This window comes from Somniosus microcephalus, chromosome 12 (genome assembly GCF_052327205.1).
Source record: "Somniosus microcephalus isolate GS21.2 chromosome 12, FLI_Smic_1.0, whole genome shotgun sequence".
In the NCBI taxonomy this organism is placed as follows: Eukaryota; Metazoa; Chordata; class Chondrichthyes; order Squaliformes; family Somniosidae; genus Somniosus; species Somniosus microcephalus.
Genome location: NC_140998.1, coordinates 111,240,375 through 111,312,463, shown reverse-complemented (window position 1 = coordinate 111,312,463; position 72,089 = coordinate 111,240,375).

Here is a 72,089-nt window from a genome sequence, read left to right as displayed (position 1 = left end):
GCTGCAGCTTTTGACAGTTCAACGGCCATTCTGCTTTCTGTGCCGGTGAGCTGAGGGATTCCTGAGACCTGAAGGAAGGAAGCCTGCAGGAGAAAGTAAAGGTAAGTAAAACGTATTAAAACACTTTACACTTACCTCACACACTTACCTCTGCATACATGCACCCATCACTCACCTGCACAATGGACATCTCGACCCCTCCAACCCCTGCGGACCGATGGTCCGCCTCGCTAACTTGGCGCGGTTCGGAGCCGTCGGACAGCCCACACTTCAGGGCTAAAAATAGGGATTAGGCAAAAAACTGCCTGTTAACTACCTGTTAACAGGCAGTTAATTGGCACTAATCCCCTTCCCGCCTCGGGGAGGCGGCTCCCAGCACAGGTCGGCTACCTGCCTCCTGGGACATTGGCATGGAGGCGGGTTGGGGGCAGGATGGGTTTATGCCCCCCGATTCTGCAATTTTCCCATCACTCCCGCCTCCAAACCCGCCTCCTCGGGGCTTGGAAAATCGAGCCCTATGCCTCTGGGACCATCCAGAAAGAGAGCAGTGCTGGAACTTCAGGAACAAGTGCAGGAGGCTGTGACTGGGATTGCAACCAAGGTAATTGCAAGTGTGCAGAGAATGGAGGAGTCCATGTCAAACATGAGCAATGCCATGGTGCACACATTGGCGAATGCAGGTTCTGCCATGGAAATGGTGGCAACCTCCATGGAAGACATAAATCGCCAGACTCAGGAGAACGTGGTAACACTTCTAAATAGATGGTCAGCTATGTGGAATAGATGGGCATCTATTGAGGAGCGAAGTCAGAGGTTCATGGATGTCCTTGTTATGAGGAATGTCAGCACAGAAACGGGTCCTCATGGCCCCACTGATACGCTTATCAATTACTTCATAAAAGGTGATGAGTCGAAGAAGAGATGATGAGTCGAAAGAAGAGATGAATAAGGCTTTTATTAGCTAAGAAGAGACCATGCTTCTTCGTGAGTGACTGAACAAGTCTGAACGAAACCCACACAGTGGTGGGTGGAGTCAGCTGAGGCATGCCTCCATACACAGCGCCACCCAGAGGTGGCAATATACAATACAGTGGTTTACCACATTCACCCCTTGTTTAATGTGAAGTCCGGCGGGGTGAAGGGTACTACAAGTTAAGTCTATCAGGAGGCCTTGTCTGACGTCCTGATCGTCGTGGTGGCGGCGGTGGTGTTGCAGCATCCGACGTCGGGTCTGGTGTCTGGGTGGTTGGCGAAGATTCCTTGGGCTTTGGCATGCCGTCTGCAGGGGTTGGGTTGGGAGGGGTGGTGGGGGATAACAGTGGTAAGGGGGATAACGGTGGTAAGGGGGATAACGGTGGTAATTCAGGGGTACCCGAGGGTGCGAGATCTCGTATGGAGACCGTGTCCTCCCGCCCGTCTGGGTATGTCACCCAGGCATACTGGGGGTTGGCGTGTAGGAGGTGCACCCGCTTGACCAGGGGGTCCGTTTTATGCGTCCTCACGTGCCTCCGCAGTAGGACGGGCCCAGGAGAAGTCAACCATGCCGGTAGCGAGGTTCCCGATGTAGACTTCCGGGGGAAAACGAACATTTTCTCATGAGGGGTCGCATTAGTGGCAGTACAAAGCAGTGACCGAATGGAGTGAAGCGCTGCAGGGAGGACCTCCTGCCAGCGGGAGGTCGGAAGGCCCTTAGATTTTAGTGCTAAGAGGACTGCCTTCCAAACCGTCGCGTTCTCCCTTTCCACCTGGCCGTTCCCCCGGGGGTTGTAACTGGTGGTCCTGCTCGTGGCGATACCTCTTGTTAGCAGGTACTGCCGAAGTTCGTCGCTCATGAACGATGAGCCCCTGTCGCTATGTATATAGCTGGGGAACCCGAACAGAGCGAAGATGTCATTCAGACACTTGATGACCGTGGTACTGGTCATGTCTGGGCAAGGGATGGCAAAGGGGAAACGGGAGTACTCATCAACTATGTTGAGGAAGTACACATTGCGGTCAGCGGAGGGGAGGGGCCCTTTAAAATCGACGCTCAGGCGTTCGAAGGGGTGGGTGGCCTTGATCAGGCTTGCTCTGTCCGGCCTATAGAAGTGCGGTTTGCACTCGGCGCAGATTTGGCAGCTCTTGGTCATGGTCCTGACCTCCTCGATGGAGTAGGGCAGGTTACGGGATTTGATAAAATGGAAAAACCTGGTGACCCCCGGGTGGCAGAGGTCATTGTGGAGGGACTGCAGCCTATCACTCTGCGCGTTGGCGCATGTACCACGTGATAGGGCATCTGGGGGCTCATTGAGTTTCCCTGGCCGATACAAGATATCATAATTGTAGGTGGAGAGTTCGATTCTCCACCTCAAGATCTTGTCGTTCTTGATTTTACCCCTCTGCTTATTATTAAACATAAAAGCTACTGAACGCTGGTCAGTGAGCAGGGTAAATCGTTTCCCGGCCAGGTAATGCCTCCAGTGACGCACCGCTTCTACAATAGCCTGGGCCTCCTTTTCGACGGAGGAGTGTCTCGTCTCGGGGCCCTGGAGGGTCCTTGAGAAAAAGGCCACGGGTCTGCCCGCCTGGTTAAGGGTCGCGGCTAGGGCGAAGTCGGAGGCATCGCTCTCCACTTGGAAGGGGATGGACTCATCCACCGCGTGCATTGCGGCCTTCGCGATATCGTTCTTGATAAGAGTGAAGGCTGCACACGCCTCTGGTGTCAGGGGGAAGGAGGTGGCTTTGATGAGGGGCCTGGCTTTGTCTGCATAGAGGGGCACCCACTGGGCGTAGTAGGAGAAAAACCCCAGGCATCTCTTCAGTGCTTTTTGGCAGTGGGGAAGGGGTAGCTCCATTAGGGGGCGCATTCTGTCGGGGTCGGGCCCGATGACTCCGTTCTCCACCACGCAGCCGAGGATGGCCAGGCGCTTGGTGTGAAACATACATTTTTCCTTATTGTACGTTAGGTTCAGCCGTTGGGCCGTATGGAGGAAATTTGCTAGATTAACGTCGTGGTCCTGCTGGTCGTGGCCGCAGATGGTGACGTTATCCAAATAGGGGAAGGTTGCCCGCAGCGCGTTCTGGTCAACCATTCGGTCCATCTCCCTTTGGAAGACCGAAACCCCGTTGGTGACGCCGAAGGGGACCCTAAGGAAGTGGTAGAGGCGGCCGTTTGCCTCGAAGGCAGTATACTGGCGGTCCTCATGGCGGATGGGCAGCTGGTGGTACGCTGACTTAAGGTCGATGGTGGAGAATACTTTGTATTGCGCAATCTGATTGACCATATCAGATATGCGAGGGAGGGGGTACGCGTCCAGCTGGGTGTACCGGTTTATGGTTTGGCTGTAGTCGATTACCATGCGGCGTTTTGCAGTGGTTTTAACGACTACAACCTGGGCTCGCCAGGGGCTAGTGCTACCTTCGATAATGCCCTCCTTCAAGAGCCGCTCCACCTCAGAGCTGATAAAAGCTCTGTCCCCGGCACTGTACCGCCTGCTTTTGGTAGCGATGGGTTTACAGTCGCGGGTGAGGTTAGCGAACAGGGGAGGGGGGGGGACTTTTAATGTGGAAAGGCTGCAGGTGGTTTGCAGCGGGCGATTTAAAAGTTGTTGGTTGCAGACTGTGAGTGGGGGGAGGGGTCCACCGTATGCTAGTGTGACACTCTTAAGGTGGCACTGAAAATCCAACCCTAGCAGGACGGCAGCGCAAAGACGGGGCAGGACTAGCAGTTTAAATTTTTGATATTCAGTGCCCCCTACTGACAGGGTCACCACACAGTAGCCGCTGATGTCCATTGACTGGGACTTGGACGCCATAGAAATGCGATGGTGCGTTGGCAGAATCGTGAGGGAGTGGCTACGTACCGTGTCGGGGTGGACGAAACTCTCTGTGCTCCCGCTGTCGATCAGGCAACTGGTGGCGCGGCCGTTTACCGCGATATCCATCATGGAGCTGGATAGATGGTGAGGGTGGCCTTGATCCAGCGTCACGGAGGCCAGTATGTGGCTTAGTGAGTCACTATAGTCATCCGCCGAGACGGTGGTCGGTTCCGGTGACGAAATGGCGGTTGAGTGCGTTGGATACGATGGCGGCGGATGCCATGCGGCCGGGGGTACACAAAATGGCGGATAAGATGGCTGCTCCCACGGCCCGCACGCTGCGCTGCTGGCTGGCTTCCCCTTGCAGGCGTTAGCGTAATGGCCTTTCTTCCCGCAGCCCGAGCAGGTAGCTGTCTTAGCTGGGCAGTGCGCTCTGGGATGTTTTAACTGGCCACAGAAATAGCATTTTTGGGCCTGGTTACTGGGCATCGAAGCAGTTCTTACCGGAGGCTGCTGTCTCGGTTGGGTCGCTGCAGCAGTTGGTGCCGGGGGCGGCGGTCCCGTGTCCCACGGTTTCGATTGCCATGTCTCGGCGCCGTTACGGGGGTATGCCTCGAGGTTTCGGTGGGCCTCCTCTAACGAGAGCGCAAGGGCAATGGCCGTCTTCAGGTCGGGTTCCTTGCTTTCTAGCAGTCTCTGCCGGGTGTGGTCTGACTGGAGGCCCCTGACGAAGGCATCACAGGCGAGTCCCTGCGCGTGCTCCACAGCCGTTACCGCTTTACAATCGCAGTCTCTGCAGAGTGCCAGTAGCGCCCGTGCAAATGCCCCTACCGATTCTCCCGGTTGCTGCCTGCGGGATCCCAAGAGGTGTCAGGCGTAAATTGTGTTCACTGGGCGCGTATATTGCCCTTTTAGTAGCTCGAGGGCCGCCACGTACGTATTAGAGTCCCGGATTAGCATATATACTTGATGGCTCACCTGGGCGGTCAAAATTTTCAGTTTGTGATCCTCCTCTGTAACCTGTGAGATTGCGAGGAAGGATTCAAAGCAGCTCAGCCAGTGTTCAAACTTGGCTGATGCACCCACATCTTGAGGGTCGAGGTCCAGGCGTGGTGGTCTGAGGGCTCTCAGCAATGTCTGCTGTATCCGTTGCTGTTGTTGCTCCTCAGGTGTCGCCATTTAACTTTTAGCTAATAAAATTGATACGCTTATCAATTACTTCATAAAAGGTGATGAGTCGAAGAAGAGATGATGAGTCGAAAGAAGAGATGAATAAGGCTTTTATTAGCTAAGAAGAGACCATGCTTCTTCGTGAGTGACTGAACAAGTCTGAACGGAACCCACACAGTGGTGGGTGGAGTCAGCTGAGGCATGCCTCCATACACAGCGCCACCCAGAGGTGGCAATATACAATACAGTGGTTTACCACACCCACTGAGGTGCAGCAGGTTGCTCTCCAGCTACTTGCTAGCAGTGAGGTGCGGGTGACCCATGAGAAGGATGGTGGTAGTTGACAACAAGGAAGTGGGGGCTCCTCTCCAAGTGCTCACACTCCCATGCCACTGCGGAGTCCTTGGTCAGAGCCCCAGATGCCTCACCTAACTCAGATGGCCGTCTCAGCCCCTGCACAGCCGCAGGAGGAGCAGACTGTTGCGGAGCCCTCCAAGGCTTCCAAACCCAGAGGACGGCAGTCAAAGGCATCTAAGCAGGCGCAGCATAGAAATGAGCAAGGTGCCTCCACAACTGCTGAAGCCACAGGGGAAGCAACAGGTAGAAGCACGCGTAAGAGAAAGCTAAAACACAAATAGTCACAATACAGGAAACTTTGTTATATCCGGCACCGACGAGACCGAGCTGTTGCTGATCTATCAAAACTGCCAGACATACAAAGTTAATGTTAAAGCTTACGGAGATTTTCATCTCCGTATCTGACAACAAACACTGTTGCTTAGCAACAGCTTCAAACAGTCGGCCCATACCTTGGAAGCGTCTCTGTAGCTTAGCAACAGCTTCAGAGAGACTTTCCAAAGCCTGACTGTTGGGAAAAAAATGCCACGAGAAGAAAAACAACCTAACAGAACGGCTCCTGATTTCTGCCGGTAGATCGAGGTTTCTGGACATACAACCTCCAGATAAACCAAAGTCTCCTGTAGTCACTTGGGTGATTTCATTGTATACCAATTTACGTTTGTGATGTTTATTTCTAGTGTATTCAAGTAACGCAATGTCAATGATTCAATGTGTTGCCCTATGTGAGTGATGGTGGGGAGAATGATAGGAATGCATAGTTAATTGTTCAGATGCTGTATGGTGTGGAATGAAGGTCCTGCCAACCCTCATGTGCATGTGCCAGCCACATGTATGTACAGGGTAAAGTTACACGAATCTGGCATGGATTAGTCCATCCCTTGCCTGACGGCCAGCAATGAGGTCACGTGCTGGTGGCACTGGGACAGCGCCTCCGCCAGGTGTTCCTCATCTGCAGTGCGATGTTGTGCAGGGCACAGCAGACCACGATGATTCTGGAGACCCTGGCTGGTGCGTACTGTAGGGCTCCACTAGATCTGTCCAGGCATCTGAAGTGCATTTTAAGCAATCCTATGGTTTGCTCTATGATGCTTCTGGTGAAAATGTGGCTCTCATTGTAACGCTCCTCAGCTTCGTTTGATGGCCTCCTCATCGGTGTCATTAGCCACATCTTCAGGGGATAGCCCTTGTCTCCAAGTAGCCGTCTGGAAAGTTAGGTTGGCGGATTGAAGAGCTGGGGCACAGTGGACTGCTGCAGGATGTATGAGTCATGGCAGTTGCCAGGGAACTTTACGCACACATGCATAATGTTCTTCCTGTGGTTACACACCAGCTGCATGGTTCACAAATACAGCTGGGTTGTGATTGGGTGCCCTGATGGCCACATGTGTGCAGTCGATGACGCCCTGCACCCTTGGGAAGCCTGCCATATTGGCAAACCCAACCACCCGCGCGGTTACACGCGCTTCATCCGTTGAGAAGTGGATGTAATTGGCTGACTTGCCAAACAGGGCATCGGTAACCTGCATTATGCATCTGTGTATGGCTGACTGGGAGATGCTGCTGATGTCTGCAGATGATCCCTGGAAGGGCCCAGACGTCAAGAAGTTGAGTGCGGTGGTGACATTGACAGTCACTGGTAAGGAGTGTCCACCCGCTCCTCTGGGCTGCAGGTCTTGGTGCAGTGTTGTGCAAATGTCAGCGACTACCTCTCGCGAAAGTCTCAGCCTCCTCTGGCACTGCTGCTCAGCCATGTTGAGAAAGCTCATCCTCTGCCTGTAAACCCTGTGTTGGGGGTATCTCCTGCAACGCGGTGCAGCCCTGCGCTGACGGTCTCTGCCCTGTGCAGCATCAGGTGGCTCAGGAGAAGGTTGGCACTCCTGTTGTCAGTGCTGCTGGTGTGCCTGGTTGTGTTGCTGCCGTGGCTGCTCGTCCTCTGAATCTGAGGACCATGATGGGAGAGTATAAATGGTTCCCATTCTGCTGGTGAAAATGTCACTTGAAGATGAAATGTTATAAGCGCTCAGTCAAAGGGGAGAGAGGTTAGTCCAAGGAGGTCACAGTGTATATAGATCTCACAACACACACTTACTACCTCAATAAACTTGAAAAATGTCTTCCAAATCCTGCAGTCAGAAAGTTCTGGCTTTTGAGCTTGAACTGATGTGGCAGGTTAGCTTTAATGTTGCTCTTGCAGCTGTGAACTATTCAGCTTGTTGGAACACCCGACACAATCAGCTGGCGTGTTCCTGGAATGCCGTGGAACACGCTGAAAATCTTGCAAAATTGAAAAGCACTCTCAAAGTAGCATTAAACAGGTAGTTAACATTAACTACCTTAACTGCCTTTCCCGTCACTTGGTGTCAGATCTGATCAGGAGTCGCAGACCCGACACTTTGGAAAGTCATGTGGAGGCGGGTTCGCGGCGGGTTTGCAACCCGCTGTCAATCATCTTGGATTTAATTCCTGACCCGCCTCCAATACCGCCGTCTGAGCGCCAGCAAAATCATGGCCAGTGTCTCTGAAGTCTCCCCCAGGGAAACTCAGCAGCCTTCCACCAGCCATGCTGCAGCCACTGGGGGAGCACTTGGTCAGAGCACTAGGACAGCAAAGGGCACCTGAACGACAGCCACTAAGGGATTGCATAAGGGTGATTAGTTCATACTGTTACTGTAAATATATGTGAATTGATTTTTGATAAATTTATTAATTTTGTTTAGAATCTTTTGTGCTGTCTCTCATTTCAGCTTTGTGCCCAGGAGGACGCTGTGATATTCTATGATAGAGGGATGGTATGATGGGGAAGTGGTGAGTCACAAGGATCTGGGGTTTCATTCATTAGAATCAGAGTCTGATGAGGTGTTCACGGACAGCCCGACCAGAAGGGGGATTGGCTGCCTGCCTCCTCTCTTCCTCTTGCTCCTCTTCCTCCTCCTCCTCTCCCTCGTCCTCCTCCTGAGGTGGTCCCGCATTCCCTGGTGGCAAGGGCTGCGCCCTCATGATGGCCAAGCTGTGAAGCATGCAGCAGACCACCACGAAATGGGACACCCGAGGGCTCCGTACTGGAGGGCTCCTCCCAAGTGATCAAGGCAGCGGAACTGTTGCTTCAGTAGCCTGAAGGTCTGCTCGATGATGTTCCTGTTGGAAACATGGCTTTCATTATATGAGTGTTGGGGTTGCAGAGGTGTAGAGCGGATAGCCCTTGTCTCTGAGCACCCACCCTCGAGATTGCTGTGGTGGCTGGAAGATTGCTTGCATACCGGACTGACGCAGGATGAAGGCATCATGGCTGCTGCCAGGATACGGGGCATTGAGCATCAGAAAGTGTTGGGTGTGGTCGCACAGCAACTGCACATTAAGAGGTTGGTAGCGATTGTTATACGGTGCGCGCAAAGCCACGTGGGTGTAGTCAGTGGTGCACTGCACCATGGGGAAGCCCGCTATCCTGGCAAAACCACCAGCATGCTCGTCCTGCTTCTCTCTACTCTGAAAAAAGACAACGTAGTCCCTTCTCCTGGTGTAGAGAGCCTCTGTGACCTTCCGAATGCTGCGATGGATGGTGAATTGTGAGATGTTAGCTATGTCTCCTGCTGTAGACTGGAAGTATCCGCTGGTGAAAAATTGAGGGCCACCCTGAGAGAGCCGTGGTCGCCCTGCTCTCAGGCTGCAGGTCTGGTTGCAGGAGGTGGCAGAGTTGTGTGACCACCTCCTTGGTGAAGCGGAGCCTCCTAATACACTGCTACTCACTGAAGTGGATCTAAGAGAAGTGCTCTCTGAAGACCCTAGGTGGGTAAGGCCTCCTGTTGAGAGCCCTCCTGGCCCTCCTCCTCCTCCCTCTGCGTGCATCTTCTCATCTTCTTCGCTGCCTCTGCTCTTTCTCCCGAAGATCCTTGAGCATGAGGGTGATTGCCAGTAGAGCCTCCATGACTGTGAACAAGTGTTGTGAGCAGAAGACTTTAAATAATAATGAAGGCGTTCTCCGCTTGCAACAACACTGTTACCTTAGAACCTTGAAAGAAGTTTAGAAAGCTTCTGGTGTTGCAGAAAGTTGCACAGAGCCAGTCAAACTGAACAAACATGTCAGCTGCAAGTGATTGCTGATGATCCCTTTAAATAACACTGCTGGAGCCTCCTTCCTGCTGGTCAAAGCTTGCTCAGCTTGTTATACTTAAGGCATGCCGGTAAGTTGAACGGCGAACTCCAAACTCGCAGATCGGGTGTCAAGTGAACATTGCACACTCACAGACATCACGATCTGCATCATTTCCATGATTTTCGCGATCGCTGTTATTGGCAGCGCTGCCGGCCATCCAAAAATGGCGGCAGCTGCGGGACCTGCCGACAGCTGGCGAAAGAGCGGCAGCCACCATTTTTTCGCCCAATTACGGCAGTAATGGTTGGCGCCATACCCTCAAATTTCTAGGCCTAAAGGATGGCATTCCAACGCACTGTGTTACCTGCTCCCTCTGAATGATCATTTTTAACATACTGAGTTTATTTGTATAATTGAATGGTGGTTCTGTTTTTTCCAATGAATGAAACAAATAATGAAATGCAGCTATTTTTGAAGATGTTAAATATTTTGCTTTTAATTTTTCTTATAAAATAGATTAATTTAATATTATTCACTTTACAAAAACATTACTCAATGTGTAAGTCAAATGGAAGAGATAGAATTTGAATGGTCTAAATTTCAGAAACTGTCACACAAATTGGGATTGTTACAGAAATCACCTAGTAGGCATTGTGTAAATTTTGCCATTCTTTAACATTTCTGAAATTACTCATTTTACAGTAATGTTGAGCAGTGCTACAACTGGCTTATGAATATTAGGACAATAGCGAATCTGAAAGAACTAGAACATTGTCAATGCAAGGTAGGCACATGTCATGCTGCGGATTTTTAAAGTGCTCTGAAATCATTTATGCTTGATGGATGAATATAATTTCCAGGACATTTAGCATTGAAGGACTATTCCCTGTGCTGTAAGTCTGAATAGAACTGCTATTTTTGCACGCATGTTAGTAAGATGTAATGCTTTGTGGAATGGAGATGGCTCGACATCAGACAGAGGCAATGCAAATATTAACCTTTTCAATAGTTTTTTCTGCCACCTTTAAAGGAATAAACTGCATAATGAGGCACACTGTTTTTATACAGCAAACTTAACACCAAAAGATGGAACATTTCTTTGTAATTTTTTGGAACAAACCAGTCAGTACATCATAATTTTGATACAGGAGTTCTTTTTGTTAATACATACAGAAGATAACAAATATCCTGTTAACATAAAGCAAAAACCTGCTGTTGTTTGATGCTGACCAATGTGAGTACTAATATGTTTGAACATGTGCAATTTTTTTGTGTATCAAAATTGTTTACATAGAAATGTATACAAGTAGTATGTATTAACACTTCTGTTTTGCTAAATTACTCTTAAAGATAAAAATAGAAAATTTAATTGGCAAGGAGAAAGTTTCTTTATTCACTATTTGTAGAAAAATAGCAAATGTGTTTATGAATTTGCCACAAATACAGAACAGAGGAAATCTTTCTTGTCAGTTGTGAAATGATAATATAGATCCAGTGGTGACCAATAATACTCTGATGCTTGGCAGAGTGGGTTGAAAGTCCAACCCATTTTCTGATCCCAAATTCAAAGTTCAGCTAGGTTTCTGCCTTGGCCCTGACTGGAATTTCAGGGTCTATTATTGTAAGAGTAGTCGCTATTGTTACATAGGCAAACATGCCAGCTAATTTTGGACACAGCAGGTTGCTATGAACAGCAAATGAGATACGTGATCAGTTAATCTGTTTTTGGTGATGTTGATTGAGGGAAGGATATTGGTCAAGACAGCAGGTGAACTCCCCTCTTTACATTGAATAGTGCCATAGCATCTTTTATGTCCACCTCGAATATCCCATCTGAAAAGCAGCTCCTGCAACAATGCAGCACTCTATCACGACTGCCCCAGTGCCTTCCTGGATTAAGTGGCATAATATCAGAGTGCAACCAGAAGCCTATCTAACCCTAACAGGTGTCTCACAAATTTGATCCTAGTGGTTGCTTAAAGCATAGAAAGACTTGGAAAAATTATACTAGGGTGCTAGTGGACAAAGCGCAGATTTCCCATGGCCAGGATATAATGCATGCTTCAGTAACTATTGCTCAGTGAGTAATGGTTAACTCTATATTTGAACTTTTGCATAGTTCATCTGATGACACTATTTGATAGATGGAGTTCCAAGGCAGGACAACCATCTATTGAAGCTTTCCATTAGCATTCTATGTTCCTGGCATAAACATAGAAATCTGGCTTTTGGGTTTACTACAGTTTTCATCGTTCAGGCATCCCTTGCACATGGTAGGGAATTCTCTAATCTTGATTGTTCTGGGGAATTACTTTTTCTGGTTCTGATGTCATCAAAACCACCCACTCAAGTGAAACCCTTCTCCTGCCTGTAAGAAGCCTTGGATCATTGCAATTTTGGAGAAGTTTCTCCAAGTATCACTTTTATTTGACTTCCAGAGACAAGTCCTATAGGGTTTAGGAGGGATAGATACAATATTTACCTTTTTAAGTGTTTAGTTGTTAAACATTTTGGCCTAGAAATTCAGTTGTTAGCGCCAGCCGCTAGCGCCTTAGGAGGAGGAGAAGTGGGGCGCTAAGCGGCTAGCGCCCGGGCATGGTGCAATCTGCGCCTCTCGTAAACTTCACTTAAGATTTAGCGGCGGCGCAAAACCGCAGCGCCCGCTCAGCTGCGCGTGCAGATCCTGATGTCATTTCATGGTGCAACGCCCTTGGTGCGCCCCGAACCGGAACTTCAGTGGCGCCGCCCTTATGTGCGCCTGGCGCCCCCAGCGACTGGTAGAGGGGAACGGTTCCCAGTCGCTGTGGGGCGCAGGGGGCGCTAATTAAAGGGGAGTCCTCCTGCAGTATAAGTGGCAGCCATTTTGCTCCACTCCTTCTTTGTGAGAGACGGATATTTGGAGAGAGACAAAGGGAGAGAGCTTTCTGGTTTGGCTCAACGCTCGCACAGGTACTTGTGGCTTCAGGCCAGAGCTTTGCACTTGGATTTAACTTTCAGTGCCATAGCCTTGATTCGAAACATATAATGGGGGCTGCAATGGGTGGAAACGTTGGCTTACTGCATTGCATTCAAAGGGCTCAGCGATGCCGTGAGAGAGTGCCAGTCATGGCCAGACAGAGAAGGGCCAACAGGCGTCGGCACAGGAGGCCTTACCCACCCAGGGTATACCGCCAGCAGTTCTCATATCTGAACATGTCTGAGGAGCAGTGTGTTCGGAGGCTGTGATTCAGAAGGGAGGTGGTCAATGAGATCTGCCACCTGCTTCGCAGAGATCTGCAGCCACAGCTGAGGAGCAGGACGTCTCTGTCGGTGGCAGTGAAGGTGACGGTGGCTCTCAACTTCTATGCCACCGGCTCCTTCCAATCAGCTACTGGGGACATTGCCAACATCTCCCAGTTCGCGGTACATTGCTGCATCTGCCAGGTGACCCTTTTCAGAAGGAGATGTCAGTTCATCTCCTTCCCCATGACCCTGGACAAGCAGCAAGAGCATGCAATGGGATTTGCAGCATTAGCGGGCTTCCCCATGGTGCAGGGCGCCATTGACTGCACGCATGTGGCTTTGCGGGCACCTCTAGAGAATGCTGAGGATTACCGCAACCGGAAGGGCTACCATTCGCTCAACGTACAGTTGCTGTGTGACCACAGGCAGCTCATACTAGCTGTCAATGCCTGCTTTCCAGGCAGCAGCCACGATGCCTTCATCCTGCGCCAGACTTCTGTGGCAGACATTTTCGAAGCCCAGCCTCACCCACGAGGATGGCTTCTCGGGGACAAAGGCTATCCTTTGTGCACCTGGCTGATGACCCCGCTCCGTGCGCCCAGCACCCCTGCTGAAGAGCGATACAATGACAGCCATCAAGCAACCAGGAACATGACTGAGCACACAATCGGCGTGCTCAAGCAATGGTTCCGCTGTCTGGATCGTTCCGGGGGAGCCCTACAGTACTCGCCTGAGCGAGTCTCCCATTTCATTGTAGTGTGCTGCATGCTGCACAACCTGGCTATCCGCAGGACTCAGCCACTGCCAGCAGACATTGGAGGACCACCAGAGGAGGAGGAGGAGGAGGAGGAGGAGGAAGAGGAAGAGGAGGAGCACCAGCACGGGAGGGAGGCACAAAGTGCAAGGGCCGTCCGTCGGCAGCTTATTGCAACTTGGTTCTAGGCCCCCTCTCAGGGAATGGCTTGTGCCAATGAAAGAAGATGAATGTAGCCGCTCCGCAAACCCTCAGCTGGTCAAGGCAACAAATACTTCCAAAAGCAAACATGGACAGTGCGATTAAAGAACATTTTTTACTGTGCAAACTCTGTGCCCTTCCTGCATGACAAACTAATTCAGAGAAACCCCCCAAAAAACAGTCAGAGACATAACTGGCTCTCACAACCTTCAGAAAATGCAAAAACCAGTTAAACAAAAATGACCATGATCCTCGGCCTTTATAAAAAACAAACACAACAGTCTCGGCCTTCATATATAAAAGAACACAACAGTCTTGGCCTTCATATCTAAAAGAACACAACAGTCTCGGCCTTCACATATAAAAAAACCCTCTCGGCCACATATATAGAAAAATCATTTGGCCACACCTTCTACTTTTTCCCCTGTGAGTGTGATCCGTCTTGCTTCCGCGAGTGGCCCCTTCCCGCCCTGCAGCTCCTCCTCAATGGGACCCCAGTGGCTGCAGCAAGGCTGGGGGAAGGCTGCTGAGAGTCAGATGGTGAGATGGCAGATGCCCTTGGGGGTCGGCCTGGACCAGCTCTGGGCCTGGAGGGGCCAGCTGCTGACTGCTCCAACTCTGCTTGGGTGGCAGCAGTCTGTCCTACGGGTGGTGGCAGCTGCAGTGGAGGAGTGACAGTGTTGGCTGCAGGAATGCTGCCAACCTGACAGAGCACAGGCACTCCCTGGTCGGCTGATGCATTGGCACTCGCACGGGCCAGCACTGCAGCATGCGCAGCAATCTGCTGAAGCACAGACTGCTGGACTGCTGTGGCGCAGCAAGTGCCCCGGCGATGCCTGGCCGATCCAGCGAGGGTGGCAGCAGTTAGTGCCCGTGTGGCCCTGGTCTGTGTCTGCATGACACCAGCCAGTGAATGCACGGCACGACTGAGCACTTGGCTGGAAGCCACCTGTGATGCAGCGAAGTCCTGCTGACTCCTAGCCTGTGCTGCCGCGAAGTCCTGCAGACTCCTGGCCTGTGCTGCACTGAATTCTTGCAGACTCCTGGCCTGTGCTGCCCTGAATTCCTGTACACTCCTTGCCAGTGACTCTATGGAGTCAGGCATCCTTGCCACTGCAGCCATGAGCTCAGTGTGCCTGCGCTCAGCCTGGGCGCCCATTTCCGCAAGGAGCCGCACCTCCTCTGCGCTCACCGTAGCAGGACTCGAGGCCAGACTCACCCTCCGGGGAGAAGGCCGCCGAGCTTCCCCACCCCTCCCGCATTGCTGCAGCCCGCTGGGCCCTGGAGCTTCACTCTCCTCCGAACCTTCCCCCTTGCTCCCCTCCAGCGAAGACGTGTCCCCATCATGGCCATGGGCTGCCTCGGCTGAGGGTGTCACTGATGGGCCGGCTTCCTCTTCCTCCTCGATTTCTGATTCAGACACAGTGCCAGCTTGAGGGCCCGCCTCCTCACCTGGCGATTCACCATCTGAAAGCAGGGAGGCACAAGAGTTGCTTTAGAGTGAGGACAGGGCGGCAGCGAGGGAGGCATGAGTGCTGCTATGCACTGCATTGGTCCGACAGTGGCAAAGGATGCTGGTGTGAGGCGCAAGTGGAAAGAGAGAGGTCAAAAAGGTGATGCCCTTACCATTGGGGCCCAGAACAGGGTCGGCATCTCCATTGGTGACGGGGCCAATCAGCCGGCCTGACATAATGCGCTCCACACACTGCTCCAGGTCGCTGAGCTGTTTGAGGTCAGGACGGCCTCCCCCGGTCTGTCGCTGCTGCCTTCGGTTGTGCGCCAGCTTGCCCTGCAAGAGAAAGGACGGCCTCTAAGTACAGTGTCAAGCCCTGATCTTGCCTGCACTGCCTCCCATGGTGGAATAGCACTGACAGTGTGAAGCCCTGATCTTGCCTGCACTGCCTCCCATGGTGGAATAGCCCTGACAGTGTGAAGCCCTGATCTTGCCTGCACTGCCTCCCATGATGGAATAGCCCTGACAGTGTGAAACCCTCATTTGCCTGCACTGCCTCCCATGGTGGAATAGCCCTGACAGTGTGAAGCCCTCATCTTGCCTGCACTGCCTCCCATGGTGGAATAGCCCTGACAGTGTGAAGCCCTCATCTTGCCTGCACTGCCTCCCATGGTGGAATAGCCCTGACAGTGTGTAAAGTCCTGAATGTGCAAGTGATTTTCATGACAGTCCCATAGCTGCTGGATGAGGGCTGGGCATTAGGGCTTTCAGGTCCCTTTGGCCATAAAGTGAGGTGCACATGCAGGGATGAGGAGAATACTGGAAAGGGTACTCACCCTGACAACCCGAGTGAGGTCGTTGAACTTTTTTCTGCATTGGACAGGAGTCCTGCCAACCACGCTGTTGGCGGTTACCCTGTTTGCCACCTCCCTCCAGGCTTTTCGATACTCATTGGGCAGCGGCCTCCTGCCACCTTCAGGGAAGAGGACAAGGCGCCTGCGCTCCACTGCGCCAACCAGTACCTTCAGGTCACCCTCGCTGAAGCGCTGCGCTCTCTCCCTGGCCTTCTCCATTGTCCTGGGCGTTGAACTGTTCAAGCAGCAATGGTCAGGCCTTGCTTCAGGGCTGCAGTGCGCAGGGCGTGGCAGCCAAACAAACCCACCCTCCCCCTTTAAGAGCTGACTGGCGCCAGCGTGTCTGCCTTCAATCAGCAACTCGCCGCACCTGCGCTGCGCCCATCCTCGATGGTAGCGCCCCGGATCACCGGCTTAGCGCCTTATGATAGTCGTGCATTGCCTGCTTTAGCGCAGCAGCAACCTCTTGGGGTGATGCAACTGAATATCGGTGAGGGTGGCGGTAAGTTGCGCCGGGCGCAAAATTTAGCGGACACCCGGCTGTAGCGCCCCAAACATGGCTATACTGAATTTCTAGGCCTTTCTCTTCTACTTGACTCCACATGCAGGTTCAGCTGTGGCTGACTCCTCCTTGATATAATCCTTGGGCATTGGCCTCTTAACGTGGAAACATTTTCTGCTTTGGGCACAAAATGCACCTTTCTCAAAGTAGATTGCTATGTCCTCATGCCTTCAATGGACCTAGTATATAAGGAAGAAAAAAATAAAGAATAATACCTTTCATGCCCTCAGGATATTCCAAAGTGCTTCACGGGTAACCAATTACTTATGAAGTATAGTCACTGTTGTTAAGTAGGTAAATGTGGCACTAAAATTGCACAGCAAGGTCCCACAAATAGCAAATGAAATCAATGACCGGTTGGTATTTTTGGTGATATCAGTTGAGGGATAAATGTTCACCGGGATACTGGGAGAACCTTGATGCCCTTCCCGAATAGTGCAATGGGATCTTTTACATCCAACTGCATAGGCAGACAGTGTTGTGTATGTACCTTTAAGGGAATAACTGGTCTTAGACTGCAGTACCGGCAGTGACCACCCCTGTATAAAAGGCCCTAGCAGGCTTCTGTAGTTTCAGTTTCAAGCTGCCTCTTGTTCAGTAAAGTACCTGTTAAACTGTTCTCCCGAAGTCCGTGTATTATTGAGACGCGGACTTTACAGTGGCGACGAGTAAGTTCGAACTCACCTGCAGTGTGGCATCATCTCACGGGGATCTCGCCTGAAAGGAAGGTCCTGGAAGGTCGTAGTCTGAGCAACGGGCGTCGACCGAGGGCAACCGCCCAAAGAATCCATTGGTGTTTGGAGAATTGCGGGAGAGACTATGGTTCCAGCGGATCATGCTGGTAGCAGGTAGCGCGCTGACCCTTCCGGACTGCGGCGGGCTCAAGCTCGATCGAGCGCAGCGTCGCCGGGAAAAGAAAACAAGAGAGAGAGGGTGGAGCGCACAGGGCGCGGTCGGTGCTCGAGAACAGGACAGCAGAGAGAAACTAAACGGGGGGGGGAAGGAAAGTGAGACGTGCCGAAGCTGCAGGTCGCCGCCATTACCCCATAGAACGCTAGGAGCAGCGTGGCAGTAAGGGGAAGAAGCAAAAGCGCGGGAGGCGCCATTTTATCCCGTTGGGGAAGAAGCAAAAGCGCAGGAGGCACCATTTTATTCCATTGGGGAAGAAGCAAAAGCGCGGGAGGCGCCATTTTAAATCGCCCAAGATGCCGAAAAGTGGCAGTATCACTGCTTTCGACAACGAGGTAGAAGACTGGGCCACATATGTAGAAAGAATCGAAGTGTACTGCAAGGCAAATGAGGTGGCCGATGGAAAGAGGGCGTCGGTATTATTAAATCTGATGGGTGCGAATACGCACGGCCTATTGCGGAATTTAATTACCCCAGCTAAACCAATGGAGAAAAGTTTTGAGGAGATTGTTCATATCTTACAGGAACACCTAAGCCCTACACCACTGCTGATAGCAGAAAGATTCAAGTTCCATAAAAGAAACCAGCACAAAGATGAGCGCAATGCTGACTATCTTACGGAACTACGCAAGTTATCGAAGCACTGCCAGTTCGGAGCAGGACTGGCAGCCACCTTACGGGATAAGTTTGTCTGCGGGCTCCAGAGTGAAGGAACCCAGAAACAACTACTTTCAAAAAAGGACCTGACACAAGAACAGGCTTTCAGCGTGGCAGTATCCTACGAAGCAGCAGTACGGGGAGCTGCGGAAATACAACAGAAACCACAAGAATACAGCGCTAACGAAATGGCGTATGGAGCCGAAAAGTGCTATCGCTGCGGCAGAACAACCCATGAGCAGAAGGACTGCTGGTTTAAAGACAAAATATGCAGGTAATGCGGGAAGATGGGACATATAGCAAGAGTCTGCAGGTCGGGAAAGAAGACCAACACGACAAGAACTACTAAGGAACGGTACAGGAAAGTAAAGAAACTGACAGATAGTAGTTCAGAAGATCAGGAGAGTGATAAGGACTCCGGGAGCAGGTGACTAAGTTGTTTAAAGCTACACAACGTGATCGCAAAAGAAGATCACCGAACCATTTGGGTCACCCTCATGATAGCAGGGTCCCCAGTGAAGATGGAATTGGACACAGGATCAGCCCTAACCGTCATGAATCGACGAGACTATGAGCGGCTATTCTCACACATACCCTTAAAGGACACGTCCATTGTATTGAAGACATACACGGGGCAAAAGGTCTACCCCAGAGGAAAAATAAGGGTGCCAGTTGAATATAACGGAAAGGAAACACAGAAACTATACATGTATATACTACGAGATGGAGGACCACCATTATTGGGACGTGAATGGATCCGAAGACTACAATTGGATTGGCATTCCATTCTGGCACTAACTGTGACTGATAAAAAAGATGATGACGTCGTACCTGGATGTCTGTCACAAATTCTATCTGACGCGGAAGAGGTGTTCCAACAAGGACTTGGGACTCTAAAAGGAGTAAAGGCAACCATAACGATTGAGGATAACGCAACCCCAAAATTTTTCAAGGCCAGACCGGTGACATACGCGATACGCCCAGCTGTGGAAGCTGAACTGGAGAGTCTGGAGCATTCGGGGGTGCTGTCTAAGGTGGACTGGAGTGAGTGGGCCACACCCATCGTTCCTGTAATGAAGAAAGCATTGAGCAGCACGCCTGGGGAGCCAAGGAAGGTTCGCATCTGTGGGGACTTCAAGGTGACTGTGAACCCAGTCCTGCACACAGTACAGTATCCGCTTCCGTGGATAGAAGATATTTTCGCCTCACTATCTGGAGGGAAACGTTTTACAAAGATTGACCTGGCTCAAGCGTATCTACAAATGGAGGTGGAAGAAGCATCTAGGAAATACCTCATGATAAACACTCACAAAGGCCTTTACCAGTACAATCGACTGGTATTTGGGGTAGCATCGGCCCCGGCTATGTGGCAGAGGGCAATGGAACAAGTCCTGCAAGGGATCCCGGGGACCCAGTGTTATTTGGACGACATCCTGGTTACAGGCGTAAATGACAATGAACACCTTGCCAACCTGGAACAGGTGCTCACGAGATTGCAGGAATATGGGCTACGAGCCAACCGTCCCAAATGCGAGTTCTTCAGGAGACAAATTTCGTATTGTGGCCACATGATTGATGAAGAAGGGTTGCATAAGTCGCCAGACAAGATTGAGGCTGTAGTCAAGGCTCCAGCACCAGAAAATGTGTTGCAACTGAGGTCGTTCCTCGGGTTGGTGAACTACTACCATAAGTTCTTGCCAAATTTATCTACAATTCTGCACCCACTGAACGCCCTCCTTCAAACTGGTGTAACATGGAAATGGAGTGATGAGTGTAAGCGTGCCTTTCAGGAATGTAAATGCCAAATCACTTCGAAAGAAGTATTGGCCCACTACAACCCAACACTACCGATTCGGTTGGCATGTGATGCGTCACCTTACGGCATTGGAGCGGTGCTGTCACACAAATTCCGTGACGGTTCAGAGAGGCCAATTGCCTTTGCATCGCGCTTGCTAACCTCAGCCGAGCGTAACTACGCCCAGATTGACAGGGAGGCCCTCAGCCTGGTGTGGGGGGTGAAGAAGTTCAATCACTATCTGAACGGGCAGAAATTCACTCTACTGACTGATCATCAACCCCTGGTCTCAATTTTTAACCCAAAGAAGGGCGTTCCGGTGATGACAGTGCAACAGCTGCAAAGATGTTCACTTTTTTTAGGGGCACATCAGTATGACATAGGGTACAAAGGTACGAAACAACATGGAAACGCTGATGGGCTGTCGCGCCTACCGTTGCCTACGGCGAAAGAAGCACCTGCAGTGGACCCTGTGGAGATATTCCATGCGACCATAGTCGAATGTTTGCCTGTTACAAACGCAAGTATTGAGAAGGAAACCCGAAATGACCCAACACTCTCTCGGGTCTATGATTTGATGGTGAAGGGATGGCCAGCATATGGCGACTCACTGTTGCCAGCATTCTCGCCAAGGAGGGAACAGCTGTCAGTCTGCCAGGGAACCTTGATGTGTGGACCCCGAGTGGTAATTCCACCCAAGTTGAGAGATAGAGTACTCAATGAGCTTCACGAGGGTCATCTGGGAGGGGTAAAAATGAAGAGCCTAGCCAGGGCGTTTGTGTGATGGCCGGGAATCGATAAAGAAATCGAGGATATGACCAAGAGATGCACAGGATGCCAGAAGGTCCAAAACGCTCCACCACAGGCCCCGCTACATCCATGGGAGTGGCCCTCATCTCCATGGCAACGGGTACACATTGATTTCGCTGGTCCATTTATGGACTCAATGTTTCTAATCGCTGTGGACGCCCATTCGAAATGGCCAGAGGTCATTAAAATGTCCTCCACCACCATGGAGAAAACTATTGCAGTCCTAAGGACCATCTTCGCCAGGAATGGGTTGCCAGAACAGATCTGTTCCGACAATGGCCCACAGTTTGTGTCAGAGGATTTCCGGAGGTTCCTGAAGAATAATGGGGTGAAACATTACACATCTGCCCCATATCATCCAACCACAAATGGATTGGCTGAGAGGTTTGTTCAGACCTTTAAAAAGGCCATAAAGGCAATGCATAATGACGACATACCACTGCAACACAAGGTGGATAACTTCCTGTTTGCTTACCGGAATGCGACACATGCAGTAACCAACCAAACTCCAGCCGTACTGTTTTTCAACCGGAGACTAAGATGTCGCTTGGATTTGCTCAAACCAAACATAAGACGAGATGTTGAGGATAAGCAATTCCAGCACATAAATGAGAAACCAACCAGGAGCTTCAAGATAGGGCAACCAGTCTTGGCCCACGACTACCGAACAGAAAAATGGCAGCCAGGCACGATATGCACACAGCAGGGACCACTAATGTACACAGTGGACATTGGAGAGAGCATCGTGAGACGCCATGCTGACCAGATTCTAGAGTCACAGGAACAAGCCAAACCTGTACCACAAGCATGTGCACCTGGTAATGAGCCCGAAGTAAAGATTGCGTCTACCTCAGAAGCAGGGGTATTGGAAGCTGACAAACCAACCAATGACAATGAGCCAGAATTGACTCCACCGCCAGAACAGGATACTCGAGAAAGGTGCTATCCAGTCCGGATCAGGAAGCCTCCTCAAAGACTGAACTTATAAATGACTATTTCAGTTGATGTATATATTATTGAGAAAATTGTAATTGTAATTAGTTATTATTTAGTTGTTAAATGAATGTTATGTACTGTTTATCTAAAAGGGGAGGAATTGTTGTTTTTGTACCTTTAAGGGAATAACTGGTCTTAGACTGCAGTACCGGCAGTGACCACCCCTGTATAAAAGGCCCTAGCAGGCTTCTGTAGTTTCAGTTTCAAGCTGCCTCTTGTTCAGTAAAGTACCTGTTAAACTGTTCTCCCGAAGTCCATGTATTATTGAGGCACGGACTTTACAGACAGGACCTTGGTTTAACATTTCATCTGACAGACATCACCTCTGACAATGCAACACTCCATCAGTAATATACTGAAGTGTCAGGTATTTAACCCATTCCAGGACTTGAGCTTAATCTAGATTCTCAGGAAACCTCGTGGAGTGGTTTTGTTGCACTAGTGGTGTCTCCAAAATATAGTTTCTCTCAACAAAAAAAGGTCCAGCCTGGTGGTTGCTGCTTTCCCTCAAGGGTAGAGTTCAATAGGCTTGGCTTAATTCCTTGGACCCAATCAAATAGGCATGTACAAAATTTGGAGTTCTGTATTCTGAGGTGATGCAATTGGAACAGAGGATGCATCTTCTTGGTTCCTATTGCTGTTGTGTCATTTGAAAAGAATAGCACTATCAGACTGGTTCAGAGTCATTCAAACCCAGATCCAGTAAATATTCTATTCTATAGACTGCTAAAGAGAGAAGCTTTCTTACACCAGTCTTGAGTTGCAACGGTGTGTATTAGGAACAGGAGGAGGCCATTCAGCCCCTCGAGTCTGTTCCACCATTTAATTAGATCATGGCTGAGCTGTACCTCAAATTCTTTTACCCACCTTTCATTATTCTTCATTGATACCCATACCTAATAAAAATCATTCAATCTCAGTCTTAATAAATTTCAGTTGACCCAGCATCCACAGCCTTTTGTGGGAGAGAATTCTGAATTTCCACTAATGCTTCCTGATTTCACTCCTAAATGGCCAAACTCTAATTTTAAGATTGTTTTTCCTTGTACCAGGTTTCCCCACCAGAGGAAATAGCTTCTCTGTAGCTACTTTATCGAAACCTGTTATCATTTTAAACACCTCAATTTAGATCACCCCTCAACTCAAGAGAATGCAATCCGAGGTAATGCAATCTTTCATCATAACTCAAACTTTTAAGCACCGGTATTTTGGTTAATCTGCGCTGTACCTCCTCTAAGGCCAATATCCTTCCTGAGGTGAGGTGCCGAGAACTGAATGTAATACTCTAGATGGCGTCTGACCAAGGCTTTGTACAACTGAAGCATAACTTCCTCCCCTTTGTATTCCATCCATCTTGAGATAACAGCCAACATTGGATAAACCTTTTTGATTACTTTTTGTACTAGCACTGCACTAGCCTTTAGTGATTTGTATACCTGGACACCCAAATCCTTTTGCTCATCCACAGTTTCTAGTCCCTCACCATTTAAAATATATTTGGATTTGTCTTTATTGAATTACCTCACACTTCCCCACATTGAACTGCATCTGCCACAGATTTGCCCAATCACTTCATCTGTCTATGTCCCTTTGTAACATCCAACTCCCATTTACATGACTGACTGTTCATCCTAACTTAGTGTCATCTGCAAACTTGGATATACAACTCTCTATTCCTTCATCCAAGTTATTGATATATATGGTGAAAAGCTGAGGCCCCAGTACAGATCCCTGGGGAATACTACTTGTCACATTCTGCAAGTCAGAGCACATTCCCTTTATCCCTACTCTCTGGTTCCGATATCCCAACCAGTTTTCAAGCCATGTCCGAAGCCTACTTCCAATTCGATGCACGCTCATTTTTGCTAATAATCTCTTATCGAATTCCTTCTGGATGTCCATATATGTCACTTGGGGATGGATCATCCTTTCCTCTTCCCAAGGGAGAAGCTGAGCTCTTGCATACAACAATAACAGTAAGTTGCATTCATATAGGTCCTTTAACATAGGAAATAACAAGGAGCTTTAAAGAGGCATAAGGGACAAAATGGACACCAAGCCAAAGCATGAAATATTGAGAGGGGTGACCAAAAGCTTAGTCGAGAAGGTGGGTTTTAAGGAGGGTCCTAAAGGAGGAGAGGGAGGTGGAGAGGCAGAGGGATTAGGGAGGAATTTCAGAGCATGAGGCCTAGGCAGCTCAAGGTGTGGCTGCCAATGGTGGACACCGTGGTGTTGATGGATCTGACTGTGTTGAACAGAATGGCTGACATGCTATGAGTGAAGACTTGAGACAAGTTTAGTTGGACTCCTCCATACTTCATGATATTGTGCGCAAACTCTTTGATAGGCTGCCCTGTGCACAACATTTCCTGGTAGATGCCTATTGGCCTTCTTCGGTAGCCTGGGTCCTTGAAATCTGCATCCAAGTCCTCTGTAGCAGAACTAGTATGCAACCTCACCCTTTGGCGAGCTGGCACCCATGGTGTCCTATCCTCCTGCCCTAGATCCTGCGCACTTGTGAGTCACCACGTGCAGTTACCTCCTCCAACCTAGCCTCTAAAGTCCACATGGTATCAGTATCTTAGATGGTGCTTGTGAGAGTCAGATCAAGTGATGATGCATCTTCCGAAAGGCTGGGCTCTTCTTCCTCGACTGACTGAGGAGTGTTCAAATTCTCAGTGCAGAAAATAATTTGAAGAGCTAACATGGACTTCCGAAAGGAAAACTGTGCTTGACCAACCGGATAAGAGTTCTTTCAAGAGGTGACAAATATGGTGGAATGGTAAATGCAGTGGATGCGGTGTACATGGACTTTTAGAAAGCATTTGACAAAGTACCACACATGAGACTATTGGAGAAGATTAAGAGGTATGGAATTAGGATGAGGGTAGTAAATTGGATTAAAAACTGGTTAAAAGAGAGGAAACAGAGAGTAGGAGTTAAGAACAGTTTCTCAGAATGATTGGAAGTAGATAATAGTGCCCCACAGATTTTTCTTCTGGAACTGCTTCTGTTTACTCTGTGCATTAATAATCCAGATAAAGGGCTAGAGGGAGTGGCATCCAATTTTGCTGACAGTACTAATACAACAACTTTTAAACTGCAAGAGATTATTGATAAGAGGATGAAATGGGCAACAAAGTAGCAGATGGAATTATCGGTAAATGTGAGGTGGCACATTTTGGTTTTAACAAAAGTAATAATTAAAATTTGAATGGAAGAAAGCAGGGATGTAGTGGAAGAGCAGAGGATATTGAGGCTTCTGATTCACAAAACATTCGAAACAGCACCTCAAGTAGATAAGGCCATAAAAATACATCTAATGGAATACAAGGCTTTATGGCCTTATCCATGCGGTATAGATGATAAAAGTCAAGGCGTATAGGTGAACCTGTATAAAAGACCACAGTTAGAAAACTATCTACAATTTTGGGCTCCGCACTAGAGGAAAGATGTTGAGGCAATTGCGAGGGTACAATACAGATTCAGTAGGATGCTGTCTGGTATGAGGAAATACAAATACGAAGAAAGACTTGAAAAATTGAGGCTCTTTTAATTAGAACAGAGGAGATTATTAGGTGATTTGATAGAGGTGTTTAAAATGATGAAGTGATGGGACAGGATAGATGGAATGGGAAATTGGGCGGAGTGTATAACGGGCAGCTGAGGCACTCTGGTGCCCCACTGAAGTTCAGTTTCACTCACCGAAGCTTACATTTTGAAGTCCTAATTTATATCAGTAAAGTTGGAAGATGGACTGTTTGTTTAATTTGTGCACTGGTTTTCACAGAAAGGAATTTCCCAGACTTGTCTCCCTGCTCATAATATTTTGCTCTGATGTTCTGGAGAGGCTTTTCTGCATCCCAATGACAACGGATTGTTTAGTTCTCTTTTAACCTGTATCATGGTTCTTTTATTGTTCTCTGTACACTATCCTTTGTATTGAGTTTATAGTTCGACTGTTCTTTGCTCCTGGGCCTGCTGGGTCTTTGGAGCTCTTGGTTTCTTGGCAGAACTGAGGTGGTCCCAGGAATTACCTTAGTAATTTCCAAAAGCATTGTAAGTGAAGTGCCAGGCTTTTGTGCTCAGTGTTGCAGTGGGTGAGTTGCATTCATAGACAGAATATGAACTTTGGATTCCTTAGGATATCCAGACTGAACTGGGGGGGGGGGGGGTGGTGGTTAGAGCTTAGCAATAGTAAGCTGAAAGGTGAGTAGAACATGATCTGAGATGACTGTAGGCCATGTGTTGTAGTATTTGATCTGAGGATAAATGTCTTCTTGTTGACTTTAACAAAAAGTCTTAGGATAGATGAAGGAAGTATCTATAGATTGAATGGAAGAAGTGCCTTTGACCTCCTCCCATCAGCATTTCTCTTCAGACCAGAAAAGGGCCAGAGATCCTGTTAGCAGGCAAATGATTCATCATTAGTATTTGTGCACTCTCAATATAAAACTCCTCCTCCAGATATTGCAGCTCTATGTTCATCCCTGACATTTACCTTTGATGTAGAAAAAATAGGGTGTATAAACTCCAGAGGGCTTGAAAAATAGATTTGAAGCTGAAAGTCTACTCTCTGTATACAGTTAGGCTGATCAACTGTACTGTGTATCAATAAAGTCTGTTCCGTATACTACACTACAAAGTGTCTTGTGTTTACTTGAAACGTTTTGTTATGAACCTAATTTCCCAAGCCTGAGGTCAGATCATCAATTTGGACTTGAAGCATCTGTTTTTGATAGTGTGGCTATGGAATAGTGTCAGCGAATATAACTAGATCTTTCCAACTCAGTCATCACTGCAATTACTTTTCAGAATTATTCTATTAAAATTCTCTACAGCAAAAATGGAAAACATTCTGTCCTTGGTGTGTGAGATGCCCATTGACCTTCCAGAGAAAATGAAAACTATAGAGAGTGTACAGCATGAATTCACCAGGGTGATACCAAGGATGGGGAACTATGTGGATGAGGAGAGACTTGACATACTGGGACTATGAAGAAAAGAAAGGTAAGAGGAGATTTAATAGAAATGTTCAAAATTATGAAGAATTTTGATAGAGAAAAGTGGGAAATACTGTTTCCTCTGGTAGAAAAGTTATGACAAGGGGTCATCAAATTAAAATGATCACTCAGACAGTGAAGAGAGGGGTTAAGAGAAATTTCTTTACATATAGAGTTGCTGGAGCATGGAATATTTTGCCACAGGGAGTGGTTGAAGCAGAGGCAATTGCCCCTTTTCCAGGAAAATTGGATAAAAATTTGGAGCACAGAAACATATCAAGCTATGGAGAGAGACCAGGGAAACAGGATTAGATTTGGACAATAAAAACAGAAAATGCTGGAAATACTCAGCAGGTCAGGCAGCATCTGTGGAGAGAGAAACAGAGTCAACGTTTCAGGTCGATGACCCTTCATCAGAACTGGAAAAAGTTAGAGATGGAACAGGTTTTTAAGCAAGAGCAGGGTCAGGGAGAGGGGGGTGGCGGAAAGAACAAAAGGGAAGGTCTGTGATAGGATGGAAGCAGGAGAGCTTGAGAGACAAAAGGGATGATGGTGCAAGGCAAAAGGAGATGGTAATGGGACAAGTTAAGAAACAAAAGATGACTCTAGATGAAGTGTAAATGGCAATGGCAGAATGATTGCCAACTGCCATGTGAGAGAGAGAGGGAAAAAAATGAAAAAAAAGATAGGGGCAGAGGTTATGGTCTGAAATTGTTGAACTCTATGTTGAGTCCAGAAGGCTGTAAAGTGCCTAATCGAAAATGAGGTGCTGTTCCTCAAGCTTCCGTTGAGCTTCATTGGAACAGTGTAAGAGGTCGAGGACGGAGAGGTCAGAGTGGGAGTGGAGCAGAGAATGAAAGTGACAGGCGACCGGAAGCTCGGGGTCACCCTTACGGACTGAATGGAGGTGTTCCACAAAGCTGCGTTTGGTCTCCCCAATATAGAGGAGACCACATCGTGAGCAGCGAATACAGTATACTAACTTGCAAGAACATAAGAACATAAGAAGTAGGAGCAGGAGTAGGCCATACGGCCCCTCGGGCCTGCTCCGCCATTCAATAGGATCATGGCTGATCCGAATCTAGACTCACGTCCACTTCCCTGCCCTCTCCCCGTAACCCCTAATTCCCTTATCTGCTAGGAAACTGTCTATCTCCATTTTAAATTTATTTAATGTTGCAGCTTCCGCAGCTCTCTGGGGTAGCAAATTCCATAGATTTACTACCCTCTGAGTGAAGAAGTTTCTCCTCATCTCAGTTTTGAAAGGGCAGCCCCTTATTCTTAGATTATGCCCCCTAGTTCTAGTCTCACCCATCAGTGGAAACATCCTCACCACATCAACCCGATCAAACCCCCTCACAATCTTATATGTTTCGATAAGATCACCTCTCATTCTTCTGAACTCCAATGAGTAGAGTCCCAACCTACTCAACCTTTCCTCATACGTCAACCCCCTCATCTCCGGAATCAACCGAGTGAACCTTCTCTGAACCGCCTCGAGAGCAAGTATATCTTTTCTTAAATATGGAAACCAAAACTGCACGCAGTATTCCAGGTGTGGCCTCACCAATACCCTGTATAACTGCAGCAAGATTTCCCTGTTTTTATACTCCATCCCCCTCGCAAGAAAAGCCAAGATTCCATTGGCCTTCCTGATCACCTGCTGCACCTGCATACTAACTTTTTGTGTTCCATGCACCAGGACCCCCAGATCCCTTTGTACTATAGCACTTTGCAGATTCTCTCCATTTAGATAATAACTTGCTCTTTGATTTTTTCTGCCAAAGTGCATAACCTCACACTTTCCAACATTATATTGCATCTGCCAAATCTCTGCCCACTCACTTAGCCTGTCTATGTCCTTTTGCAGGTTTTTTATGTCCTCCTCACTCACTGCTTTCCTTCCCATCTTTGTATCGTCGGCAAACTTGGATATGTTGCACTCAGTCCCTTCCTCCAAATCGTTAATATAGATTGTAAAGAGTTGGGGTCCCAGCACTGACCCCTGCGGAACACCACTAGTTACTGATTGCCGGCCCGAGAATGAACCATTTATCCCAACTCTTTGTTTTCTGTTAGATAGCCAATCTTCCACCCATGCCAGTATATTACCCCCAATCCTGTGATTTCTTATCTTGATCTGTAATCTTTTGTGTGGAACCTTGTCAAATGCCTTTTGGAAGTCCAAATACACTACATCCACTGGTTCGCCTTTATCCACCCTGTATGTTGCATCCTCAAAGAATTCGAGCAAATTTGTCAAACATGACTTCCCCTTCATAAAACCATGCTGACTCTGTCCTATTAAATTATGTTTATCCAAATGCTCTGTTACTGTTTCCTTAATAATGGACTCCAACATTTTGCCAACCACAGATGTTAGGCTAACTGGTCTATAGTTTCCAGCTTTTTGTCTACTTCCCTTCTTAAATAAGGGTGTTACATTACCAGTTTTCCAATCTACCGGGACCTTTCCTGAGTCCAGGGAGTTCTGGAAAATAATCACCAATGCATCCACAATCCCTACCGCCACTTCTCTCAAGACCCTAGGATATAGGTCATCAGGTCCGGGGGATTTATCCACCTTAAGTCCCATTATTTTACTGAGTACCATCTCCTTAGTGATTTTAATCGGGTTTAGCTCCTCCCCCCCCCCCCATTGCCCCCTGTTTGTCCAGTGTTGGGATATTTTTAGTGTCCTCTACTGTAAAGACTGATACAAAATATTTGTTCAGCGTCTTTGCCATCTCCATGTTCCCCACCACTAGTTTCCCGGTCCCATCCTCTAAGGGACCAACGTTCACTTTAGCCACCCTTTTTCTTTTTATATAGCTGTAGAAACTCTTGCTTTCTGTTTTTATATTTTTTGCTAGTTTACTTTCAAAATCTATCTTCCCTTTCTTAATTAATCTTTTAGTTATTGTTTGCTGGCTTTTAAATGCTTCCCAATCTTCTATCCTCCCACTAGATTTGGCTACTTTATATGTCCTTGTTTTCAGTTGGATACTATCCTTTATTAGTTTACTAAGCCACGGATGACTGTCTTTTCTTTTATTCCCCTTTTTCCTCAATGGAATATATTTATCTTGAAAGATGTGAAATATCTCCTTGAATGTAGACCACTGCTCTTGTACCGTCTTACACTTTAATCTGTTTTCCCAGTCCACTTTAGTCAATCCTACTCTCATACCTTCATAGTCTCCTTTATTTAAGCTCAGTACGCTGGTTTGAGATCCAACACTCTCACCCTCAAACTGAATTTGGAATTCAACCATATTATGGTCACTCATTCCGAGGGGATCCTTTACTAGGACATTTTTTATTAATCCTGTCTCATTACACAGGACCAAATCTAAGATTGCCTGCCCCCTGGTTGGTTCAGTTACATACTGCTCAAGGAACCCGTCCCTAATACACTCTATGAACTCTTCCTCAATGCTGCCATGCCCAATTTGATTAGTCCAGTCAATATGAAAGTTAAAATCCCCCAAGATTATAGCTGTTCCCTTATTACAAGCCCCAACTATTTCCTGATTTATACTCTGACCAACAGAGTTGCAACTGTTAGGAGGCCTATAGACTATGCCCACTAATGACTTTTTCCCCTTATTATTCCTTATCTCCACCCAAACTATTTCACTATCCTGATCCTTTGACCCAATATCATTTCTGACTATTGCAGTGATTCCATCCTTGATTAACATAGCAACCCCACCTCCCTTTCCTTCCTGTCTGTCCTTCCTAATTGTCATAAGGTCCAAGGAGAGGGCATATAAATTGGCCAGAAAAAGCAATAATCCTGAGGATTGGGAGCAGTTTAGGATTCAACAAAGGAGGACAAAGGGATTAATTAAGAAAGGGAAAATAGAATATGAGAGTAAGCTTGTAGGGAACATAAAAACTGACTGTAAAAGCTTTTATAGATATGTGAAGAGAAAAAGATCGGTGAAGTCAAGCGTAGGTCCCTTGCAGTCAGAATCGGGGGAATTTATAATGGGGAACAAAGAAATGGAGGACCAACTAAATACATATTTTGGTTCTGTCTTCACAAAGGAGGACACAAATAACATCCCAGAGATGCTGGGGAACATAGGGCCTGATAAAAGGGTGGAACTGAAAGAATAACAAAAAGATTGATTAAGAAAGGGAAGATAGATTATGAAAGTAAATTAGCAAAAAATATAAAAACAGACAGTAAAAGTTTCTATAGTTATATAAAAAGAAAAAGGGTGGCTAAAGTAAATGTTGGTCCCTTAGAGGATGAGACCGGGAAATTAATGGTGGGAAACATGGAGATGGCAAAAACACTGAACAATTATTTTGTATCAGTCTTTACAGTAGAGGACACTAAGAATATCCCAACACTGGACAAACAGGGGGCTCTAGGGGGGGAGGAACTAAATACGATTAAAATCACTAAGGAAGTGGTACTTGGTAAAATAATGGGACTCAAGGCGGATAAATCCCCTGGACCTGATGGCTTGCATCCCAGGGTCTTGAGGGAAGTAGCGGTAGGGATTGTGGATGCATTGGTAATAATTTTCCAAAACTCACTGGACTCAGCAAAGGTCCCGGCAGATTGGAAAACTGCTAATGTAACACCCTTATTTAAAAAGGGTAGAAGGCAGAAGGCTGGAAACTATAGACCTGTTAGCCTAACATCTGTGGTTGGTAAAATGTTAGAGTCCATTATTAAGGAGACAGTAACGGGACATTTGGATAAACATAATTTAATAGGGCAAACTCAGCATGGTTTGATGAAGGGGAAGTCATGTTTAACAAATTTGCTTGAGTTTTTTGAGGAAGTAACATACAGGGTGGATAAAGGGGAACCAGTGGACGTAGTGTATTTAGACTTCCAAAAGGCATTTGACAAGGTGCCACACAAAAGATTATTGCTCAAGATAAAAAATCACGGGATTGGGGGTAATATTCTGGCGTGGGTGGAGGATTGGCTCTCTAACAGAAAGCAGAGAGTTGGGATAAATGGTTCGTTCTCAGATTGGCAACCAGTAACTAGTGGTGTTCCGCAGGGGTCAGTGCTGGGTCCCCAACTCTTTACAATCTATATTAACGATTTGGAGGAGGGGACCGAGTGTAACATATCAAAGTTTGCAGATGATACAAAGATGGGACGGAAAGTAGTGAGTGAGGAGGACATAAAAAACCTGCAAAGGGACATAGACAGGCTAAGTAAGTGGGCAGAGATTTGGCAGATGGAATACAATACTGGAAAGTGTGAGGTTATGCACTTTGGCAGGAAAAATCATAGAGCAAGTTATTATCTTAATGGCAAGAAACTGGAAAGTACTGTAGTACAAAGGGATCTGGGGGTCCTGGTGCACGAAACTCAAAAAGTTAGTATGCAGGTGCAGCAAGTGATCAAGAAGGCCAATGGAATGTTGGCTTTTATTGCTAGGGGGTTGGAATATAAAAACAGGGAGGTATTGCTGCAGTTGTACAAGGTATTGGTGAGGCCGCACCTGGAATACTGCATACAGTTTTGGTGTCCATACTTAAGAAAAGACATACTTGCTCTCGAGTCAGTACAAAGAAGGTTCACTCGGTTAATCCCGGGGATGAGGGGGTGGTCATATGAGGAGAGGTTGAGTAGATTGGGACTCTACTCATTGGAGTTCAGAAGAATGAGAGGCGATCTTATTGAAACATATAAGATTGTGAAGGGGCTTGATCGGGTGGATGCGGTGAGGATGTTCCCAATGATGGGTGAAACTAGAACTGGGGGCATAATCTTAAAATAAGGGGCTGCTCATTCAAAACTGAGATGAGGAGAAACTTCTTCACTCAGAGGGTGGTAGGTTTGTGGAATTTGCTGCCCCAGAAAGCTGTGGAAGCTACATCATTAAATAAATTTAAAACAGAAATAGATAGTTTCCTAGAAGTAAAGGGAATAAAGGGTTACGGGGAGCGGGCAGGAAATTGGACATGAGTCTGGGTTCGGAATGGTCATGGCCCTGTGGGTAGTGGAGCGGGCCCAGGGGCCGTGTAGCCTTGTTCTGCTCCTACTGTGTTCTAATTCTGTTAGATTTCAGGAGATGGTTTTATTCCTGTTCCTGGCTGGGGTGGAGATCGCCTTTACAGAAGGTAAGTACTGTAGAAAATATAGGGACAGAGTGATCTCCTGGAAGAATTTCGATCGCCTAGATGGGTCGGAGAGGAATTTCCCAGATTTTTTCTCCCAAATTGGCCATTGGGTCTTTATCTGGTTTTTCGCCTCTCCCAGGAGATCACATGGGTTCGGGTGGATGCAGAGTGATAGAAGATTTGAGGTTAGGATCAGATCAGCCATGATCTTATTGAATGGTGGCGCAGGCTCGAGGGGCCGATTGGCCTACTCCTGCTCCTATTTCTTATGTTCTTATGTTAAATCAGTATTTGTAGGGAAATGGTGTTAGGAAAATTGATGGGACTGAAGGCCGATAAATCCCCAGGGCCTGATAATCTACATCCCAGGGTATTAAGGAAGTGGCCCTAGAAATAGTAGATGCATTGCTGGTCATCTTCCAGAACTCAATAGACTCTGGAACAGTACCCATGGATTGGCGGGTAGCTAATGTTACCCCACTATTCAAAAAAGGTGGTAGAGAAAAGGCGGGGAATTATAGACCGGTAAGCTTGACATAGGTAGTGGGGAAAATGCTAGAGTCCATTATAAAAGATGTAATAGCAGAGCACTTGGAAAGCAATGACTGGATCGGACAAAGTCAACATGGATTTACAAAAGGTAAATCATGCTTGACTAATCTACTGGAATTTTTTGAGGATGTAACAGGTAAAATAGATAAGGGAGAACCAGTGGATGTGGTGTATTTGGACTTTCAGAAGGCTTTCGATAAGGTCCCGCATAAGAGATTAGCATGCAAAATTAAGGCACATGGGATTGGGGGCAAGGTATTGACTTGGATAGAGAACTGGTTGGCGGACAGAAAGCAAAGAGTTGGAATAAACGGGTCGTTTTCTGAGTGGCAGGCAGTGACTAGTGGGGTACCGCAAGGATCGGTGCTAGGACCCCAGCTGTTCACAATATATATTAATGATCTGGACGAGGGAATGCAATGTAATATCTCCAAATTTGCAGACGACACAAAGCTGGGTGGGAGGGTATGCTGTGAGGAGGATGTCGTGAAACTCCAGTACGATTTGGACAGGTTGGGTGATTGGGCAGAAACATGGCAAATGCACTATAATGTGGATAAATGTGAGGTTATCCACTTTGGTGGCAAAAACAGGAAGGCAGATTATTATTTGAATGGCAATAGATTGGGAGAAGGGGAAGTGCAAAGAGACCTGGGTGTTCTTGTGCACCAGTCGCTGAAGGTAAGCATGCAGGTGCAGCAGGTGGTTAAGAAGGCAAATGGTATGTTGGCCTTCGTAGCAAGAGGGTTCAAGTACAAGAACAAGGATATCTTGCTGCAGTTGTACAGGGCCTTGGTGAGACCGCACCTTGAGTATTGTGTGCAGTTTTGGTCGCCTTACTTGAGGAAGGACGTACTTGCCATGGAAGGAGTGCAGTGAAGATTCACCAGGCTGATACCTGGGATGGCAGGAATGATGTATGAGGCGAGATTGTGTCGATTGGGCTTATACTCACTGGAGTTTAGAAGAATGAGAGGGGATCTCATCGAAACCTATAAAATTCTGTCAGGCCTGGACAGACTAGATGCAGGAAGGATGTTTCTGATGGTCGGGGAGTCCAGAACCAGGGGTCATAGTCTAAGGATAAGGGGTAAGCCATTTAGGACTGAAATGAGGAGGAATTTCTTCACCCAGAGAGTGGTGAACCTGTGGAATTCTCTGCCACAGAGGGCGGTGGAGGCCAGTTCATTAAGTATATTCAAGAAAGAGTTGGATATATTTCTTAAGGCTAAAGGGATCAAGGGATATGGGGAGAAGGCAGGGACAGGGTACTGAATTTGGATGATCAGCCATGATCTCATTGAATGGCGGAGCAGGCTCGAAGGGCCGAATGGCCTACTCCTGCTCCTATCTTCTATGTTTCTATGTTTCTATGTCAAATACCCTTGTATGTTTAGTTCCCAGTCATGATTATCTTGCAGCCATGTTTCCGTAATGGCCACCAGATGATACCCATGTGTAGTTATTTGTACCGCCAACTCGTCAATTTTGTTACAGGTAGACAAGTACCTGGTAAATCGCTGTTTCACCTGAAAGGAGTGTTTGGGGCCCTGGACATTGGGAAGGGGGGAGGTAAAAGGGCATGTGTTGCATTTCCTGCGCTTGCACGGGAAGGAGCCGGGCGAAGGGGAAGGTTTGTTGGGGGTGATAGAGGAGTGAACTAGGGTGTTGCGGAGGGAGCGATCCCTTCGGAATGCTGAAAAGGGAGGTGAGGGGAAGATGTGTTTGGTGGTGGGGTGAATCATGCTGGAGGTGGCGGAAATTGCGGAGGATGATCCATTGAATGTGGAGCCTGGTGGGGTGAAAGGTGAGGACAAGGCGAACCCTATCATGGTTCCAGGAGGGAGGGGAAGGGGTGAGAGCAGAAGTGCAGGAAATAGAACGGGCACGGTCAAGGGCCATGCCAGCCACAGTAGTGGGGAATCCTCGGTTGAGGAAAAGGGAAGACATGTTGGAAGCACTAGTACGGAAGGTGGCATCGGCAGAGACAGAGAAACTGGGAGAATGGAATAGAGTCCTTACAGGAAGCGGGGTGGGAGGAAGTGCAGTCCAGGTAGCTGTGGGAGTCAGTGGGCTTAGAGCCTATCCCGAGAGATGGAGACAGAGAAGTCGAGGAAGGGAAGGGAAGAGTCGGAGATGGACCATGTGAAGGTGAGGGAAGGGTGGAAATTGGAAGCAAAGTGAATGAAATTTTCAAGTTCAGGGCAAGAACAGGAAATGGCACTGATACAGTCATCAATGTACCGGAAAAAGAGGTGAGGGAGAGGACTTGAGTAAAACTGGAACAAAGAATGTTCCACATATCCCACGGAAAGGCAGGCATAGCTAGGACCCATGCGGATACCCATAGCAACACCTTTAATTTGGAGGAAGTGAGTGAAGTCAAAGGAGAAGTTGTTCAATGTGAGAACACGTTCAGCCAGGCGAAAGAGGGTGGTGGTGTTAGGGGACTGGTTGGGCCTCTGTTCAAGGAAGAAGTGGAAGATTTGGACAAGATGGGCTGAATAACCTTCTGTGCTATGAACTTCTATGGTTCTGTTTTTCGGATGAGACTTTAAACCGAGGCCCCGTCTGTTCTCTCAGGTGGACGTAAAAGGTCCCATGGCACTATTTCGAAGAAGAGCAGGGGAGTTATCCAATATTTATCCCTCAACCAACATAACAAAAACAGATTATCTGGTCATTATCACATTGCTGTTTGTGGGACCTTCCTGTGTGCAAATTGGCTGCCGTGTTTCTCACATTACAACAGTGACTCCACTTCAAAAGTACTTCATTGACTGTAAAGCACTTTGAGACGTCCGGCGGTCGGGAAAGGCGCTATATAAACGCAAGTCTTTCTTGGCTTTCACTCGCTGAATGTACAGATCATGTGTGACAAGATTCAAAGAATTCTGCATGTCAATATCTGATTTGCTGAAAGTTGTTGTGATGCTTTTGTCCTCCCTGATCTCTTCACGCAAGAATCTGAAGTAATTAGCTGGTATATGGGAGATATATTATGTCTCCTGCTGCCATGATCCCTCTGGGAGCTGCAAGAAGAGCAGCTGAGGAGTACCACAATGAGACACATTCTTCTACAAGAGAAATGCGAAAGGGGTGCTTTTGTTACCTTGATAGATAGAGTCATAGGGCAGGATTTTCATTGGGCCGTGGAAGCGGGATTGGAGGCGTGTGGGGGGTTAAAATTCCAAAATCAGGGGGCAGGAACCCATCCCGCCCCCAACCCAGTGCCAGAAACATGCCAGTTTCAAAGGAGGTGGGTACCCGACCTGCACTGGGACCCAACTCCCTGAGGCGGGAAGGGGATTAGTGCCAATTAACTGCCTGTTAACAGGTAGTTAACAGGCAGTTTTTAGCGTAATCCCTATTGTCATTCTTGAAGTGTGGGATTCCCGACGGCTCCAAACCATGGCAAGTTAGCGAGGCGGGCCGTCGGGCTGAAGGGCTTGGAGGGGTCGAGATGTCCGATGTTCAGGTGAGTGATGGGTGCCTGAGTGCAGAGATAAGTGTGTTTGGTGTGTTTAAAGTGTCTAAAGAAGTTTTACTTACCTTTACAGCCTTCCTTCCTTCAGGTCTCGGGAGTCCCTCATCTCACCGGCACAGAAAGCAGAATGGCCATGAGCTGTCAAAACTTGCAGCATTCAGCTTTCTGTTCCGGAGAGATCTCTAAATCATCCTGAGAGGAAGGAATTAACTTGGAGTACAGATTGTCAGTGTTTGACAGCTTCAAACAGCTGTCAAACGCTGATATTTCATCTGTCAAAAGGTCTTGACGGATGAAATATCAATCTGTGACGTCACCTGTTGCCGGGTGACCCTTAATTGGCCTGCTGAGCCCGCTGGGTGGGCTCAACAAGGTCAATCAAGTCAAAATCACGTGGGTTGGCTACAACTCAATGGAGGTGGGACTACAACCCCGAAAGTTGTAGTCCCACCTCCTACCCGCCTCCTCAATGAAAATCCAGCCCATAGAGTTATACAGCACAGAAAGAGGCCCTTCGGCCCAACGTATCTGCGCCGACCATCAAGCCCTATCTATTCTAATCCCATTTTCCAGCACTTGGTCGGTAGCCTTGTATGCTATGGCATTTCAAGTGCTCATCTAAATGCTTCTTGAATGTTGTGAGGTTTCCTGCCTCTACCACCCTTTCAGACAGTGAGTTCCAGATTCCAACCACACTCTGGGTGAAAAAGTTCTTCCTCAAATCCCCTCTAAACCTCCTGCCCCTTACCTTGAAACTATGTCCCCTGGTTATTGACTCCTCTACTAAGGGGAAAAGTTCCTTTCTATCTAGCCTATCTATGCCCCTCATAATGCCGCTGAAGTGCTGCAGCCCAGGTAACATCCTGATGAATCTCCTCTGTACCCTCTCCAATGCAATCACATCCCTCCTATAGTGTGGCGACCAGAACTGCATACAGTATTCCAGCTGTGGCCTAACTAGCATTTTGTACAGCTCCATCATAACCTCCCTGCTCTTATATTCTATGCCTCGGCTAATGAAGGCAAGTATATGCCTTTTTAACCACCTTACCTACCTGTCCTGCTGCCTTCAGGGATCTATGTACATGCACACCAAGGTCCCTCTGATCCTCTGTCCTTCCTAGGGTCCTACCATTCATTGTGCATTCCCTTGCCTTGTTAGTCCTCCCAAAATGCATCACCTCACACTTTTCAGGGTTAAATTCCATTTGCCACTGTTCTGCCCATCTGACCAACCATCTATATCATCCTGTAGCCTGAGGCTTCCCTACTTGCTATTTACCACTCTATCAATTTTCGTGTCATCTGTGAACTTACTGATCATACCTCCTACATTCATATCTAAATCATTAATGTACACTACAAACAGCAAAGGACCCAGCACCGATCCCTGCGGTACACCACTGGACACAGGCTTCCAGTCACAAAAACAAACTTCGACCATCACCCTCTGCCTCCTACCACTAAGCCAATTTTGGATCCAATGTGCCAAATTGCCGTGGATCCCATGGGCTCTTACCTTCTTGACCAGTCTCCCATGTGGGACTTTGTCAAAAGCCTTACTGAAGTCCATGTAGACTACATCAACTGCACTACCCTCATCCACACACCTAGTCACCCCCTCGAAAAATTCAATCAAATTTGTTAGACATGATCTCCCCCTGACAAAGCCATGCTGACTAGCCCTGATTAATCCCTGCCTTTCCAAGTGGAGATTAATTCTGTCCCTCAGAATTTTTTCGAATAATTTCCCTACCACTGATGTTAGGCTCACTGGCCTGTAATTCCCTGGTTTATCCCTACTACCCTTCTTGAATAATGGTACTATGTTAGCTGTTCTCCAGTCCTTTGGCACCTCCACTGTGGCCAGAGAGGTTCTGAAAATTTGTGTCAGAGCCCCTGCAATCTCCTCCCTTGCCTCACACAGCAGCCTGGGATACATCCCCTCAGGGCCTGGGGATTTATCCACTTTTAAGCCTGCTAAAATCGCTAGTACCTCCTCCCGCTCAATATTAATTTGTTCAAGTATATCACAACCCCCCTGCCTGATTTCTATGCCTACATCGTCCTTCTCCATAGTGAACACAGATGCAAAATATTCATTTAAAAGCTCACCTACATCTTCCGGCTCTACACAAAGATTGCCACTTTGGTCCCTAATAGGCCCTATTCTTTACCTGGTTATCCTCTTGCCCTTAATATACTTATAAAACACTATGGGATTTTCCTTTATTTTGCCCGCCAGTGTTTTTTCATGCCCCCTCTTCGCTCTCCTAATTTCTTTTTTAAGTACCCCCCCTGCACTTTCTATACTCCACTAGGGCTTCCACTGTTTTTAGTCCTTTGTATCTGCCAAAAGCTTCCCTTTTTTTCCTAATCCATTCTTGTATATCCCTTGACATCCAGAATTCCCTGGGCTTGTTGGTCCCACCCTTGACCTTTACGGGAACATGTTGGCGTTGTACTCTCTCTATTTCCTTTCTGAAAGACTCCCACTGCTCTGATGTGGATTTTCCTACAAGTAGCTGATCCCAGTCCACTTTGGCCAGATCCTGCCTTATCATATTAAAATCGGCCTTCCCCCAATTTAGAACCTTTATTTCCGGTCCATCTTTGTCCTTTTCCATGACTACCTTAAATCTCACCGAACTATGCTCTCACCAAAATGCTCTCCTACTGACAGTTCTACCACTTGCCTGGCTACATTCCCTAGAATTAGGTCCAGTACCGCCCCCCTCTCTTGTAGGACTTTCTACATGCTGGCCCAAAAAGCTCTCCTGGATGCACTTTAAGAATTCCGCACCCGCTAAGCCTTTCACACTCTGACTATCCCAGTTAATATTGGGGAAGTTGAAATCCCCTACTATTATGACCCTATTATTTCTACACTTCTCTGATATTTGACTACATATCTGTTCCTCTATCTCCTCCTGACTGTTTGGGGGCCTATAGTACACTCCCAGCAAAGTGCTTGCCCCCTTTTTGTTTTTAAGTTCTACCCATATGGCCTCATTAGAGGAACCTGCTGAGATATCATCCATCCTTACAGCAGTAATTGACTCCTTGATTAATATTGCAACACCCCCTCCTCTTTTACACCCCCCTCTGTCTCACCTGAAGATTATATACCCCAGAATATTGAGCAGCCAGTCCTGGCCCTCCCTCAACCATGTCTCTGTGGTAGCAACAATATCATGCTCCCATGTGTTCATCAACACCTTCAATTCATCTGCCTTACTCGCAAGACTCCTTGCATTCAAATAAATAGATCTAGAGGGGTTCTGCAATATACATCGAAGCAGCATCTCACATAGTGGTAGGTTTCTGTGGGCTGTACAACTTTGCAGTGCAAAAGGGTTTGGCCATGGAGGTTTGTGTTTACCTCCATTACAACACCATTGGAATTTTTCACACTCGCACTGGCAAGCTCTTTCATGGCAGTGGGAATCCTGCCAGGAGCCCATCACGTGTCGCAAATGAACCCCTACCCAGGAAATCTGATGGCCTTTGGCAGATTTGGAGGAGTGGGTGTAAGTCCCACCCCACCAGAACTCTGTCCAGAAGAGGAGAATCTCAGATTACATGTGGTCTCGGAGTGCCAGCTTTTTAAAATGTAGATCACATTAAATTTGTTTGGAAATCATGTGAGCTATATGTCTTATGGGTCTTAGAACATAAGAAGTAGGAGCAGGAGTAGGTCATATGACCCTCGAGCCTGCTCCGTCATTCAGTATCATGGCTGATATTTGACCTTGGGCTATAGGCCAGTCTATCTCGAAACAGAGGCTACCTAAATGAATGTTGGAATGCATTCTGTATTTCACAAGATCATTACGGATAAGGAAAACCATTGAATCCACTTTAGTTCATCCATCCAAAAGCACCCTACAGTCCTCCCATTACCGTATCTAATTGTTTCTTAAATGTGTCCAGGATTTTCACTTCTAACACTCTGCCTGGATGATCTGCATGAAAGAGAATTTCCTATCAATTCTAAAGTTACATTTTTCTAGTTTGAACCTATATACCCTTGTCCTACTCTTGCAATTTAAAATAATATTCTGGATTTAGCTTACCTAAACCATTTACTTTAATGTATACCCCTACAAGAGTACCTCTCAGATGTCTCCTTTCCAGGGTGAATATCCCAATGTCTCCAGTCTTTCTTCTGTGTTTTCTTATATTCCTCCCAGTAAACCCTTTCTCTATTCAGGTTTTCTATCTTCTGGCAGGCAGGGAACCTTTAGAATTGGTCAGGTGGTAGTCTATGAAGTCGACCTCCATGTTTTAGACAACTTGGAGCATGTCTTGATTGATATTATCTGGAAGATTGCTACATAAAGTAATCTGCATACTTGTGCAAAGCAATCCATAAATTCATCATATGTGGATGGTTTATATTTTAGCTGATTCATTCAAGATGCCAACATTTCACATCCTGTGTCAGTGCTTCTTACCTGCTTTTCATAATTGCACTGCTTGGTCAGGCTCTTACGGTGTGTACAAAACGCAAAGAATAAAGAAGAACGATAGATTACCTTCCAGGAAGTGCCACTTCCATTATTCAAGTTGAAACATCCTCTACGCATCAAACTCTCACCCTGCCATCCTTGGAACCTTGTTTAGGAGTGAGTATGTTTTTTTAAAGTCAAGATAAACATTGGTCCTTTGCTTTTAATCTGCCCTTTATATCTTGTGGGAATAGGAAAGGTCACATTGATGCTATTTCTTGAGTCCCTTCCTATCCTAGCTGAAATCAGTTGTAGATCAGGAATCAAACCTGTGACCTTGTGGTCTTTGTCTCAAGAGAATGATTTCAAGGGAGGCTATCTAATATGGTCTCTCCCATTTGAGATGGTACTTGTTCAGTTTTTCTATGGTGTGTGGGGGGTGTTTCAACTTAAAAAGAAAGCTTTATCATGTTATTAATCCTTTCATTTTGTGGTTGAATCTTACAGCATTGTCTTGAAGCATTGCCTTTAAAGGAAGTGAAGCCTCAGGCCATTTGACTAAACTTAACCCTTTCTTGCTTAGCGAGTTTGCATGCGGGCAAGGGATTGAGTGACATGAAATGCCAAGGATATTTTGTCTAATGTCTACAAAGTTATGGCATTTTGATTGCACAAAGTGCATTTTATTTTAGTTATATCAAATGATAACATTTATAGAATAACATTTTGATCAAAACCAAAATATAATGCAATCAAATTTTTTGCTTTATTAAACCAAATGGGTAACAATGAAGTAATGCATGTTGGTAACCATATTCTTATGTTAATTTACATATTATCAAATAAGACCTGTTTGTTGAGATCCAAATATCTCACAACACAGAAGGTTTTTTGGCAGGCTTTACCTCCAAGCAACATGTTATACCATCAATTGCCAGCAAAATGAGAAATATGTAATTAAAATCAGGATACTTGTTGTAAATTCCATTGAGGAGTCCTATGTAAACATCTTCCTTCAGACTCAAGTGGCCTTTTCTCATCATAATTTGAATTTAATTTTCAAAAAGAGTTGAATTTTGAAGCAGTTTCTCCTTATCACCTGATTTTCACCTGTGTTATGTTGACAGAACAGATTCTAATTATCACCTGGATTTTACTGATAGTTAAAAAATATAAATATTGTAATAACGAACAGCTATGGGATACAGATATGGAGAAGGAAATAGGCATACAATGCCTTTCCTTAATTTAAGTTCTTTTTACACGTTTAAAAAAAACAAATGAATTGAATTTCGAACACTCTAATTATCACCTGTGTTTTGTTGATGGTAGTTAGAATGTTTATATTTTCTTACAGCTGTGACACAGAAACAGAGATACTTGTCCAGGAACCAATCGCAAAACAGCAAATTCATTGTTTGCAGATAAAGTTGCCAACCCTTCATCACTGTCAGGCTAACAACCTATCAAACTCAAACAGTCCCATTACAGTTCTGCCAAACTCCAGAACCATTCTCCAGCATTACCAAAACCCAAGACCCAGTGGTACTAAAGTAAAAGAGTGCCCCTCACATCCAGCTAAATTCCACTTCCCCAACCCTGTACTACCAAATACTGGATATCTACCTCCATTTGGTTTATTTTGCATACCATCTTGCTCTATATTCTCAGCTTTAAAAATAGTAAGGTATAACAATTAAATACATAGGCAAAGGAATGGATACAAAATAAAGGTCACATATTTATAATTTTCACAGAATTATGGACAGAGGTGTCAAACTCAGTCCCCAAAGTGCTAGCAGAAGACTCTCAGAATACCAGTTAATAAAATGTTCCTGTTAATTTTTGAGGGGTGCGCGGCCCCTTTAAGGGGCTGCGTGGCCCATTCAAAACACTGTACATGCACGGTTTTTCGCATTGAAAAACCGGCTGCGCAGGAGGTCCAGAGAGCTGCATGGTTGCGTGGCCACGCAGCTTAAGCACATTGGGCTAAAAATTTGGTATCGCCGCGCCAGGTCTTTAGTGCCCGAAATTTTGCGCTCGCCCGGATTCCCGTAGCGCCCGCCTGAAATTCAGTTGCGCCGCCCCAAGACGGAGGCGGGCGCTATTGCAGGGTTTGGCCGCCTCGTTTGGGGCGATGAAAGTCAGTTTCAGGCGTCCAGCTGCCGCTGCGGCACCCGATGCGGTGCGGCAGGCTGGGGTACTGCAGGCCTCCTCCTTCTCTTAAGGAGGAGCTGCCTGCAGCCGTGAGATCGCCGCTGGATTCCCCCGGCAAATGAGCCCGGCACCACGGAGAAGTGCCGGGCTCGCGGGAGTCAGACACCAATGCTGCGGGGGGGTGGTGCAGGAGTCCGGGGAGGGAGGTGCGGCCAGGCGGCCGCCGGGAAAGCGGCCGGCCGCCCCTCCACCTTTATGCGCCGGCCTCTCGGAGCTGCAAGGCACCGTTTTTCAAACGCTGTTTGCGGCCGCTACGGGCGAGGCGGCCGCAACTGAATTTGGCCATCGGGACGGAATAGCATTGGAACCGGGGCGCTGCGCACACCGATGACGTCATCGGTGCCGGCGCAGCGCTACCGGCTAACGCCGATGTTAGGGACCAACTGAATTTCGGGCGCTAAAAAACTTCCGGCGCAAACCACTCTATAGCCAATAAGTGGGCGCAAACGCGACTGAATTTCTAGGCCATTGTTTTTGACCCTTTCAGCAGCCCTAATATTATGCCCTTCATGGCATAAGAACTTGTGGCTCACCACGAGGGCAGCACGGTGGCATAGTGGTTAGCACTGTTGCCTCACAGCGCCAGGGACCCGGGTTCGAATCCGGCCTCGGGTGACTGTCTGTGTGGAGTTTGCACATTCTCCCCTTGTTTGCGTGGGTTTCCTCCGGGTGCTCCGGTTTCCTCCCACAGTCCAAAGATGTGCGGGTTAGGTTGATTGGCTATGATAAATTGACCCTTAGTGTTAGGGGGATTAAATACGTGGGGTTACGGGGATAGGGTGGGACATGTCTTGGTGTAGGGGTTACGGGGATCGGGTGGGATATGTGTCGGTGCAGGCTCGATGGGCCGAAATGGCCTCTATCTGCACTGTGGTGGGGTTTCTGTGATTCTGTGATTCTGTGATGAGTAATGCCATGTGAGATTTACAAGTATATTACTAAAATCCAGAACATTTGTCATGTATTGTATTAAACCACTTTCCTGTAGACTTTCCCTACATTAAATGTGTTCACACGTACCTGTTATACTTTCTTGTCTCTGATGCCTGTACGTGGCGCTTCAATATGATTTCCAATGTTAATCTGAGCCGTGAAATATAGCACATGGATCTGTCTTGGCAAAATAGACTGAAAAGAATTGCTTTGAGTTGCATGCAGTTGAAGGCTCTGGTCGCCAAGCGGCTCTGTGGAACAGTTTCTCCCCTCACCCCACCACCCCACCTTTATTTTTCTCATCTCTTACTGTCCGCCATCTTGGCTTCCTGGTGTAGAAGGTAAGTTCTTTAGTTTTTTATCAATTTTAACTTTTAAATCGTTCACTTTAAGGGCTAGAAATTCATTACAGCCAAGGAATGGGCAGTGTCAGTAGAAAGGTTGGAGAATTAGCGCCAGGCGCAAATGCTTTAGATTGCACGCAAAATTCGTGCTCACTGCTCAATAAAATGATTGGAGTCCCAAATCAAGTCTTAAAACCCAAGCTCATTGGTGTTACACTCAAAGGGTGGACCAACATCAGGTGCAGTCTAATCGCAACTCAATTGCCACAGGCATTTTTCACTTCTTAAAGGGGAGGTTCATTGATGCTGGAGCACCTCATTCTCAGCATTGCTGGCTGTGCATCTGCCTCTGCAAGCAGAAGCAGAACAAGGAGAAGGAGCCAGAAGACTGAACCAGGTGTGCTCATGGCAGGTCTATGGCCCAGGGAGAGAGCTTGCAGATTCTCCAATGAAGCATTGGAGGCATTGGTTTTCACTGTGGTGAGACGGTGCTCTACCCAGCAAATGGCAGGAGGCCCTTGCCACAAGTCTTCCGCACCATGTGGAGGGAGGTAGCGCAGCATGTTTCGGGCAGCACTGTGGTCCCCAGGGCTTACACACAGTGCAGGAAGAAATTTTACAATCTCACTTGGGTGGTCAGGGTGAGTGAATGCTTCAACAAATGCTACATACCACCATCTGTACCACAGTCTGCACACACTGCCCAAAACGCCACACCTCAGTACTCACCCACCAACAATCTCTACCTACCAACACTCACACCCACATCTTACACCTTGCACACAATGACAGCTATTCAACTATGGCAGGCACACCACCCAAACACTTTACTTTCTCTAGCAGGCCAAGATGGCTCACAACAGGAGGAAGCAGGAGCGCACAGGCGGGGGACAAGCCGACACCCAGCCACTGTGTGCGCTGGAGAATCAAGAGCTGTAAATTATTGGGCGCCAGGTGGTGGGTGCCATGGCCACTGGCGACGTTGACCCCCTTGGGGACAACAACGGTATGTTCATCCCTACTCCTTCCTCTCACATCCCACTTCCCCCTCACCCCACAAGCCTTTTGCACTTTCCAGCTAATCATACTGTATACATGCATTTCTCCCATCCTGCACCCCCTCCCCTCACCTTAACCCAACCCTTGTATCTTTATGCTTTCAGATAATCAGCAAGCACCTGAGCAGCCTGTCCCTGAGGGCACGATAGAGGGCGAGAGACGAGGAGGAGGAAGAACACACCACATCAATGTAGGCACCAGCTCAGATACTGGCACTATGCGTTCTTTACAGATAGCATAGTAACGGGATCTGCACAGGGAGAGGCACCGGGGACAAGTGGACTGCAGCAAGGCAAGGGGGAAAGGGTAGCTCGTGAGTTCTGCTGCACAGGACCTCAATGGGGAGGCATTTAGAAGAAGGGTGATGGGCATGCACCTGGAGATGATCGGTGCAATGGCAAGGGTGCCCAAGAGCCTGTCGGTAATGGGACGGAGTATGGGGAAGTCCGCCTCCAACATTGCACAAGACTCTGCGCACACCATGGAGCCTATCAATTCCAGTCTGCAATGACTCCCAGAGAGACCTTGGTGACCCAGACCGGATGATGCGTATGATGGGCGATCTGGCAGCTTCCATTGCAGCACAGACGGAAGCGATGCAATGTCTTAGTGCTGTAATGCAGTCTCTGCTTGGTGCCATTGATTCTCAGACTGCTCTCATACAGTCTCAGCTTGATGCCACGCAAGCTCTGACTGCTGCCATCGTGGCTGTGTCTACCACCGTCGAACGGGGCTTTCACGGTGTCACAGCAGGCCAGCAGACTGTGCTCCAACAGATTGCTAGGGATGCTGAAGTGCTGCCCTGGGGGAGAAGCAGTGGGTACGTGGAGCAGGACGCTGCTGTCCTCTCTCAGGATAACAGCAATCCTGCTCCCACCACTGCCACTCCGCCATTGCCCTTGTTGCTGCCTGTCATCCAGCCAGCCCAGACTGCTGCCGCCCATGCTGAGGTGATGCAGTCTTCAGCCAAGCAGTCCAGGCCCAGAGCTGGTCGAGGGCATCCTGCAAGGCCATCTGAAGTCTCCCGCATGGACATTCAGCAGCCTTCCACCAGCCCTGCTGCAGCCACTGGGACAACACTTTGTAGGAGCACTAGGGTAGGCAAAGGCACAGTAACGAGGCACTAAGGGATTGTACAAGGGTGAATAGTTAATATTTTTGGTGTTACTATGTGTTCACTGATTTTTGATCAATTTATTAATTAAGTTTGGATTCTTTTGTGGTGTCTCTCTTTTCAGTTTTGCGCTGTGATATGGCTTGCGACAGGGATGGAATGATGGGGATGTGGTGAGCAACGGGATCTGGGGTTTAATTCATTCGAACTGCAGTCTGTTGAGGCGATCACAGACCGCCCTTCCGGAAGGCCGATTGAGTGGCTGCCTCCTCCCTCGCTCCTGTTCCTCCTCCTCCTCATTGTTCTCCTTGTCTTCCTCTTCCTCTTCATCCTCCTCTTCCTCTCCCTCTTCCTCCTCCTGGTGGCAAGGGCTAGGCCCTCATGATGGGCAAGTTGTGGAACCTGCAGCAGACCACCATGAAATGGGACAACCGCTCAGCCGTGTACTGGACGGCTCCTTCTGAGCAGTCAAAGCAGCAGAACCGTTGCTCCAGCAGGCTGATGGTCTGCTTGTTGATGTTCCTGGTGACTGGGCAGGAGTGTTGGGGTTGCGGAGGGGAGTCATGAACCAGGTGGAGAGTGGATAGCCCCTGTCTCTGAGCAGCAAGCCACGAGCTTGACATGGTGGCTGGAAGTGAGCTGGCACACTGGTCTGGTGCAGAATGAAGGCATCGTGGCTGCTGCCAGGATAACTGGCATTGACATTGAGGATTCGCTGTGTGTGGTCACACACCAACAGCACATTAAGTGAGTGGTAGCCTTTGCGGTTACAGAAGGATTGTTATGCGGTGCCTGCAAAGCCATGTGGGTGCAGTCAATGCCACCCTGCACCATGGGGAATCCCGCTATCCTGGCAAAGTCACATGCACACTTGCCCTGCTTCTCTCTGGTGATGGGGAAGGAAATGCAGTCCTTTCTCCTACTATAGAGAGCCTCTGTGACCTCCCGGATGTAGCGATGGACAGCGATCTGCGAGATGTTAGCTATGTCTCCTGTTGCAGACTGGAAGGATCCGCTGGTGAAGAAATTGAGGGCAACGGTGACCTTGACTGCCACTGAGAGAGCTGTGGTCACCCTGATCTGAGGCTCGACTTCTGGTTGCAGGAGGTGGCAGAGTTCTGTGACCACCTCCTTGATGAAGCGGAGCCTTCTAATACACTGCTCCTCACTTAATTGGAGGTAGGAGAAGTGCTCTTGGAATAACCTCAGAGAGTAAAGCCTCCTTTTAAGAGCCCTGATGGCCCTCATCTTCCCTCTGGCCACATGTTCCAGTCTTTCTCACTGTCTGCGCTCCCTCTGCAGTAGATCCTGGAGGGTGAGGTCGACTGCCAGTCCCACCCCCATTAATGTAACCAAGTGTAGCAGTTTGATTTTTTTAAAGAATAAATGTAACTACTTTTTAGTTGCCACAACACTCCTGATACAAAATAACCTTGAAATTACTGAATGAAACTGTTGGACTATGTGAAACTGACAAGAAACCACTGAAACTCCACTAACCTGACAGTGTGAGTCATTACTGATGATCCCTTTAAATAACGTCCCTGGAGTTGGCTTCCTGCTGCTTCATGCCAGCTCTCCCGGTTTACTCCAGGTGGTAAGATAAGTGGCGACAATCAATTTTGCAGATCGGGCAGTCAATGAGCATTGCACACTCACTGACATCACGATCCACCTGGCACTGAGGCTCCCGGCGCTAACTATTGCCAGCAGCGTTGCAGGGGGATGTGATTTGGCGTGCTGCGCTGGATTCATCTCGCCCTGGTGATAATGCTCTAGCGCCCTGTTAGTGCCATCTGCTGGCACTAACGGGAGGTGCTAAGTGGATGAATTTTTTCCCCAAGTGTATAGATTTAACTAATTTTTCCCCTTCCAGATGATATTTTCACCCAACATTTATTTTTAATTGATTCTCAGGCTTTGGGCATGAGCCACCTGCCTCCTTCCTTCCCAACTCACATCCTAAAAGCTACATAACTTTGATTAAAATTCTACCTTTGGAGAGTGGATATTCTGCCATTTATACTTGGGGCAGTTTCAGTTAGAGCAAAATTTATCAGAGATAATCAGATAACGTGCCTGTGTGACTTGAGAGGAATGTGAGTATTTAGTCACGGTGGCCTGAGAGGATGAGTCTGGTGCACTACCAGAATGAGTCTGAAAGGGACTGCATGCTGCAATGTTCCCGTGTTGCTGCTGTATGCGATAATGATCTAGACCTCTGGAGCTGAAGTTGTGAAAAGAGCCCCTGCTCTAACAAGGATGGAAGAACAAGAATGGCATGCAGTTGGGCCAACCATATAAATGTAATGTGGAACAACAGAAGGCAGAGTTAGACCACTGGCTGCATCCCATTACAAGATCCATACAAGAGCCCAAAATGCCCAAAAACTGCAGTTTGCAGAGCTCACTATCAAGAATCTTATGAAAATTCATGATGTGCCACTGTTAGCATAGCTTACACTAGTTAGTCCCCTACAAACAAGATATCAAACACTCCAGTTGACACTATCAATAGGCTTGATAAGTTGGCAAACTCTATAAAACACACTGAGAACACAGAGAAAGTGCAGTCAAATTAATAGTCTTTCTATTATCTTTTAATCAGAAGGGAGAGAAGCTAAGCTGGAAATAGAAGATAGGGGTTCAGGTGAAGGGGTATTTAGGAAGGCAAAGAGAAAGGAGAAGGCAATAGCGCAAGGCATCAACAGGGGTAACGATAACCAGAATGAATCAGGAAGGGGAAGAGCGTACAACCGTAAGAGTGCACCAGAAAATAGAGCCAGAGTAAGGAAAAATGGTGAAAGGACAAAATTAAAGGCTCTTTATCTGAATGCATGCAGCATTCATAACAAGATAGATGAGTTGACGGCACAAATAGAAATAAATGGGTGTAATCTGATACCCATTACAGAGACGTGGTTGCAAGGTGACCAAGGCTGGGAACTGAATATTCAGGGGTATTTGACATTTTGGAAGGATAGGTAGAAAGGAAAAGGGGATGGGGTAGCTCTGTTAATAAAGGATAAGATCACTACAGTGGTGAGGAATTATATTAGCTCAGAAGCTCAAGATGTAGAATCAGTTTGGGTGGAGATAAGAAATAGTGAGGGTAAGAAGTCACTGGTGGGAGTAGTATATAAGCCCCCTAACAGTAGCCATACTGTAGGACAGAGTATAAATCAAGAAATAATGGGGGCTTGTAAGAAAGGTCCTGCAATAATCATGGGCAATTTTAATCATCATATAGATTGGACAAATCAAATTGGCAAGGGTAGTCTTGAGGACGAGTTCATAGAGTGTATTCGGGATGGTTTCTTAGAGCAATACATTGAGGAACCAACCAGGGAGAAGGCTATTTTAGATCAGATAATGTGTAATGAGACAGGATTAATTAATGATCTCATAGTAAAGGATCCCCTGGGAAAGAGTGATCATAGCATGGTAGAATTTAAAATTCAGTTTGAGGGTGAGAAACTTGGGTCTGAAACTAGTGTCCTAAACTTAAATAAAGGCAATTACAAGGGTATGAGGACAGAGTTAGCGAAAGTGGACTGGGAAAATAGATTAAAGGGTAAGATGGTAGATCAGCAGTGGCAGACATTTAAGGAGCTATTTCATAAATCTCAGCAAAGGTATATTCCAGTGAGAAAGGAAGGCTCTAAAAAAAGGATGCACCATCTGTGGCTAACTAAGGAAGTTAAGGATGGTATCAAATTGAAAGGAAAGGCATACAATATTGTGAAGTTTAGTGGTAGACCAGAGGATTGGGAAGTTTTTAGAAACCAGCAAAGGATGACTAAAAAAATTATAAAGAGGGAGAAGATAGAGTATGGGAGTAAACTAGCAAATAATATAAAAACAGACAGTAAGGGCTGGATTTTACCAGGCCCGTGGAGGCGGGAATGGAGGCATGTGGGGTGTTAAAATTGCAAAAAGTGACAGGCGGGCCCAACCCCGCCTCAGGCCCAACCCCACCTCTATCCTGCCTCTAAGCAATTTTCCGAAATGCGTGGTTTCTGATCCCGTCTCCGTCCCGCCTCCAAGAGGCGGGATAGGCCCTTAAGGCCCTTAACAACCACTAAATTGCCTACATAATCCCATTTTGAGAGGCCTTTCCGATTTTAACATGTTTCCCACATGATTCACGTCTCCCCTGAAACACGACGGTGAAACCTGACAGAAGCACAATTGGATTGCTGACTATCATCTGCAGCTCCACCATTAAATAGGAGATTTGATCAGTCATCATTTGCAAGTGGCAGGACTTTGTTGTCTCAGGTCTGGGGGAACTTTTAGCAGGCATAACCATAGCTGTGGAAGTTTGGAGCCTGACACCCATCTCCAGTGTGACCTCCTGGGAAACCTCTCTCGCCACCTTGACTGAGCGCTTCCTCAACTGATGCATCTACCAGAAGCATGGGAACCATTTATTTCCTTTCCTCCTGGACATCAGATGAGGACGAAGACCAGCCGCGACAGCAGCAGATCCATCAACAACAGCAGCACGAACAGCAGTGGCAACAACAGGAGCGTCAAGCTGCTGCTCACCCACCTGAAGCTGCACAGGTCAGAAGGCGCCAGCCCATGGAAGGCCGTTGGCGCAGGAGATACCCCTCAAACAGGGTCTACAGACAGAGGATCAGCTACCTCAACATGAGTGAGCAGCAGTGCCAAAGGTGGCTCCGACTTTCACGAGAGGTAGTGGGTGACATCTGCGCAATGGTGCAGCAAGACCTGGAACCCAAAGGAGCAGGTGGACACCCCTTACCAGTGGCTGTCAAAGTCACCACCGCACTCAACTTTTTTGCTTCAGGCTCATTCCAGGGATCAGCAGCAGACATCAGCGGCATTTCCCAGGCGGCCGCACAAACTTGCATCACGCAGGTAACCGATGCCATCTTTGCCATCACGCATAATCACATCCATTTCTCCAAGGATCAAGCAAGTGTCATGGCGTGTGCCGTTGGATTTGCTAATCTGGCAGGCTTTCCAAGGGTGCAGGGCGTCATGTGCACATGTGGCCCTTAAGGCGCGCCATCGTAATCCAGGTATTTTTGTCAACCGCAAGGGCTTCCTCAACATGCAGCTGGTGTGTGACCACAAGAAGGACATTTTGCATGTTTGTGCCATGTATCCTGGCAGTTGCCATGACTCCTTCATACTGCGCCAGTCTAGTGTGCCTCTGCTCTTCAGTCCGCCAGACCAACTTAATGGATGGCTACTTGGAGACAAGAGCTATCCCCTGAAGACGTGGCTAATGACGCTGTTGAGGAGCCCATCCAACGAAGCTGAGGAGAGCTACAACTACAGCCACATTTCCATCAGATCCATAATCGAGCAAACCATCGACATGCTGAAGATGCGCTTCAGATGCCTGGATAGATCAGGTGGAGCCCTGCAGTACTCAGCAGCCAGGGTCTCCAGAATCGTCGTGGTTTGCTGTGCACTTCACAACATGGCACAGCGTCGTGGCTTGCAGATTCCTGAGGACCAAGTAGCTCCTCACATATCCTCCTCAGATGAGGAGGAGGAGGAGAGCGAAAACGAACATCTTGCAGAGGCCCATCAACCAGCAGCAGCAGTAAGCGAGAACATTGCTGCCCGGGATGCAAGGAACGCACTCATCTTGGCCAGATTTGCTTAGCCTAGCCAATCAAGCACTTTTGCCTCGCAGCTTCTTACCAGAGCATCGACAATAGCCAAGATCCAGTGGATTCCTAGCACTCTGACCACCATATTGACAATTGCAAGTAATCTTAAGCCCTCAATGTGGAAGTCCCATTAGCGAAATCACACACGCCACAACAGCAACAGTTGCCATCAGAATTTTTATTTACAATAACCAACCGATGGCATTTAAAAAATAAACACAACATTTCACCCAAGTGACTACCCTTGTGACTATTTGTGCAGTATCTTTCTCTTACGCGTGCTCCTACGTGGTGCTTCCCCTGTGCCTTCAGCAGATGTGGAGGCCCCTTGCTCACTTTCTTGCTGCTCCTGTCTCAACACCTTTGGCGGGCGTCCTCTGGGTTTGTGAACCTGTGAGGGCTCAGCAACAGTCTGCTGCTCCTGCGGTTGTGCAGGGGTTGAGACACCGATCTCAGTTGGGTGGGGACTCTGGTGGGGCTCTGATTGAGGGCTTAGCAGTGGCACGGAAGTGTGAGCGCTTGGAGAGGAGCCCCCACTTCCTTGTTCTCTGCCACCAACATCCCTCTCATGGGTCAGGTCCACCTCAGCGCTTGCAAGTGGCTTGAGAGCATCTTGCTCCACATCAGGGGGGCCATGGGGACCCATACCTGCACTGGCAGTCCTACTGAGAAGGACTTCCATGAAGGTCTGGTTTCTCTGTTCAATAGCTAACCATCGCTCCTCCAGAGATGTCAGTCTACTCAGAACACTCACCATGTTTTCTACACTCTGGCGACTTAGCTCCTCCATGGCTGTAGCCATCCTCTCATCTACTGTAGCCATCCTTTCCACGGAGGTTGCCATCCATTCCGTGCTGCTGCGTTCATGCACCAATGACTCCACAAAGGCTCTGCTCATGTTTGTGATGGACTCCTCCATTCGCTCCACACTCGCAGCGACCCTGGAGACTAAACCTGCCAGAGACTCCTGCACCTGTTCCTGGAGTTCCAGCACCGCTGTTCTTCTGGATGGACCCAGAGGCAGAGGGTCAACATAAAGTGGAGCCGAGCTGGCAGAGTCCTGCGCCCTCCGACTAGGACTCTCCACTGCTGTCCCTGTCTCCACAATCTGTTGATGCTCACTTGTGAGCTGTGATACACTAGGTGACAACAGTACTCTATCTTGCGATGGTCCCACCGAGGTGTGAGTATCTGCGCTGGTGCTGGGTTGGCTGTATTCTGCTGACGATGCGCCGTCAGAGGTTGTAGCTTCCTCTGAGGAGTCTGGAGGCTCAGGCTGTTCCTCCTGGATAGAGGGGACGGGTGCTGGTGATGGTCCTGTGGGGGAGTAAAGGAAAGAGTCAGAGATGTGAGGCCAAGGTTACATTACATATTGCAGATGATCATAAGTCCATCTGTTAGAGCTTCAGAATCATTATCAGCAACTCATGCAATGTCAATGAGAGAGATGAAAAACTATTCTGTCACCAGCTTTCTCTGATGCGCCCGTCTGTCCGTCCCCCACTTGCGCATCGTCCTCGAGTCCCACGATCTCCATGGCTGCCTCCTCCCAAGGGGTGAGGTGGGCTACTGAGGGTGGCCCTCCTCTTGTCCTCGCTCTTTCCCTCTTATTATGAGCTCTCTTTTCCTGCAATGAGGGAGACAAGTGGAGTTTGAGTGAGAATGAAGGAGTGAGTGTAGAGAATCTATAGCATAGATGCTTAGAAGGAGACAAAGATGGAGTGAGGTGGCAAGACCAAGGGCCCTCCCTGTGTTTTGTAAGTTGTTTTCATAGCATCACAGTGATAGGGGGTGTGAGGGCTGCATAGTCAAATAGTTAGGTGAATGTGACCATAGAGAGAGAGGGAATGGGTAAGGGTGCAGGGATGTCAGTGTCAAGTGGGATGTGGAGGAAGAGGTTGCTAAAGCTGACTGCTGGTAAGGAGAGGCAATGGGGATCAGATTGAGGGTGATGGGAAAGTCATACTCACTTTTCCAGTGCGCAGAAGGTCATGAAACCTCTTCCTGCACTGAAGCCAGGTTCTGCGGATCAGCGACAATGAGTTGACCTCCTGGGCCACCTGGACCCACACAGCCTTCGTCTGCTGGGGAGGCTTCTTCCTCCCTGAAGAAGGGAAGAGCACCTCCTTATTAGCTCTTGCTCCCTCCACCAAAGCTTGCAGGGCGACATTATCAATTCTGGGAGCAGACTTAGGTCTCCCACTGCTCATTTTGCCTCTAGGTCCCTCTCACAGCAAAGGCCAAAAGGTTGGCAGTCTGCAGAAGAAGCAAGGCTTCTTGCAGACCTTAAATGCAGCAGCAATGATGACATCATCGGAGGCGAGTTTCAGACTGAAACAACGAATTGGGCCATGGGTTCCCACACGCTGGAACTCAATTGCCCAATTATGTGAAAATCGCATCATTCTCCCACATCGATTTGGAATCGGGTGGATAACACGAAAAGCGGATGACACGACCCCAGCCCGCCCCATGACAAAATTGAGCCCTAAGATTCTACAGGTATATAAAAAGGAAGAGAGTAGCTAAAGTAAACGTTGGTCCCTTAGAGGATGAGACTGGGAAATTAATAATGGGAAATAGAGAAATGACAGATTTTGGATCGGTCTTCACAGTAGAAGACACTAAAAAAATCCCAATAATAATAGATAATCAAGGGGCTATAGGGAGGGAGGAACTTAAAACAATCTCTAACACTAGAGAAATAGTACTAGGCAAACTAATGGGCCTAAAGGCTGACAAGTCCCCTGGACCCGATGGCCTGCATCCTAGGGTCTTAAAAGAAATGGCTGCAGAGATAGTGGATGCATTTGTTGTAATCTACCAAAATTCCCTGGATTCTGGAGAGGTCCCAGCGGATTGGAAACCCGCACATGTAACGCCACTATTCAAGAAAGGAGGGAGACAGAAAGCAGGAAACTATAGGCCAGTTAGCCTAACATCTGTCATTGGGAAAATGCTGGAATCCATTATTATGGAGGTAATAGCAGGACATTTAGAAAATCATAATACAATCAAGCAGAGTCAACATGGTTTTATGAAAGGGAAATCGTGTTTGACAAATTTGCTAGAGTTCTTTGAGGATGTTACAAACAGGATGGATAAAGGGGAACCAGTAGATGTAGTGTATTTGGATTTCCAGAAGGCATTCGATAAGGTGCCACATAAAAGGTTACTGCACAAGATAAGAGCTCACGGGGTTGGGGGTAATATATTGGCATGGATAGGGGATTGGCTAACTAACAGAAAACAGAGTCGGGATAAATGGGCCATTTTCCAGTTGGCAATCAGTAACTAGTGGGGTGCTGCAGGGATCAGTGCTGGGGCCTCAACTATTTACAATCTATATTAATGACTTGGATTAAGGGACCGAGTGTACTGTAGCCAAATTTGCTGATGATACAAAGATAGATGGGTTAGCAAGTTGTGAGGAGGACACAAAGAGTCTGCAAAGGGATATAGATAGGTTAAGTGAGTGGGCAAAAATTTGGCAGATGGAGTATAATGTGGGAAAATGTGAGGTTATCCACTTTGGAAGGAAGAATGAAAAAGCAAATGATTATTTAAATGGAGTGAGACTACAACATGCTGCGATACAAAGGGATCTGGGGGTCGTAGTACATGAAACACAAAAGGTTAGCATGCAGGTACAGCAAGTAATTAGGAAGCCTAATGGAATGTTGGCCTTTATTGCAAGGGGTATGGAATATAAAAGTAGGGAAGTTTTGATGCAACTTTACAGGGCACTGGTGAGACCGCACCTGGAGTACTGCGTATAGTTTTGGTCTCCATATTTAAGGAAGGATATACTTGCATTGGAGGCAGTGCAGAGAAGGTTCACTAGGTTGATTCCTGGGATGAAGGGGTTGACATATGACGAAAGGTTGAGCAGGTTGGGCCTATACTCATTGGAGTTTAGAAGAATAAGAGGTGATCTTATTGAAACATATAAGATTCTGAGGGGGGTTGACAGGGTGGATGCTGAGCGGATGTTTCCCCTAGTGGGGGTATCTAGAACTAGGGGGCATAGATTCAGAATAAGGGGTCGCCCATTTAAGATGGCGATGAGGAGGAATTTCTTCTCTCAGAGGGTTGTGAATCTTTGGAATTCTCTACCCCAGAGAGCTGTGGAGGCGGAGTCATTGAATATATTCAAGGCGGAGATTGACAGACATTTGAACTACAAGGGAGTCGAGGGGTATGGGGAGAGAGCGGGAAAGTGGTGTTGAGGCCAAGATTGGATCAGCCATGATCTTATTGAATGGCGGAGCAGGCTCGAGGGGCCGAATGGCCTACTCCTGCTCCTGTTTCTTTTGTTCTTATGTAAATGACAAAGCTCCAGTTTGGCCATTGGCCCATTCTCATATATTTCAAATGACACACACCCGTATTTATATTTTTAAATGGCACAGTTCCATAGCTGTACTTCATTCCCAAACCACTTAAAAAAAAAAGATAACTTCAGATTAGAGCTCTTTTTTTTTGTTTTTATTCCGGCCCACTCTTTAACCCCCATTGTGCCTTGTTCTTTTTAATTGCTGACCCACTCTCTTTTGATCGTTTCATTATGCTTCATGTTTTTTTTTTCATTGCCGCCTGTTGTTTAACTCTCAGTTGTAGATTTCCAGCCGACTCTTTAACCACCTCCCCATTCTCCCTCTTTTTATTTAATGCCTAACTGGCTCTTCAAAGCACCGTGGCTAACGGTACTTAGACGTACTGATCCAAATAGTTCTTTGGCATTGTTTTCTCCTTCTTAAGACCGTTTTAAAAATGTGTAACATTAAAAGTTTATTTTGAAATGTATACCTACCACCTCTCCCAGGTGAGTTGCAATTCACAAAATATTAAAGATAATTTCATTCCACTTTATGAAAGTACAATTTGTATATTATTTTTAAAGTTCCTAATGCTAATTGGAATAGAACAGTTGTGTGCCATTTGTATAATATACTAAGAAAAATACTAATTAGTGGTACATTGACTCATGTATCACTACAGAAGTGTTGAAAATAGCAAGTTTGATTGGACAGGATGTGCAGCTACACCAACATTTGTAGATCAATAGCTTACATAATCAATAGTATACAGGCTGAAAGGCTTCCATTGTTACATCTTCAGGTTTGCTGTAACGTGTAGAGTACTCAGCCGTAATAAGAATGTATGTGCCAACAAGGCTAATGTGTTTCTTGCTGTCAAACAATGATATTACCATGTTAGTAATTTGGTCTTTGTAATTGGTAACTATAATATGAAATGCTTTGGCTGTCCTTTCACAACAGACTTAGCAAATGCACAAAACTATATTTTGCAATGAAATGCTGTCCTTAATACCAACTACCAAAATACTTTCCACGTTTAGGCAAAACCATTGCTAAATATATCAAGTGGCATAACTGATCCTCACTATATAATAAAGCATTATTCCTTGCCCCCTCTGCCCAACATTAAGTCAGGTAGTGTGGTTGTATTTCTGGGTCCAGCTAATTTAAATGTGGGAGTGCTAGGTGGAAGTAGCATTTTGGATTCATTACCGCTCCAAGGGGCTGGAAGTTGAGCACTGCTGCAGGAGCATCATAAAATGGAAGGCTGTGATCAGAAACAGCAGTCTAATCGCCAACCCTACCATACAGAATATTCCTGCACATAAGAATGATGAAACTGACCTACCGCTGATGCTGCATCCTCGCAATACACATCTGTTACCCTGGCATCCAACCAGCGTTAGGCCTGACATAGAAGTGTTATTATTCACTCCTGTGTATGTGCACTGAATTTAAATGCTTCCACATGTTGGCTACAGAAAATTAGCCCTCATTACTCATGAAAGTGGTATTGCAACTTTGGTGTCCTGTTCAACCTAGAGCTGAGCTTCAAACCCTACATATTTTCCATCACCAAGACCGTTTACTTCCACCTTTGCATAATCACCTGCCTCTGCCCTACCTCACATCCACTCCTACTCACACTGTTATTCGTGCTTTTGTTATCTCTAGTTTCAATTTTTCTCCAATGTCCGCCTTGTTAGCTTTCTATCCGCTATAAACTCAAACTTGTTCAAAACTCTCAATTCCACTATCCTACCCCACTCACTCTGTCCTGTCCTCTCTGACTTACAATGAGTCCCTGCCCACAGCACATTTAATTTTAAATCCTTGTCCTCTTCTTCAAGTCCAGCCATGGCTTTGCCCCATTCTATCTCTGCAACTTCCTCCAACATTATGTCCCCTCCTTTATTCCTCTGACTATGATGTTTAGTACCCAACCCCATCCCCCAATATCAAAGCCTTCAGCTGCCTTGTATCTAGTCCCAGGAATTCACTCTCTAAATCCCTCCATCTCCCTGCTTCTTTTATCGCCTCTCCATACAAATTTTGTGTCTGCATTAGATAATCTCTTGGGTTTAGTGTTACCAATCTTGTCCATAATTGGACCCCTTGTTCCTTACACCCAGATGTTATTATCCAATATCTAGTCATACGATAGCATTATAACAATTAAACCTCTTGTTCTGTGTACTGGACACTAATCTCGCATGTGCCCCAACATGCATTTTCCCTATTTTCCCAAAGGTGAATTGATGCACACTATAATGAACCAAGTCATGATTTATTTTACAAGTAATATGTGAACAAAGTAGATAACGTTTACAGTGAATTTCAATTTATAAGATAACGGGCCGTATTTTCCGATCGGAGGCTTCTCGCGTGCGGAGGCCTCCGATCTGGAAAAAATCTACGGACTTACCTGAGGACTCCCGAGGTGCGAATTCTTCCGTTCCTGGGCCTCTCCAACTCGAAATGCGCAGGGCCCACGTATCCCAGAGGTGCATGCGGTTCGCAAGCTTCCCTGGGATCACGTGTGCCATGGGGAGCCAATAGGAGAAGGGAATCTTCCTTCATACACTTGACAGATAGACCTGTCAAATATATGAATGGAGATCACCCCAAAAACACTTTAAAACATTAAATACATTTTTTTTAAAGTCACATTTTAAAAATGAGTTGAAATTACAATAAATTAAATATTTTAAACAAAAATGTAATTTTTTGAAAAAATAATTCGTTTTTTACGGGGCTAAAAATAAACTTACTTTGTAAAAATATTTTTAAATGATAAATGAGTGAAAACTTTTTTTTAAAACTTTTTTCAACTCTTATGCTGGTAAAAGCAGGCCTTATACCTGCTTTTACCAGGTGTAAGATTTCTAAGGGTTTTCTGCGGGCGGAGGTTCTCCAGAAAGCAGGACTCTACCCGCAGAGGCCCTTCTCCAGGGCAGGCGTCTGATCTGTCAAGAGCATTCTTGACAGATCGGATATGCCAGTTTTCAGTGCATGCACTTCGCATGCCTGAAACCGGCATTTCCGATGTCCCTACGGGTGTGTACACAGCGCGTACACACCTGTAGGCATCGGAATATATGGCCCAATGCTTCTTCTAATATAGAAAATAATAAAACGCGCCACATTATCCGTATTAGTAGGCTATTCTCACTTTATTGATGAGCAAATTTCTGAAACTGGTTAACACTAAACTTAAAAAGGGAGGCCTCATCGTCTGTGCCTGACTTCCAAATTACTGCAGACTTTCTGGCCGGAATTTTCCAGGGGGTCAGTGGGCGGGATCGGTTGCGGGTTGGGTGGGAAATTTGATTTTTTTGACAGCCGGTCTGGACCCCACTGCAACGTGCCTTTCCTAATGCCGGGCCTGTCAGCGCTGAATGACCCGACAGGCAGTGGCAGTGACTTAATTAAACTCATTAGCATCTAGTTAACAGATCATTAACAGGCTTTTTTAACTTACCTTTTCACTTTAACTTCATGGCCACGGGAACCACGCTGTACGGGGACCACGTCTGTCAACCTGAGGCAGGAGTTCAGTGGCCATTGCTCCAGCTGATTACTTAACAGCTGCAAATATACAGTAAAAGCTCCCACCTGACAAACCATCACTTTCCTCTGGCAGAAGCTGTTGCTTAGTCCATTTCCAGCACAGATTCTGCAGGCTGCAAGTCTTTCCACTCTCCATTCACTCTTACCTCATTGGAAGAACTCTCTCACCATTCACAGAATGCTTCACCTGCCATCTATTCCATCAACATGAGTGCCCTTTATACTGCCTCACCTTGGCCCTCAGAATCCGGTCACGATCAGCCCCAACACCAGCAGCACCAGGCACACCAGCAGTACCAACAACAACATCAACCTTCTCCACAATCACCTGATGCTGCACAGGACAGAGGGCATCAGCACCCGAGCACATTGCTGCCCGGGAGGCCTGGGATGGCTTCATCATGGCCAGATTTACTTCGCTTGATGCTGTACACCCTGGCTGCCACATGATGCGCCAGGTTGGCACCACTCCACACCAACACCATAAAGCATCCCTACAATGTCCAAGCCATTCCTTTCACACTCACCACCATTGCGGGGGGTACCATTATGTTTCACCAGTCACTGCAACTCACTAAGCCACTTCCAAAGGTGCACACAAATCTATCCAAGAAAGCAAGGTGTTGAAAATAAAGGTTTCAATGTTTGACAGCACATTAACAGAAACTTTACATGAACATTGGCTAAAACAGCCAAGGGGCCACCCTTGTGTGTTGTTAGTTAGTATGATAGCACTAGGATGAGGGTGAGTGTGAGGGGTGGCTTGTGAGATGGGGAAGTGATAATGTAGATAGAGAAAGAGGGATGGGTGGACGTGCAAGGTAAGTTGGTGTGAGTGAGGATGTGCAGGAGTAGAGTAGGGAAGGCAGAGTGATGGGGATGTGATGAGAGGCACAGCAGGATGAAGTTGACTGTGGCTTTGTACTAACGTTTCCTGATCTAATGAAGTAATTGAAACGTTTGAGCCACTGCACTCAGGTCCTCCTGGCGACATCCCTGCTTGTGCCCTCCTCTGCAATGTGCAACCAGTCTGCGTTGATCTCCTGGGGAGGTCTCTTCTGCCCATTGGAAGGGAAGAGGGCCTCCCTGCTTGCTGTGATTCCCTCCATAAGCATATGGAGGGAGTCATGGGAGAGCCTGGGTGCAGCCCTGCACCTCTGTGCAGTGATTGTCAGTGTTTGCTGCACTTCAGTGCTGTAGAACGCTGACAGCACAGATGTCAAAAGAAAGTTGGCCATGGTCTCTTTAAGGAAACCGGCTGATGACATGTCATGAATGATGTCACCAGACCCGCTTCCTTTAATTGGCCCAGGAAACAAGCCCTATCAACGTAAATTCATTTTCCAGAGCGGGATGGAGCCAGCAGCGGGGCCGTGACCCACCACTGACATCGCCCGCCCCGGACCCACCGAGGCAAGGAAAAATCCAGCCCCCTGACTTCCAACTAAACAGGAAGCCACAGACTTATCCAACCCCAGCTTTCTGTGCCCAGGGATCAGCCAGTTGAGCTACTAACTAACCTATTACCAGTCTTCTAGGAGTGAGCTTCTGAAATCTGTCCCCAACCCAGGCTCATTTGAATTAAGCCTTTTCAACTTATGTTTGAATAACAAATCTTATTGTCTCAAACTGATGTGGTACACAAAAAATACTCTCCTAGACACATGCTTTGATTGGATCTAATTTGTATTCCTAGAATGTGCTTGTTCTGTGAATTTAATATCTGATAAGTTAAATTTAACTTAAAATCAACATCTTAATATAAATTACTTGATAATCCTGCAGGGTCAAATAGTCATAAATCCCAAAATGTGATACCTTTTAAATCCTTTTTGAACCAGAATTTGGTTCTCACTCTCACACTATGATTTGTTGTCTGTTCCTTCATTCCTTTTATCTATTGATCTATATTTTTTCTCCCTCCTCTGTAACGTACTGTGGGGTTTTTTTAGGTTAAAGATATTGGGGTTGAGTTAATGTTCGCTTACGCAAGTAATATCAGTGCAATCTGGGTGAAATCGGCAGAATCGATCAGGGAATTTTAAATGTAAGAGAGGTATGCCCAAAATCACTTGATTTGTGTTTTTCACGATCTTTTACGCTGGTCTAAAATTCAATTCACCCGGATCAGGCCCCACCCACAAAACTGGCCACGCCCCCAGGTCAACATTACAAGAATCCGCCGATTGTGCTGGTTCAGGAAGGCTCTTCAAATTGCACTCATTTTCTTCGGCGCACAGGCACTAATAGGCATGTTTTAAAAGATTTTTCATATGAAAAACTATTTAATTTACTAAGAAACTGACTGGTGTACACTAATGAAATGAGTAAATAGTTCAGTATAGTTTCTTAAATTCATTTTCAGTGATTTTAAGTCCGGTTATTCACAGGTGGAGGACTGGACAATCTTATTAAAAATGCTTATTTTTGGTGATTAACCCATTTTCAGCTGTATTAGTAAAACTGCACCAGGTTACCACTCTTAAATACATCAAGGAATACTTTTTAATGGAAAGAAAAAAAATGATGCTGCCAAATTGTGCTTGTTCATTGAAGATCTTACGTTTGTGATAATGCAAATTAATTTTATGGGAAACTTGAACTATAAGCTAACCAGTGAAATTTCGAGCGCATTTTGGGCATAAATTCCCAATTGTGCCAAAGCAGAAACTCTATCCCATTATATGAATGCAAGTTGTTGTTATACCATTGAAATCGTTTCAGTCATGCGTTCAGCTTTCACATTTGTTATCTTTCATGATGACAAAATAAATTAAGTTGGGAAATGGTTTTGCTGTAAAACATGAACACTAATTCCCAGAAAGCATCTCCACAACTTATCACAGTTACTGGAAGATTCAATTATTACTGTTCACTGAAAAACTGGACAACGCGCCAGTAAAGTGCAAGTTCCAGCAGATTCCTGCTCCAACTTACGGTATGTCATGGATAATATAACATTTTAAAGTTTCAATTGATTTTTTTCCATTAAGCATTATTTTACAAAAAAGCTTTCAATGGAACTTTACACGAAAGCTGAAATATATTCTAATATCTACTAGCCACACTAGTTGCTGGTAATCAACTCTAAATTATTTATTAGTAAACTTGAAGGCAAAACACAGTGAGGTCAGCTGATGTTAGAGACAAAAAACAAGACAGAATAAAGTCAGTTTATGAAGTGCAAGTATGTTATTTTTAAAAAACAGATACCCTGAAGTAGGTTCAAATGACAGTTATAAACCACTCAAGCTTTTACCCTTTCTGTTTATGATGTCATCTGAACCCCTTGATTAGATTACTGCTTTGTAATCTTTCCTAGGTTTCCATTATTATACTATAGAATGAAAGCCCTGGAATTGTACTGCCAAAAATGACCTTTTAACACTCTATTATCTGCCACGTGATGCTATTCCACCTTATCTGTGTCACATTGATAATGTTCCTTGTTTTCTTGTCACAATGGGGTATCATGCTGCACAATGCTACCAGAGTTTACTTCAGTCTGTAGAACTATACCTTTAAAAAGAAAATTAAAACCTTCAAAAAAGATTCAGCAAAGTCTATGAAGGGTATCCATGGTTAATGGAAGGAAATATGCCATTTAGTGGTGCAGGCTTTGTAAACAATGAGGTATCAGTGAGTTATGTTTTTATATCATGTTATTTACATTAAACCACTGCTACCTATTGTAACTTTTGTTGTTACCACACACCCTAATTTCTTTCCCTTAAAATAAAAATATGATTTGCTTTCTGTTGTTTTAAATATTTTTGAGGTATTCTATGCTGATCACCCAACTTCCCTTCCTGGTCCTCATGCTAGCTGGTTGTATATGGTTCCCTCTCCGTCAATACTGTCCTCCTCCCCTTCAAACCTGCTGATTACCCACTTCCTGAAAAAAAAACCTGATCCCTCTGTATTTGCAAACTACCGCCTTATCTGCAAACTCTGCTTTCCTCTTGAAAGTCCTTAAATGTGTTGTTGCCTCCATGATACATGCCCATCCCTCCTGCAACTCCTGCTTGAATCTCTCCAATCAGGTTTCCGCCCTTCAACAGCACCGAAAAGGCCCTAACCAAAACCACAAACAATGTTCTCTGTGACTGTGATCATGGTGGATTCTCCCTCCTCGCCTTCCTCCATCTCTGTGTAGCATTTGAAATGGTCAACTAAACCATTCTCCTCCAACACCTCTCCTCCAATGTTAAACTCAGTTGGACTGCCCTCACTTAGTCCAAATCTCACCTATTCAATCATAGCCAAATCACATTAGAGTGAACTGGCAATGGAGTGAGCTGGGAACTGAGTGACAGTAAGAACTTCTAGAACAAGAGTTTTGAACTAGTTAAAAAGGGAAGAGAAGAGATTTTTAAACTACAATTGGGGGCTGAGAAATTAAAATCATGAAGGGAGAATGTTCACGCAGAAAACAAGAGATTGAGGATATGAAGTAGAGGAATAAAATCAAATGTACTAGATATAAAGACTGAAGTGAAAGTGGAAAGTGAAAGTGAAATTTAGACAAATAAAAAATCATGGAAAAAGGAATTTAAAAAAAATGCATGTACTGTATTATATTACACAGAGTGTGGTCAATAAACTGGCGGAAGATCTATATTTAATACCATTATCAGAAACGTGCTGCAAACTTGAAAAAATGGCAAATAAACATATCAGGGTATAATATATTTAGGAGAGGTAGAAAAGATAAGAAAGTAGGCAGAGTGGCAATATTAGCTAAATAGGTAATACTTGCTGTGGGGTGGGGGGCGTTGATTTAGACAAGGAAGGGGTACAGACAGAGTCAAAATGGTTGGAGCTCAAAGATAAAAAAGGGCCTGTTACATTAGTACTAGTGTATTACAGACTTCCAAATTGTGGAAAGGAAATTGAAGAGTAAATCTGCAGTCAGAATAGAGAGATGCGTAGAAATAATTATCCACTTATCGATTGGGGCACAGTGCGTGTAAATGGAGAAATGGGGGTGTAATTGCTAAAATGTGTAGAGGACTCTTTCCTCAAGCAGTATTGTAGTAGGCCTACAAGGGCAGAGGTGCTGCTAGATCTGGCTGTGCATAATGACATTGCTCAGGTAAATGAACTAATTGTGGATAAGCATGTTGGGAGTAGTGATCACAATATGATACAGTTTAAAATCCAACTATAAAGGGAAAAAGGTCAGTACAAAGTTGAGGAGCGAGCTACTGGCACACAGGACTGCAGAGCAGCAGTGGAATGTTTATACAAAAGAGATAGCAAGGGTACAGAATAAATATATTACAATAAAAAAAGAAAACTAGTCGTAGTTCCAGCAGGCCATAGATAAATAAAGAGGTTAGAAACCAATTAGAGTTGAAGATGAGGGAGTATGATGCCTATGAAAATTATAATAATCAAAAAACAAAAGAATATGAGAAAATAAGAAAAAAAGGTTAAGCGTGGGATAAAGAAGGCTGAGGCCTAGAAATTCGTAATGTTAGCGCTGGCCGTTAAGGCCCATTTTGGGGAAAAAAATGGCGTCCGCCACACTTCTGCCCCCTGCCGTCAGGTCTCATGGCAGCCACCATTTTTGGCTGGGAGGCAGCGCTGCCGAAGTCCTCGCTCGCTTGCAATATGCAGATTATGCAGATCGTGATGTCAGTGAGTGTGCAACGCTCACCTGACACCCAATCTGCCATTTTGGAGTGCGCTGCTCAACTTACCGGCCTGTGTTAATTGCGACCAGCTGACCAAACGTTGACAAGCAGGAAGGAGGCTCCAGCAGTGTTATTTAAAGGGATCATCAGCAACAACTTGCAGCTGACATGTTTGTTCAGTTTGACTGGTTCTGTGGAACTTTCTGCACCTCTAGCAGCTTTCTAAACTTCTTTCACAACACTTGTTCACAGTCATCGGGGCTCTACTGGCAGTGCCTCTCATGCTCGAGTATCTTCAGGAGAGGGAGCAGAGACAGCGAAGAGAAAGAGAAGATGCACACAGAGGGAGGAGCAGGAAGGTCAGGAGTGCTTGCAACAGGAGGCCTTACCCACCTAGGGTCTTCAGAGAGCACTTCTCTTATATCCACTTAAGCAATGAGCAGTGTATTAGGAGGCTCCGCTTCAGCAAGGAGGTGGTCCCAGAACTCTGCCACCTCCTGCAACCAGACCTGGAGCCTCAGAGCAGCACGAACACAGTTCTACAAGTACCCTCAAGATCACCGTGGCCCTCAATTTCTTCACCAGCAGATCATTCCAGTCTGCAGCAGGAGACGTAACTAACATCACCCAGTTCGCCATCCGTCGCTGCATCTGAGAGGTCACAGAGGCTCTCTACACCAGCAGAAAGGGCTACGGTTTCTCATCTCTGAGCAGAGAGCAGGAAGTTGTATTCCCTAGAATTTAGAAGGTTAAGGGGTGATCTGATTGAAGTTTTCAGGATATTAAGGGGAACAGATAGGGTAGATAGAGAGAAACTATTTCCACTGGTTGGAGATTCTAGGACTAGGGGGCATAGTCTAAAAATTAGAGCCAGACCTTTCAGGAGTGAAATTAGGAAACACTTCTACACACAAAGGGTGGTAGAAGTTTGGAACTTTCTTCCGCAAACGGCAATTGATGCTAGATCAATTGTTAATTTTAAATAGAAAATTGATAACTTTTTGTTAACCAAAGGTATTGGGCCAGAAATTCGGGTCCAAATGCGTGAGTACGGTCTGGGTACTCACGCATCTGGCCGGATGAAATGCCGGCGTTCAGGAAACACCGTGCATGCGGGGAACGCCGGCATTTCCAGTCCTCTGAACGAAGGGGTTCAGAGGCACAGCGCGCGCGACTGCACAGGCAGCGCGTGCGCAGTGAAATTCCCTTTTCTTTTCCAGAGTTGCGCGTGTGTGAAGGCCTCCGGTTTTTACGCGAGGAAAAAACAAGTGTAAGTACTTAGTTTTACAGGTAAGTGGGCTTTTAGTACAATTTAGAATTTTTTTTTCCACAGGTTTGTTATTTTTAAAGAATTTACAGTAAGGTAAGTTTAGTTTTAGCCCCGATTTTTTATAAAATTTTTTTTTTCAAATTTTAAAATTATTGTTTAAAATAGTTTTTCATAGTTATTTATGGTTCATTTAAGTATTGCAATGTTTTTTTTAATTTTCTTTCAGGTTTAAGTAGTGTTTTGGGGCCAGCAGTTTTCATGAGTTTGACAGCTCTCACTGTCAAACTTATGAATGAACTTTTGCAACCTCCCATTGGTTGCCCAGTGCCCACGTGATCCCAGCCGGCTCATCGCACTAGGTACGCCGCTGGGTCACGCACGCACAGCGCGGCAGGACCTCAAGCTGGCCAGTGAGGGGAAATGCATTGCGGGCCAGGATTTAAATGTCAGCGCGCCGGGTAAGTGCTCATTGGGGGCTTGCACGCGCGGCAAGCACCCAACCCAAATTTCTGGGCCATTAAATATATGGGCCAAAGGCGGATATATGGAGTTAGATCGCAGATCAGCCATGATCTTATTGAGGCTGAATGGCCTACTCCTGTTCCCATGTTTCTATGTTCCTAGGATTGTGCATGTGGCTTTGCCAGGATTGGCGAGTTTCCCCATGGTGCAGGTCACCATCGATTGCACACAAGTGACTTTATGGGCGCCGCATAACAATCCTGAGATCTTCTGTAACCGCAAAGGCTACCTCTCGCTTAATGTGCAGCTGCTGTGCGACCACGTACAGCGTATCCTGATGGTCAATGCCCGCTATCCTGGCAACAATCATGATGCCTTCGTCCTGCATCAGTCCAGTGTGCAAGCAATATTCCAGCCACCATGTCAAACCCGAGGGTGGCTTCCCGGTGACGAGGGCTATCCGCTTTACACTTGGCTGGTGATTCCACTCCGCAACCCCAACACTTGTGCCCAGCACTCATATAATGAGAGCCATTCTGCCACCAGGAACATCATCGAGCAGACCATCGTGCTACTGAACCAATGGATCTGCTGCCTTGACCGCTCGGGAGGAGCCCTCCAGTACTCGGCGGAGCGGGTGTCCCATTTCGTGGTGATCTACTGCTTGCTTCACAACTTGGCCATCATGAGGGCAAAGTCCTTGCCACTAGGGATTGCGGGACCAGCTCAGGGGGAGGACAAGGGAGAGGAGGAAGAGGAAGAGGAACAGAAGCAAGAGGAAGAGGACAAAGAGGGAGGGAGGAGGCAGGGAGCCAATGCCCCTTCCGGACGGGTTGTCCGTGAATGGCTCATCAGACTCTGATTCCAATGTATGAAACCACAAACCCCTGTTGCTCACCACATCCCCATCATACCATCCCTCTGTCACGGAATATCACAGCGTCCTCCTGAGCACAAAGCTGAAATGAGAGACACCACAAAAGATTCTAAACAAAATCAATAAATTTATCAAAAATCACTTCACACATATTTACAGGAGATGTAGTTTCCTCCAGCTAAATATTGAGAAGACTGAGGTCATTATATTCAGCCCCTGCAATAAACGCCTTACACTTGCCACCGATTCCATCCACTTGGTTAATGTCTCAGGCTGAACCAGCCTTTTTAAACCTTGGTGCCCTGTTAGACCCCATATCCTCTTCACCAGAACGACTGCCTATTTTCACCTCTGTATCCGCTGCTACCTCAGATCATCTGCTGCTGAAACCCTCATTCGTGCCTTTGTCACCACCAGGCTTGACTATTCCAATGTTCTCCTGGCAAACCTCCCATCGTCAACCCTCTGTAAACTTCAACTTATCCAAAACTCTACTCCCCAAAATCCTATCCTGCATCAAGTCCCGCTAACCCATCAATCCTGTTCTTGTTGGCAACATTGGCTTCCCCATACCTCAAATTTAAATTCTCCTAACCTTGACCCTCCTATTTCTGTAACTTTCTCCAGCCCTACAACCCCTCACCCTGAACTCCCTGTTCCTCTGACTTTTTGCTTCTTTTGCATTCGCCCCTCCCTTTGCTCCACTATCAGCGGTATGCCTTCAACCACCTACGCCCCATGCTCTGAGATTCCCTTACTAAACCCCTCCACCTCTCCAACTCCCTGTATTCCTTTAAGACCTTCCTTATAACCCACCTCTTTGACCAAACCTTTGGTCACCCCCCTCCTGATGTGTTCTTTTTTGTCTTGGCATCAATTTTTTTGAGAACACCTCTGTAAAGCAGTTTGGAACGATTTACATTAATGGTGGTATACAAGTACAGCTGTTTTAGTTGTATGGATATTGTCAGATTGATACTATTGATTCTGCAATACGTTGTAGCTGATGTAATTAGACATTCAAACTATTTTTTATGGTTTTCATTGTTCCTATTGAGAAGCTTTGTAAAATTAAAATGGAATGAGAAAAAATTTCAGACAATAAGGGATGTCGAGAGTGTGTCAAGCCAGAAGAAAGGTAAGTGCATATAAGAAAGGAACAAACTGGGAAAAGAGATCATAATTGAGAAGAAAGTGAGCCTGGCAGCTGACACCGAAAACAGCTGGATGCTCAGGCAAAAACTCTTTTCTCAAGGTACCCTCCGGAATAGTGTACCAAGCATACTGGGTAAAGTTCATGCACATGCATTTTACCCAGATTGATCTTGTGACACTCAACCCTTGGCCATGCACTGGAGTCTGGTATAGGGTAAAGAGCTTGGCATTTCAAATAGTTCTCCTCAAGCACTGGCATTGTATGTCTAGTGGGACAACGTACAGGGAAAGATCATTTCTTAAATGTTTCCATATTCCCCATGTTTATTGGATTTTCCTTAACCCTCTGGGTAATGAACCTAAGGCCCTCACTTACTTTTCCATATTTCCCAGGATAGCTGAAATTTTGTTTGGAAGTCTGGGTTATCCAGAAGGGCGTTTTGTGCTTTGGAAGGAATTTCAGAAGAAGATTCCTTGCCAAAGATTCTTCAGCTTGGATCCTTACCAGGTAGGGGGAGGATGTGCCCCTATTGCTGATTAAGCCATGAAATTGGAATTTAACTTGACAAAGCCAACATCATTCTTGGTCTTCCCAAAAAATGGTAAATTCCCATGCAATTTCTTCTTTTGAATATTTGAATATAAGCTGGATCAAGGATCATTTAATTTAAAGAGAATCTTTGTTTTGAAAGTTTCAGCAAAATTCCCATTCATGAAATTAATGTTAATATTGATTTGAAATTATTCTCCTTCATTTTAATTTTTACATTTCTATTTAAATCTAAATGTCAGTTTGATGAAGTTAGGTACCTTTCTAAATGTTTTTGTTGACAGTCAGATCATGCTGAACATTATCCAGATGAAACACAACTTTAGCTGTGAAGTGTCAGATGTCAGAGGACTTGCCTTAAGGTGTAGTAATGCCTGTTCTAGTGCTACTAACACATCATCAACTATCCTTAAAGTAATAGGGAACAGATGGAAAGAGACTTTTGGGTGTGCAGTGCTAGAAAGTAAGGTCACCTTTAGGCTAACCATTTAGAACAAAGAGGACAGTCATGTTAGTTTCCCATGTTACTATGAATCTGTGTGGTCTTATCTTACCTGAGGCTATCATTATAAAATGGTGGTGGAGAGCTTTGGATTATTATGATGATAAAAGAACAACCTGTTCCAGAAAATTACCATTTTACTCTCCAGTGAATGGTAGTATTTAAGTTGTCTACTTTGTAAAAAATGCCATGCAACTGCAGATATGTACTATATTTTGTAATTTTGTTTTCATATTAAAAAAATTATTATACCATTTTTTCAACACATAGATCTCGAAGAGGAAATACTGTAGCTGCTAGTTTACTTCAACCTTGTCACTCATCTGTGTGCTGATACAGACAGGCAGAGAGCAGCAGAGAATTTACACAGATTAGCTCCCTAGCTACAGGCAGAAAATAGATGTAATAACACAGTAGAGACAGTGGTAAATTCACTGGTGATTGCTAAACAGATAGCAATAATGATGTTTCACATTATGTGCAATTATGCGTATCTTTCAACAGAGATTTATCTTTTAGCACCTCATGTTGAAATACTGTACAGTTTAAATAAATATGGTGAACCTTGAAGTTTAAGTACAAGCTTGATCTATATTTGTACACCAGATTCTTATTCAGCATTGGATATATTGGGCCAGAAATTCGGATTGGAGGCTTCCCGTGGGCGCAAGCCCCCGACCTGCACTTACATAGCGCGCCTGCCGTTGTGCTGTGGGCCCGCGTGGGATTCCGATCCTGGGCCTCCTCCAGCTGCTGGTGTGCAGTGCTCATGTATCCCAGAGGCTCAGTTAGTTCGAAGCGTCCCCTGGGATCACGTGGGCCATGAGGAGCCAATCGGAGCAGGGAATCTCCATTCATAGATTTGACAGGAAGACCTGTCAAATCTATGAATAGAGATCGGCCCCAAATCCTAAGTAAAACTTCAAATAATTATTTGTTTTAAATCACATTTTAAAAATAACTATAAGTTACATAAATTAAGTACAGGTAGACTATCCTTTATCCGAAAACCTCGGGACCAGCTGTGTTTCGGTTTTCGGAAAATTTCGGAAGGTATTTTATAAGACTGGGAAATTTGTCGGGGGTGGGTCGGCGGGGGTGGGGGTCGTCGGGGTCGGCGGTGGGGGTCGGCGGGGGTCGGGTCGGCGGGGGGGTCGGCGGGGGTCGGCGGGGGGGGTCGGCGTCGGTGGGGG